This window comes from Mercenaria mercenaria, chromosome 5 (assembly GCF_021730395.1).
Source record: "Mercenaria mercenaria strain notata chromosome 5, MADL_Memer_1, whole genome shotgun sequence".
NCBI classification, from domain to species: Eukaryota; Metazoa; Mollusca; class Bivalvia; order Venerida; family Veneridae; genus Mercenaria; species Mercenaria mercenaria.
This window is the reverse complement of record NC_069365.1, coordinates 80,600,998-80,661,945: the sequence shown is the minus strand read 5'-3', so window position 1 is coordinate 80,661,945 and position 60,948 is coordinate 80,600,998. Positions and strand designations below refer to the sequence as shown.

Below are 60,948 nucleotides of genomic sequence, written 5' to 3'. Positions count from 1 at the left end.
AATGCCAGATGTTATGTCAAACGAATAATTCAGGTTATCATATATAATTACATGTGGACAAACTGTGCATTCGTGGAATCTACAAAAAGGGCACATACAAGTATAGAATCAATTAAGTTCACATGTAGCGATACCGCAACAACCGTCGAACAGATGTTGTTGAGTTACGACTTGCGTTGTGACGTATCTCTCGTCTCTCTATTTTTTGCCTCCGCGAATGTTTTTGTAATGAAAGGTAAGACACAGTATATTTTAAAACAGTGGAACACTATCTCATTTCATTCAATCCTCGATATACAAATACCCAATAGTTTATTGGCAAAGTTCCTAAGTTTGCGACTGCACAATATATTTTTAATGTCCACGTCATGTAATGTTTGCTTAACACGGATAGTTTCTAGATTTTGTTGGGCAAGGAACTGTTCAAGAAATTAATATCTCATAATAATTATACTGATATATTTCTAATGTGTTTTCTTGAGTAAAGAGCATTTCAAGGAACTAACTTAAACAAGATTTGTAAAAGGTAAGTACACAAATACCCAATAGTTTATTGGCAAAGTTCCTAAGTTTGCGACTGCACAATATATTTTTAATGTCCACGTCATGTAATGTTTGCTTAACACGGATAGTTTCTAGATTTTGTTGGACAAGGAACTGTTCAAGAAATTAATATCTCATAATAATTATACTGATATATTTCTAATGTGTTTTCTTGAGTAAAGAGCATTTCAAGGAACTAACTTAAACAAGATTTGTAAAAGGTAAGTACACATAGCTTACGTAGTTATTTTCATTACAATTGTATTATCATCATAAAATAGAGAAAAGTGAAAACTTCACAGGTCGCCCAACACGACAAAAATGAAAATGTTGCAGGCTCGGTTTGATTGAGCCTGTTCATGGACGGTAGTGGAAATGCATGCTACCGTCCACGCCCTCGAGCAGAACATTTACACATGCTAAAAGTACAAAAAAAAACAATTTAGAGACATCCGCAGATGTATTCAAAGCCACTGTTATAGCGATACTGAACCATCTTTAATGATTTGAAATGTGTACATATATACTTTAAAGTTATTAGATAATGTTTCCTACCAATATCAATGAATTAATTTAAATCTTTGGAAAAATCAAATGTCTGAAATATCCAGATTTTTAATCGTTTTCTTTCTGCAGTAAATAATGCATGATACAGTTTACTAACACATTTAAAATTATAATACACTAAGATCTGCATATAGTCGAAAGCATTTTCCGAAAATCAAAGTATTCGTTATATAGGTCAGTGTGTCAAGTTTGTGATTATACTCTAAAAAAATAACAACGCATTAGGTACGATATAAAAATCGACATCTTTTCCCAGATTTATACATTTGATTTCGTCCGTTCGTTTTGTTTTGCCAGAATACTGACTAGATATGATGTTTTAAAGCGCTAAGTCTGTTGCAACAAGATTAATATGACTCGCAAACAATCACCCGGGATGGGAAAGTCCAGCCGGAAAATCAAGTCTTATGCATTACACCTCTAAGCGGGTAATCAAGTACAACCAAGCACGCAAATCAGCTTATACAATTAGGCATGACTATTCATTAAGTTATACTTACACGATACTATACCCAACAATTTTTTACCTCCACATATTTTTAATCTCTGCTTGACTGGTTTTATCATGATTAAACATAACTGTTTTCACAATGATAACTTGGGCTATTTTGCGGATTAATACATCACGGCAGATGTCGCGCAAAATCTGCAGAACTCGTGCATATATCTCGATACCAATCTGACAATCTACTAAATTAAATGCACACTAAGTCTTGCAGAATAGTATCCGATGTCAGGATAAGAGCATATTATATCTCTTGAAGACAGTAAGGTTGGAGGAAAAATTGTTTAATCTCGAAAATGGCACCACTTACCGCATAGCGGCCAGCACGAAGTTGCACTTCCCTTTTGAGTTACCATGTATCAATAGCTGCATGAGTTTACACTTAACTGTTTTCAATGTTATGTTTTATATATTAATCTAACTGATCATCTAATAGTGTGTCTAATGTCATTGCTATTCGTCATAATTTTATGGAGGTATGGAGTTAGTATAGTTCTAGTGTCACCTGTTGAGTACAGTAAGGACAATAAAGTAATGTACGGCCGACGGAAAATTATGAAATTATTATAAATAAAAGCTAAATCATACATGCTGTAAGTCATATTCCTATGACTACCCAGAATATTATGCGCATACTCTAAGTCAATGGATTGAAAAAGAGTAGTTTTCTGGAATGTTTAGACAGTAGGCGGACTGTAGTTATTTTTAGACAGAACAGTCACTTGATATGTAAAGCAGACCCTGATTACTATTCACTGTAAACAATAATATAAATAGGGCTGGACACCAGCGGAGAACATTGTACTATTTATGCGTTTGTCAACACTATAATTTTAGAACACTGTTCTCAAAGGTCAAAAGAACGGTCCAGGTAATTAAAAATGTTAATGCTATGTTTCTATACACATTTGTACAGCTGGTCATACATGCGCATAGATTTAGTAGCGTTCAGTTGCCTCATTAGAGAGAAAAAGTCTATTTCATGAAGTGAGAGACGTTAAAGTAGTTCCAAGAGAAGAGGTAACTTTACAATTTAAGGCCCAAGGCACATTAATTAAAGGGCCATTATATTTGCACAGCTGTGGGTTCATATTTATTTTTTATTGTCAAATTATTTCATCTTTGAAAACAATCAAAGCTATTTAAGATATATTATCATATTTAACCGCTCGTCGCTGAACATGAACTTAAATTCACCAAAACGAACTGAAACAAATATGTAATTTGAAAGGAATTCGTATTTAATAACAAAATTGTATTGCTTTAAGGTTCATTATTGTCCTGAGTTGTAAGAGACGTTTGCTTTTCTATTGTAATGAAACGTCAAAGTGTTTAAACATTTCTCCGTCACTTACTGTTTGAATTTTATTTGCAATCATGGATTATTATATTTTTATACATTGTTCTTTCACCTATAGTATCCGTCTTAATTCACTTTCTGATACACCTTTTTCAATATATTAATACCGCACGATAACTCAAACGATAACATGTTTGATAGTTATGATTTTTTTCCATTAAAACGTATCAATACAGAAAATGTTTTTGTATAACATTACAGTATGCACTAACCATTGTAATTTACAACCTTTTTTGAGTTCAACGTTGCATAAGAACCATACCTATCAGACAATAATATAAACATGCTGTCGTTGAAATTATCGTGCGGGAGTAATGCTTGTGTCTTTTGTTAATGTTTTAGCGATTGTTCTACTTATTGTTTTTATCTTCATACTTGTGTCTATGCTCCAGCTTTTACTGTCTCATGTTTTATTCTTTCCAATTTCCTTTCTTATATATTTTCCTTTTCATCCATTTTCATGTCTCGTTCTAGCCTAATTTGTATTTGATTTATTTCATGTATCTAACCGTTAATGTATGTACGTATATGACCCATATCTACGGTTCCATTTCTTCAGCACGGCCATTTTGTCTTCTGTGTAATGTACTTCTGGCTGCAGGCTGTTCAATTTTCTATTAACCTATTTAATTTCATTTTAGCACTATTTTGTACTTTATCAATGTTATTTATTTTGTCTGTATTTAATAACAGTTCTACTACATTCTTTTCTTTGTATCAAATCATTCGTTTCTGAAACGTACGTTTCTTGGCCTCATATGACAAGTTCAAAATAATAAAAAAAATACTGTAATGTATTTTCACAAGGAAATGCTTGTTGACCGTATTCGGTTCCTAAGCCTCTAAACTATATTTCGCAATATTAAGTATGTTTTATGTAAGTTATTGAAATGGGAAAAGAAGAGACACTCACAATAAATGCCGATTAGTATGTTCTCTTACATTGTATGGAAGTATAATCAGTTGATCCTAACTATTTAACTACACTCGGTAAATTTATTGAAAACTCAGTTGATACATTTGTATAATTAGTTTATTATATTTCATGCAAGTGTTTTACTTTATTTCATTTTATTTCATACATGAACTGGGGTGTACAGTCTGTTAAGAATATTTCACTGATTTGATTTCCATTCGAAATGATGATTTTTATACTTTAATTTTGTTTTTACTTGTTCTATCATGTCTGTGAAATGAATATTGACATATCTGTATATCTTTTAAATATTTAACACTAACACTCTCAAATATTGTTTCATTTAATTTTGGACGTTTTGTGTCAGTTTATTAACTTTTTGTTTACATTATTCAAATTCCATTAATAAATATAAACATGTTAATTTGTTTTTTAATAATTCTATATCAAGTTTGAAAAAACTACCAAAATCTTCAAAACGTTTTTTTTTTAACTTCCAAATACAAAAAATGATGAAAACAGTACTCTTAACAAAAATGGTACCGAAATGAAATGCAAAGACACTACTTTCTTAAAAGATATATTATTAGCATTGGAATTCGTAAAAAATAAGAAAATGAAACAGACGTAAGTCATCTAATGGTATGGAAAAACTCGTTTATACATTTGTAAAAATTAAATCAAAAACATTTTTTTTCTACAAAGCGTGATATGAAAAGAGCGTAAGTATACACATTTCTTTGACTCTAGGACAAACAGTTTCTATTCCTTCCAAACATGTATGCATATTTACGATTTGAAAAATGTAGATTATCTAAGTATTAATTACAAATTAGAACAACATAAACTTAAATGTTCAGCTTTTGACAGTAATGGAGAAATAATGAGCTGTCTTAATTAAAACACCCCAGGCGGAGATAAAACATCCATATCTTTGTCATTCTTATTTTTCTCTCCTGTTTTTTGTTTATACTCTTCTTTTTCAATACAGGTATTTTCAATCATATGGCCATTTATAACAGATAATGAATATTGAAAAAAATGTCTGACAGAAGAAAGTCAAATAGTCGTGCATGTCATATGACAGTTCCTGCTATCTTTATTTCCAATTTAATTTCTTTTTTTTTCTTCTTCTTGTTTAATTGAACTTAAACATGAAACTTTTACAGGCATTCATAAGGAGTGTTAACAGTCAAAATACAAAATAATGAGTTTCTGGTATCTTATATTGAACTTTTATTATATCCTTTTAACTCGAGGTGGGTGGGATGTACTTGATTTGTCGTAACTTTTTAATATAATAATGGATAGTCACACAGCTTGCTTCATGCAATTTAGAAAATTTTAATATGAAGTAGAAACAGTTTGCACAATTGCTGAAATTTGAAGTCAGCTACTTTAATCTTATCCGTATTTCCTTGTATCCTAACACTGAAGTACTATCCATAGCCTCAGATTTGGTCAGTATTTTGTTTAAAGTTGTATACAAAATCGTCAAATTACTGCAAAGTGTTAACAGATTTAAATCAGTGGTGTTATCAATACGTTAATGCGTAGATTGTTTTTGACTTTATCTGCTTTGATCAGTTTAATCTAAATTTCCCGTTCGTATATAATTGTATCTTATCAATATTAATTGTTCAGAAATTTGTTATTGTATGTTTTATCATGATTAATTTCTATGTAATCAGACGTTACATGTATACGTAATATATCACTGAATATCATTCGCGATGAATATAAAATATCCTATTGTAGCACGAATAATTTGTAGTGTGATTAAATTTCCGAAATATTCCGATCTACCTTTTCTAGTATAATGAAGTTTAAAATCGAACACAGCATATATTTAGTTATAATTAGAACAAGGTTAGACGCGTTTTAAAAATTAATACCATGTTCAGACTACGTTTTTAATCCTATATTAACTTGGGTTTATTTTTTAAACTCGTTTGCATCCACACTATATGTGGTTTAAACCGTGAATTATGTAAAGGTCAAGTGGTTTCTGTAATGTAGCATTAAAACTACCTCGGGAGGTGGTTTTAATACCATACTAAAAAGTAATACTACATTATTTTACAAGTGTGAACGCACATGTGAGTTATAACTGGTTTTACAATACCAAATCCACAGATCTTACCTTTTGGTAGAAGAATACCATGTGTTTCTCTTTTGTACCAAAAAATTGATGCTATGACTGGCAAAAGTAATTGGAGTGTTGATGAAACACAAACATTGAATTGCGATATGGAGTCATGCTGATGCTCAAAATGGACTATAGATGGAATGAACAGAAATTCTTAGATGAACACAGAAGTTTAAACATTGATGACTCCTTCTTGTTTCTGTTAGCCTCCTTCTTAAAAAATGTTACCTTTTTTGCTTAATGCAAAATATTTGTTAACTTCCAACATTGCATGTATATATTTAAACCACATTTCTTTGCCTAGTGTGGATGCAAACTAGATTATATTTTGATGGGTTTTAAATGTCAAATACCAATTATTGCCAATTAGTGCCTGATAAAAATAAAACAGATCTGCTAGTGTGAACACGGTATAAGTCATATAACAAAAGTTGTTTTTTTTTGTTTGTTTTGGGTTTAACGCCGTTTTTAACAGTATTTCAGTCATGTAACGGCGGGCAGTTAACCTAACCAGTGTTCCTGGATTCTGTACTAGTACAAACCTGTTCTCCGCAAGTAACTGCCAACTTCCCCACATGAATCAGTGGTGGAGGACTAATGATTTCAGACACAATGTCGTTTATCAAATCGTCACGGAGAACTTACGCCCCGCCCGAGGATCGAACTCACGACCCCGTGATCCGTAGAACAACGCTCTACCTACTGAGCTAAGCGGGCGGGTATAACAAAAGTAACAACGCAGGTAAATGATATTGATATCAATATATCTTCATTTTAAAACATTTTCTATTTTGATATCTGGTTTTGTATTTTCAATCATTCTTGCCTAGAGATATACTGAAATTATCAGTATAACATATTGAAGAAAAAATACACTAGACAGCTTTAACACTTTAAAATCAATCTCCACTCTCCTTCGGCTGGGCGTTGATGGAAATACTGCTCCTCCTTAATTATGAAGAGAAAAAGTGTTATATTCATTGTTATGATATATATTCTAACCTTATCATGTAATTTATAAAATAATTCATCTAAAAGCAGCTTCAAAGTAAAGGATATGGCTTTTAGAGTAATAGAAATGATTTTTTTTTTAAATCTGTCTTGAAGCCAGGTTTTTCCAGCGATTTGGGAGTCAAAATTTGTTTTCAATATGTTGACCAGAATAATTTTTTCAAGCAAAACCCAAGTCAGGGTGTTTTTTTAAAGCCCCCATTCCCGACCCGCCCTCCCTCTCCCAAAAATAACAAATGGTCGGCCCCTTACAAACAATCATCCGGGCTAAGAATACCTAGTAGACGTGATGTTTTACCCTCAGATACGTAATAACTGATAAAAACTGATGAAATTCATCGTAATGATATCTATGCAACGATACATAGCCCGTTCAGTAACTTAGAATCACATGAGACTCCGGAGTGATGAATGTTCCAAACAATTAAAAAGCAATGCATTTAGAATGAAAACCGAATTCCCATTATTTTCATATCATACAAAATGTGAGTAATTTAACGTTTTGTAAATTCTATTACAGTTTAAAATTGCTTTCGGTTTTATCTCTTACTAATAAAATACTAAGTTACCGTTAAAATCTTATATCGTGTGTCCTTACTACTAATGAGCAACATCTTTACTCAGCTTGGACTTTCACGTTTTTCATGTTTGAAAATAATTTAATGATGTATCAAAGTTCAAGTCAGTGCTATATTTGTGACATAAAACGAATAAAACAGCTGAAGGATTCTGTCAAAAAATCAAAGTTGTTAATTGAAACATAAATCGTTATAATTTATCAGTTAAGCGTTTTGATAATTATTTGTTTTCCAGTATAATAATAGGAAGTAAACTTACGCACAATATTTCATTTGATCAAGTTATATTTCAGTCTTAACAAATATATGATTATTGCTGCCATTCAGTATTAATTTTATTTCTTTTACTTTTCTATATTGTCATGAATAGTTAAGAGATGTTACACTTCCTGTATAACTGCGTAGTCTTTAAATCTCTTAAGTAACTTTGACTTGACTTGAGTAATTGATTTTCCTCCTTAACAGACAAAGTGCATTTGGAGGAAACGATAATATTACAATAAAAAGCTTACAGCATTTGTAAAATGACGGCACCGGATGTGAACCAGGTTAGATTTTATCATTTCTTTTCTAGATTCTAATAGAACAGTTATAGTTGTTACAGTACAGGAACTGGTTTGTCTAAGAATATTTGTATAACCCCTCGGTTTTAATACTACTTTATTTGCATTAATTACAGTATCTATTAATGTTCAAAATCGATTGATCATTTATACCACATGTTTTACCAATTTCTGTTTCTGTAAACTATTTTCTTAAAAAAAAACAACACTTCAGAGTATGAAATTATAAAACCTAAAACATTATATTTTTTTTTGCATTTGGTCAAAAAAATATCATTGATCTTGTGAGTAACTGATTTTATACGTAAGATTACTGCTAAAGATTTAGTTTAATGATACTTTTTACTTCAGGATCTTCTAGATCTGTCTCCTTCTCACCCAATAGCAGAAGGGCAAGAACAGAAAGTAAGTTGTTCAATATCTCCCTTTATACATGTAGTAGACAAAATAGTAAATGCCATACCTGACATATCAGTTGTAATTTACTTGCTGAATTAATTGAAGTTTTGAAAGTTTGCAAGTAGCAAGGCACTATTTGTATGTTATATACTAGAAGAGATTTATATGTAGATTTTTAGGGGCTGAGAATGTGAGAGCGTGTAAATAATTTAAGCTGTATGTTGTGTTTAACTACTGTAAATATTAATGCACATGAATAGCTGATACCAAAGCTTCCTCAAAAGCATTTAAATTTAGTTTAATATGTCTGTTTTTATTTCTTAGGGTCTTCATCTGGAATTGCAGCAACCAAACGACCAAGTGGTCTCTTCCACCAGAACGTGGACGGACATAGCTTCAGTACGTGCAAATTTATGTAACAGGTGTCTGTAGACTTTGTTCTGAATCAGCTTTTCTTCACGTTCAATCGATTTTTTTCTTCAATGTAGAATTTTATTAAACCTTGATTTTTCAAAACTTCAGGATGTACTCAGAAAATTTAGCCAATGAAAAAGATAGGCTGATTTGATTTTATTTTGACCTCACACAAGTTTCCATAGGAAAAAGCAGTCTACTGGAAAATCACAGTTTTGATAACATTTTTGCGAATAGAACTTTTTCTAAAATGCAGATATTAATGAAACTTCCCACAGTCGTAAATGAACACATGACCTATAATATGTTGAAATAATATGTATAGGCCCGTATCCTTGATTTGAGATGTTTGTCCATGATTAAATAGATCCGCACATTTCAAGCTGACTCTAAGACATTTTTGTTTAGAATTATTGAACACATCAGACGTTTAATATCATATTATAACTTTAGAAATATAATATCGTTATCGTTGTAATACATTTACTCACCGGTTGCCATTTATTCATAAAAAGTTTTTCATTTCATTACGCCGAATCCAGGCTTTATCCTACGTTATCCGGATAAATGACGTTACGCCGTTTCTTCCAGTTTATCAAACGTGCAGAACTACCTTAAATAGATATCACAACGATATATGGTCTAACTGTTTAAAGCTCCATTATAATATATCCTGACAATATAGATACTTGACCTGAGATTAGTACAGTGTAATTCCTACCAAGTTTGATCAATTGTTGATTATAACTGTTGCCATGAAACGAAACGTATTACACGTAGTTAATAATAAGATTAATAAGCCAAACATAAGTCTATAATGAATTTAGACAGAATTATGACCACCTTTTAAACTCTTTCCTAGTACTAGTATATGACGTCAATTTCTGCAATTTATGTTAGCTTCCCATTTCCATTTCGGAAAGTTCTGAAATTCCAGAATTTGAATTGTGAATAAAAGAGATTTAAAAGATCTAATTGTTAAAAATCTAGTTTTACATGTCAGGATATGTGTTAATTATTTACTGACATGTTGTATATTCTAATGAATCCAGTCTTTCGAAGGAATCATGTCAAAGATGTTAAATTTACTTCATAAACAGCATTCGCTTTCGGAAAGTAGGCAAACAATTCATGGAAAGTTAGAATAATATGACTTGTGTAATAACAATAGATTTAATCCAATACGTTGTCTTTAGTATTATTATTTTCAATGTCATTATAATTATGTCGATTTGAAAATACTGCTTCACATGAAAGAACTGTATATTTCAACCCCCGTAATCACGTAAATAACTTGATTGAACATTATTGAACATTATGAAATGTAAAGTAAATCAAAACGCACATTTGTTAGCAAGCAAGAAGACAAATATCCTTGAATGTTATTGACTAGGATTTTCTACTTGCCTTGCAGCAACAAAACGACCCACTAGTTTCTTCCAACAGAGGTAACTCCTGGACAAGCATAGCTTCAGTACGTAGTTTTTGTATATCTGTTATAATGTTAATAGTTATTAAAGAAATCAATATTAACTTTAATAATAACTTGCACTGACACACTATCAGGCTTCATCTCACGGTCGAAAGATTTTAAATTTCAGTAATATAATATGATTGTTCACAGATCTAACGCATCATTAAAATCATGGTTTCTATTTGTTTCTGAATATGTCAAAATCTATATAGTTGTGCAACGATGTTGGCGGGGCAGAGACAACGTAGTAGAACAACAAAGTGAATTTTGTGTGAAACAGCCAATAAGAGAAAGAGATTAAAATGTCATTTTTCATGACCAAACTTTATAAATTTATACGAGTCATTCAAAACATTAGATATTTTTTCAGCTTATCTTGCAAGATTTTTATCAATCACCTGTCAATCACAACATATTTTTTATTTTTTTAATAACATTCTCAGAGAAATTATGTACAGCCTCCATTCACTCGATCTGACCACTTGACTCAGCCAGCATTTGGAAACGTGCAAACACTCAGCAATTTGAACGCTCCAAACCTTAATGGACGAAATCGAAGATGTGAATTGTATGATATTTCCAGCTACGAAGGAAGACTTGACACATTCTTCGACTGGAAAGTACCTTTCCTTGATAAAGAGGTCTTGGCTGAGGCTGGATTTTGGTATACTGGTAAGCTTTCATTGATAATTTAAGTAGGTATACTGGTTAAAGTTCAGTCTCATTGAGTTATTTTTACCTACTTGTAGCGAAATGGGATAGAACCATTAATAGTTTAAAAATTGGACACTGTTGGAGGATAGCATGGTATGGATAAATCGAGGCAAAATAAGGCTTTTTTGTTGAGTAAATGAAGCTTCGGTTATAAATTGTAAAAATAATACATTTCTATTGAAACATATACCTGACAGTGTCAGTTTTGAACAGTTCTATGATAAAATGTTTGGCTACTGAATTTATCAAGTGGAGAGTGTCTTAAATAATGAACCTCCACGTACAGGAAACTGAAGGAACACATTTAGAAAAAAACCTAGAAATTCAATACAAAAGTTGAATTTACTATTGAAAGTTATGTGAAATTTGCAATGCCTCCCTTTTATGGAAGTGTATATAGCCAAATAATGCTGTATTTGCCGTACTATGTTACGATATTTTAAATCAAACTAATGCGAAGCAAATATTGCTTTAATCAATCAAAACACCTCGCATTGGTTATACGCCGTGCGCGAACTACACCCTCATGAAATCATTCTGTTGGACTTATTACCATTTTATCGCGGTTATATCAATTATATCTCACTTTTACCATAGACTGCTTAAGATATAACACTCTTTGCAACCAAATTTGGATAAGATATCAACATATTGTAGTTTTCTAAAAAATCTTTTATGCAACTTACCAAACAGGAACGTACAATATTTTAACGGGAAACTCTTCACTTTTGTCAAGTGTGTCATGTCACTTACCTTGTATAAATTCCTGGGTTCAGTACCAGTAGTCACTTATTTAGAACAGTTAACCATTATCATGCTGGACAGGATTGATTCTGCCTTAAGTTTGTGGCCAGTGTAGATCATGATCAAGCCTGACCAAGATCTGCAATGTTCACTATTCAGTCAGTATCTTTTTGGTAAGCACCTCTTTTAACAGTTAATGGCATTGTCCAAATTGAAAGATGGACAAGTTCATTATAGAAATTTAGCAGGGTAAAGGTTAACTTGAATATATGTTTCAGAGACTTCAAATGTAATTCAAATCGTCGCCTCATGTCTCTTGGGGATCACACTTGAGATCATTAGACATGTGTACTCTCCCTGTGGTGCGTCTATCGGACGTTTAATCCAACGTTTTCAAAATTAAATTTAATTTGTTTAAGCATATACCTCATTAAGTGACTTCAAACATTTAAGCAAGTCTAACAGCCATCTTTTAATAGTAATACTTTTTTTCAGGAACAAATGACCGTGTCGTTTGTGCTGAATGCGAAGGAGAATTATACGAATGGCAGTTAGGGGACGATCCCAGACAACAACATCATCAGCTGTTTAAATTCATATGCTTTGAATGAAAAGAGCTTTAAAAGCAGAGAAAATTTTAAAGCGGTTTCTCGGAATAGAGAATCATTTCATTATTTATTATAAAAATTAAACCAAAATCTTAGTATTATTTAAGAAATGCATAAGTTTATTTAAAAATAAAACTGTAGCCATTAAACAAATAGTTTTTCCTCTTAACCTTTTATCGATGTGGCGTTAAGAAACTAATACCAGACCCCCAAACACGATTATCATCGCTCGCCTCTATATAATGTGGTGACTGTATAAAGGTGCCCATATAACCGTTTTCTCTGGGATCGTCAGATTTAATGACTCTTTAACGTAAAGAGTCACCCATAACTCGACTTCGTGTTGTTATTATATCTAGTCCTTTGGGATCATTGAATCAATTCAATGTTCATTTTTAATTACCCGAGAATCAAGAATATATTTCCAATGTGGTTGACGCATTACAAGTTGAAATATTAAAATATGTTTTACGTACCAGGTTGACATAATCTTAGATTCCACCAATACTTGACGGAGATTTACTTTGACGTCAGCACATTAGGAGAGATATGTACATAACTTCCGAGAACGAAGAGATAACCAATGATGAGGTTTGACCATGAACAGGCTCCACTTGACTTATGGAAATTCGATAGTTAATCCGGAATACTGTCCGCAAATGATTTTAGCAAAGTACCTTGCGTGTTCCGTAACCTTTAATGATGAAACAGCGTCAAAGTAATACGCGTAGCATGCTGGACTCATAAACACAGTCAATACATAATATCTCTAGATAAATAAAAGTAAAGAATACTTCATGCCCTATATTTTGAAGATATTAAGCTTTATTTTGTTTGGTTTAACGTCGCCCCAACACAATTTTAAGTCATAGTGCGACTTTCCAGCTTTGATGGTGGAGAAAGACCCCGGATGCCACTTCGGGCATTAATTCAGGCATTAATGGATGGCCTCCGCAGGTGAAAAAAATTCTAACCCAAAGCGAGGTATCGAACCCACAGCGGTGGGGTACAAGTGTGAGTTCCCGATATTTAGCTCTCTCTATATAAGATACTTTAATCCATATTCGGAAGATGTTAAAACAAACAAGCACACAATCGCAGTAATCTGCATGTGGACAACGCGAGAGGCAAATCACGTTCTCCTTCCCAATAAAGTTGAATGAGTCATTGCTTGCTGTGAATTTATTTGAATTAGTAATGTAAATTTTGTGAAACTTTACCTTGTGTTTTTAAATTTACTGCCGGTCTCATTCAAACTTACATACTGACCTTTGCTTTATTACACAAACACGTTTTCAGGTTAACAACGTTTATAACGTTGAGTAGTGCATGATTTTTGTAGTGCTATTTACCCGATTCATTATTACAGCATGATTATACTATCTATTCGGGCCCATGTAAAGTAGTGGTTATCTCCCATTCAGTGTATGTTAATGTGAATCTCAGTATATTCTATATAAATCTGCTTATAGATTATTTCAGTTGTTCCGAAACGGTTGTATAACATTCTATGGATGTTAATTAATGTGTTAAAAATAAATACTTCTACCGGCGGGAGTTATTAAACAAACATTGTAGAGAACAAATAGTATCAAATAACTGCAGGATTTCTAAATTTAAAGTGAAAGTAGAACTGTCAAAATTACAAAATTGTGCAGCTATCATGATTTAATCGATTACTGAAGGAGCAAACTGATCAGTCTTTAAATCTATTACTTTTACAAGCAAATGAACCCATGTTACTAGAGCATTAGAACGTTATAGAGTCCTGGTCTGGCTGCAAATGTTTCTCACCCTGTGGCAGAAAGAAAACTGGATGTTACCCTCTGTTTACGTTTTAAATATTTGCTGTCAGCTATGAGTGTATCGCGATATATAATTATTTTTTATAAATTCATATAAATTTAGGATAGTCATATCGTTATATATATCATGATTTATGAATAGAAAGATTGTTTTAATTTAAGTATTGCAAATTTCTCCTCACTGAGGAGGGGATGTACAAAGTGCAATAATTATTTCTCAATAATTAAGATTTACTAGAGCGTGTAGTGATGTTGCAAAATTCTAGAACGCAATCAGTATAACACCAACTACGCAACTATCATAAACTGCAAAATGATTTAATGAATTCTAATATCGTAACTAAGACTTACTTTTAACACATTTAAAGATACTCTCACAACAAGGTAAACAGTCTAGTCAGTATTCTTAAGTTTTCGTACGGCGGTCACAAAAATTATCGAGGTACTTAGACTCGATGGTGTATATGGTCTTGTCATTTGAGTTCATACTGTCTCTATTTTCAAAAATGTAGTTACTTAAGGTAGTGCTTATGCGCGTAAGGGGTTCCTTCTCGCATGAACAGACTCAAGCTAAAAGTATATGCATTATACACTATTACAACAGAAGTCTGTAAGTGTCGTATGGTGATCGTTAAAATTCTTCCTGTATAAGGACTTAGTGCAGTTAGGTTTTCTATATATATTTTCTGGTCCTTATAAATAAAACAATACTGGCAATGTTTCTAAATGTAGAGTTCGTTTAAGATGATGCAAGAGGGTGTAAAGATGTTTCTTATTGCACTGATTCAAGTAAACCGGGCCTGCGATCATTTACTTGCGAGAGCTCTTCCATGCTCCTGACAGATCTTCTTAGCCATGTTGCGGGTATGTTATATGAGAATTTTATATTATTCTTCGGCAAAGCAACTTTCTTATTGCCTTTCATTGCCTCTGACGAAGCCGGTGAAAGATTTCATGATATGTAATTCTTTATGCCCATAAGGTTCGCCGAACCCTTAATGGAGTTTCTCTTCTGCCTTCTGCAAATGCATAGAAAACATGCGTATATTATTTATTAGGTTTTTGTTTTTCATGTTGTTGTACACGAACATTTTTGTGGTTTACATATCGCACATGTTGGTATCACTACGTTTGTTATGAATTCACATGGTTACCCCAGTAGAAAATCTTTAAGCGTCAACGATTTGTTTTATTTAGCGAGCCTAAAAAAGGATTAAATTTATAACACTTCCGCTTTTAAACACAATGTCTTTAATCAATTCGTCGTGGAGAAGATAGTGCGGATGGCGCCTCGCCCGAGGACCGATTTCACGACCACGGGATCTGTAGATTTGCGCTGTCCCTTTCGAACTAAGCAGGCTGTCTACATTCTTTTGCATAACTCTTCCCTAGGGAAAAATTCATACAGAAAACATTTCCTATTGGAATGCATTCCCATGGGAAACGCTTCCCTTGGGAACAGTTTCCTATAGGAAAGTATTCCCATGGGAAACTTTTCCCAAGGGAACAATTTCCTATGGGATTCCCAGAGGAATTCTTTCCCATGGGAAAACTAAATTATCTTTTATTTAAACAAATAAACTAGCCAGTGCCATAAAAGTATTTTTATAAAACAGCTATGATGTTTTTCTAATAGTTTATATGAAAATAAAAAATAAGGTTTTCCCATGGGAAATTCCGATGGGAAAGATTTCCCAAATGTTTCCCATGGGAAAACACCGTCCCATGGGAAAGCAATTTTCCCATGGGAAATGACCGTTTCCCATAGGAAATCGGCCATTTCCCATGGGAAACAGAATATTATAATAGCAATATTTATTAAAATAATAAGATTAGAATGATGAAAGTTGTTGGCTGCTATATGGTAGATATGGGCTATCATTCAGTACGATTTTTAAGTCCAAATCCTTTGTAGAAGTACTTGACGTTTTTGCCAATTATTGTCCGTGGCAAATTAAAATTGGCGGCCATTCTAAAAGGATATCATTTATAAATTTACAACATGCTCAACTTAACACGTTTCAACAAGTATACAAATACAATAGTATAAACCTCATCAATACTGCAAGGGAAAGCCAGGGCATATAACAGGAAATGGAATTTTAAATTAAATTTAAAATCTAAATGGTCAAACCTCTATTAGAATTAAGCACACTAACGCATTGGACCTATACATTTTTGCAAACGAAATACTGTGTGTGCATAATTTTCAAAGAATAGCTTATATATAATTATTAATAGCATTACAAGTCTATACGCAATATTCAATCTTATAACTAGCACTTACATGATATACGGTCGTCACAAATCCCTCTCTGCTGAAATGGAGATTTTGGTCGGTCTGCGGCTGCAATCCTAATACGATATCCTAAGAAAGGAACACGAATGGTCACGCCAAGGGTTCGTATCTCTGACTAAAAATAGCTATAAGAATACCTCTAGAATATGCTCAACCTAATCAATATTGGGATGGAAATCCAGAGCGTATAAAAGGAAATTGAATATTAAAGTAAATCTAACACACAAAACAACCGCTTTTACTGAATATGGCTGAACGGTATTGCTTGAATACCTATCTGAAGGACAAAGAAAAGGCGGACGGACGTTTAAATCAAATGCTTGTCTATTTTCAGATGAAATAACAACATACATTTTGATGCTGGCAACCTCTTCTTGTTTAGAACAGGGAAGACCATAAAACAAAACACTATAGCACAAATCACAAATCAGGAATTGAAAGCGAAATAAGTCTATCTGCTTCTTTATTTTTTGTACATTTAGAATTATTCAACTCTCGCCCTACCACCCCCTTCCTCCTCCCCGACACACACACACTCTCGTCGAAATAAAAACGGGAGGACAAACAGTAATGAAGAAGTGAAGACACAGGCCATTCCACTAATTAACATACCCCACATATTTAAAAAGAAAAATAAGTAAGGCCATAAGCAATTTCCAGCACTTAGTGCTATAATAAATTGTTAAAATTTATTCAATAGAAGTATGATTTATAATTTTCATTTACTAAATATATATAACAAGTTTGGGGACCTTTATAAACGCACTCCCTCTCCCGCCACTTCCTCGAGGGCGTTAATAAGAGAATATTTGGTAATTATCAATCGACAGGCAGTTTATAAAATCATTAATAACATTAGGTACCATGCTAAACGGGATATATAATCTAAATATATATGCGCTTACACTAGCTGTGCGTGTCCTAGATTTTATATCTCTCCAGTTAAAAGTGACCGCTGGGGAGTTTAACTGCTGCATAGCCAATCTAGGATCCTAAAATGGAATAGAAATACATGCAATCACAATTTTCATAGAACTAAATTATACACTGGTATTTTAGGCATCTTTACATTTTACTTTTTTAACCCTTGTAAGTAACTGAAGTAGTACGTTTTGTATTTCTACACATTCCATTATTATTGTGTTTCCGCATCCATAGAAAATTATATAACAGTGCCAAATTGTTTAAAGTCTTATGTATTGAACGAAAATACACATGCATTGAAATATCAAAGAAATATAATTAACATGTCAACTCAATGAATATAACAACATACTTCTTGATTGTTCTGGCCTTCACTTGGCAGGGAAGGCTGACTTGGACCGTACAAATCCTTAAACAAAATATAGTAAAACGATTAACGAAGTATCAAAGCAACAACGTATAAAATCAATAAGAACATTTACTGAATGTAGGCTACGTGCAGTATATTAATTGTGGTATTATTCTCATAATGGTACATTTGTACAATTTAACTGTTACTGTCTAACGGTAATATTTTAGGAATATATGCTACAAATTTTATCAAATGCAGAGGCTGATTTTTACTAGATTATTGCCGGTGACCTGTTGTTTTCACTCCAACAATTTTTTGGATAATTTGATGCTGGTTTATGAAAGGTTGTTTGTTTTCCCAAGACAAAGTCATATCAGGAGGGTAACCTAGGGTCTCCTTCTACCATAAAATGTAGGAAAGTCACCATTTGACATAACGTATGTCAACAAAAAGAACAAACAAATAAAGAGAACAAAAAAAAATAAGAGCTAACCTGAGCATTTCCATTGGAGGCTTCCATATATTGAATCTTCACGGGAGACAAATGACTGAAGTAATATATTCTGCTGAAAATGATAAAGAAACAGATTTGACCGACGAATATCGAGGTACAGTTATTGTTCTACAAAATATTTATTAATGATGGATTTGGGCTATGGACAGGTGGCAATGAAAAGCTGAAGCAATTTAGTGAATTTGCAAATGAATTAACCAGAACAGAAAAGTTGAACTGAGATTGAGGTATCAGAAATTGGAATTTTTAGACATTCTGGTTAGTTTAGAGAAAGGTAACACTTTTTTACTGAACGGTACAAAAAGCATCAGAGAGCTCTAAAACTTCATGTCATCCGGCACATACGAAGAAGGCATTAGCATATGGTATAAGAATTAAAAGAACTTTTAGAAAAGAATTTGACCATATTAAACATAGAGGAGAACTGAAACAACACCTAAGAAAAAGAGGATACACTAGTAAAGACCTTGAACAACAGCTGCAACGGGTCGATAAATTAGATATGCAGGAATTATTACAAACAAAAAAGACTGAACCAGAAGAAAAGGGAGTCCTATAAGTGCTGACCTATTCTAGAATGTTACCATATATACGAAACATCCTGTGAAAACTTCAAAAAGTATTCTATAGTTCAGAACGTATGGGAACTGTCTTCCAGGAACCACCGTTGTTAGCCTTCAGAAGAGATAAAAAAAATGGTGATGTGTTGGTACATGGCAAAACTGACAGGGCTTTTAGATTTTCTCTTGATACATGTTCCTGCCATATTTGCCCACTGATGTTTAAAGAGGAGGTATCTGACACCACAGCCAGATACACATACAAGACAGTAAAACATACCAGTTGTAGTGATACCAATCTGGTGTATGGATTACTATGCAAACCATACAATAAAACAGTATACATGTATGTTGGGGAAACTGAGGGAATAAGTGAGCATTTACGTGACATCAGACAGCAGGTTGACAAGCCTATCAATCGCCATTTTGTAGCTCATACTGAAAGGGACTTGCAGGTGGAAGTACTGCAAAAGTTATACCATGAAGGCCGCCTTAACAGACAGATAGTAGAGGAGAAATGGATAAAAAACTTGGGACAAAATTTCCAAATGGCTGCAATATTAAATATAACATATAAATTGACTGACAAACGCATGTGAAATAATACGGGAAGTGACGTTACGTCGTTCGACGTCGTGTTTTCAGGAAATGACGTCACGTCATTAAGACAAAACAAGTATTATTAGTGGATGTTATATAGCTGTATCGATGACTTTTCATGTTTTGACGAAGACCAAGTGGTAAAGTAAAGACTGATGTTTAACAAGAATTATTATTCCCTATGGAAGATGTTTGAATGGATATAAATACTAACACTGGATATTTGTTTGTGTATAATTAAAGATACTCGCCCACAGTTTGTTTGAATTTTTTCAACATGTTCATTTCCACCTAGATTGGCATATAATGTATTATAATATATGACTTTTTTAAAATGATAAAGTGGGTGCAAATAGGTTAGATATTGGTAAAAATAAAATGAAAAAAAAATGTAATTTTTCTGTATTATTATCTTAAAGCTTTGCAATGGTGTACTACTTTCTGCACAATATTTTTGTTACCTATAAGAATATCTTGCAAAATTCTTATGACAATACATTTGTAACACTAGTCACTTTCAGAGTACAAACTTTTTATGCATATCTGAGAGAAATTATTTCTCCTTGAAACGAAAGTGGATTGATGTTATGATGAACATAGCGTTTGGAATTGTCAATAATATGGCATTCACATTAAATTATGTCTTCTGCATTTTTTATTATCACATGCATTTTACTTTACTGCCTTAGTACACTTCTTCATAATGTATGTATACCACTAGCCAAAGCTTTATGGAACTGTAAATAACGCTAAGCAATTTGTAAATATAATTTTTAATAAAAGAAGTTGAATTAAGTAATTTCATATATTTTGAGCAAGGATTATTCCGCTGTTTATTTGTTTGTGCCACTCAATTGACGCGTGCGGGAACGCTGAGAGAACAATACCAGATAGTTGATTTTATGTAACTAATCGTTATTATTTACTCCAGGGTATAATGTGTAAGAGTAGATTTCTACGTTAGAGTGTCCAAGTCTTGTCGTTGCTTTGAATATATTTTGATGTTTGTATATAACATATACACAAAGCGGATCGAATGAGGTAATATGTGTTTTTTTTTTCATTCTGAGGCATACATTTAGGCTACATAATAATTATTTGTTATTTTAGGAATGACAAACTGGCAAGTATACAAAATATTTCGATAGGCTTTTGGAAATTGCTCTTATATTTACATGTTTAAAGCTGCAAAGAATGACTCGTATATTACAGAAAGATTCTGACAATTTTAGATATATAATTATGATAAAACAAAATATACAATTAAACTTGTACTGAGTGATCACCTAAGGGCATGGCAAAAGGTGATCTGCTAACACAGCTAGTCTCATTATACAACAATTTGTTCTTTAGCAGCACAAAGGGAATTGAAAAAGAGGTAACTTAATGCAAATGGTCCGTCGACTATACTTCAATGATCCGTTTTTAAAAACGCAACACCTACAAAGGTTTATATAGTTCATATTTTAGCCATTCAATTTAAAATGTAAATAATACTTGACAAACATTTATTTATGAGCATTACAGTGTGCTTCACGAAATAACATAAAACTCTATAAATGACTACCGCCTGAAATACTGATCAAATCAGCGAATAATTATCATCAAAATGACTTTTAGTGTAATTTTCTTTGCCTGTTTTATTGTTTGGTTTAAACAATCTATAGAGTCTGACGTGCATTCAGCTATAAACCAATGAACTCCCTTTTAAACCTGTTTCGTTATCAGTTTTAAACATGAACTTAAAATTTCGAATACTTTGAATTTTTTACCAGAAAAATTTTGTTTCATATAAAATGTCTTAAGATGACTTTGTATTCAAATCAACACTTGGTACTTACAAACTGCAATTTATGTCGTAAAAGTGTCTTCTATTATTGACCTCAAATATTGAATCGTCAAGAAATCAAAACATTTCTTACTCCGTGTGCATGAACTGAAGATAATAAATTATACATATCAAGTTGTCAATTTCATAAAATATTAGTTATATATAACAACAAACTAAGTGACAGAAAATTACCCAAAAAAACCCAAAAGCATATTGATATTGTACCTGTCGCCGACGTTATATCAAAAGCTATATAAAGCGCAGTTTCACAGTAAGGTTAATTTGACAATAATGTTCATTGTATAAAGCCTTTTATACTTTGATATATTATAAGATAACAAAATATACTACCCGGTAATTGATATCGACTGCGTACCTGTTGACAATACATTGTTCTTCTATTCATGCAATCGAAAGAACATTATTCATAAAATATTTGTAACAGTATTAAAATTTAGACTTTGTACTTTTTGTTTTTGAATTTGTACTAAGCTTGGCTGTTTTGTTTCATGCAAAATTAATTTTGTAGCCAAATAACCTGGTCAACGCGTAATTATTGAAACTGCTCTAAGTTAATCTGCTGAGGTAATCATGTGAGGTCCAAAATGATAGGACAATATCTTTAAATGCATATAAATAACAGCATGTGACATGTATGCATAACATGACAGACAATGATATTTGACTTTCCTCTATGTGATCTTAAACTTAATGTTCTCTCGGAGAAAAATACTTCAGTGTTTCACTGAAACAAATATATACCCTCTAAAACTGGCCAATATAGATTGCAAAATTAAACGCAAAAGCGAAATCAAATATTCAGTTTTATTTTTCCGAAAATACATTATTTATTTTTATATCATACCACATGCATGTCTATTTTAGGCTTCAGTATTGGTATTTAAAAAGTACAATATCACTGACCTATATAATAACGATATCGGTAGATTTTTAGAAAATACATATAACTGTAAACCTTATTAACACCATACTCTGTGTGGAATTTTATGTGAATCATATACATTGCAGCTCAAAACACAAACAGATTCTTTACATATTTTCAAATACTTTTTGATACAGTTGTAGAATATATTTGATATTTTCAAAGTAAAACAAAATGTTTTTTTCAAAAGAAAGGAAGCATGCCTCTAGTTTGTGAAAAATATTTTAATTAAGAACCGAAACAAATAAATATCCTCTATATAATTTCAACATTAAATAATTTTATTGATAAAAGTATTTCAAAGTGAGGAATTTTGCCAAAAATGTATTAATTATTTATACATTACGTGACATGGATTGAACTCAATTACATGTGTATGCATATTTATTTGCTTTTTAGAAAACGCGTTGACTTACTATGCATAAAATGGTGTTTGGGGAGAAAAATATAGTTGCATAAAATTTCACATAGAAAGTAAATTGAAACAGAATTTAACAGAGGTAACTGTTTTGGAATTGTAAGAAGATTTATAAAATGCTTCTCAGAAAAAAATGATATGTGTGTTGAATGAGTAATTCTTCTTGCTTTGTATTAAAATTAGTTCAAACAAGCATTGTTGGTGTACAAAGTTAAAACTAAAGTCCTTTTCAAAACCGTGTGTCATTCTGTGTATGTCAACTTAAGACTATTAAATTGTTACATGGGGTTAGGTACCCCGTATTATGCGCTATATGTCATTATTTGTGGATATTATATTTCTGTCTACAATTTTATTTTCTGTTATGTTATGTTATAATTAGATAAACAATTTATTTATTTGGGTTTTACGGCGCACCAACACAGTATAGGTTATATGGCGCCAAACAGGACTACAAGTTTTGGTTTCACATCTCATTTACATCGAAATAAAAACATGAGGTATGGAATCACAGAGTTACAGCAAAACCAATGTCTATGCATTGCTCTAGTATCTTTTATGTTCTGTAATTAGATAGACAATATGTATGCATTGCTCTAGTATCTGTTATGTTCTGTAATTAGATACTAGACAATATGTATGCATTGCTCTAGTATCTGTTATGTTCTGTAATTAGATAGACAATATGTATGCATTACTCTAGTATCTGTTATGTTCTGTAATAAATAAACAATATCTATGCATTGCTTTAGTGTCTGTTATGTTCTGTAATAAGATATACACTATGTATTCATTGCTCTAGTATCTGTTATATTCTGTTATTAGATAGACAATATGTATTTGCATTGCTCTTGTATTTGCTATGTTCCGTTATTAGATAGATTAGGTATGTGCTATGCTCTAGTATCTGTTATATTCCGTTACACAATATGCATTGCTCTAGTATTAAGATTATTCAATTTCATTGTTTTGACCTAATTGCACATTACTCAGTGCATGCTTTTTATGCCTGCCATTACTATTAACTGGCTATGCTTATTGAATTGTTAAAACGAATTGTTCGTATCCGGTGACGTTTAGAAGGCTCTTATGGCGTGTGGTGTAACACATGACATTACCTCTTGTTAACCGAATCTGCTATTAGTCTTTGTGGTTGCGTGTTATCCTTTCAACAACTGATCGTCTTAGACTTTATGAAATGATACAACAATAGTGTTGTAATGAAAATTAAGGTAGGTTTATAGAGCTTGGTAACGTGCATAGCCTTACATACTAAGATGATAAAATGGCAATGCGTGCAGAAAACCTGGGTTACATATTTAACAGTTAGATACCATGAAACAAATATAGCTAACATTAGGGTATAACTACACAATATAGACGAATGAAAAGGCCAAACTGTAAGAAAATCAAATAAGAATTTTTTTGAAAAATGTATGTCAGTGTTAATTCGTTTGAATGGCTAGTTGCAATGTTGAGTGTTAATTCTGAATTTCGATGGTCTATGAAAGAACGTATAACTTTCTAGAAGACCGTTTGATTGTTTCCAAACATGAAATAATTTGACAAGCCAAGCGAGATTCGAACTATGCTATATAGTGAACATTTCATCAATTCGCCATGGACCTTAAACCTAGATATTTTCTTAAAACTGCTTCTACAGCTCTCAATTTTTAAATAGTTCTTCGATAACGTTCAATTATCGCACAAAAAGACGAAACTGACAGCACTATACGGCCACACTTAAAACAAGAACAAAAGTCTACATGAAAAGCAACATGCAAAGAACGCAGTCCACATGGAAATACCGAGTGTGTGAAACTGTTTACACGTACACGGAGGATTAATAGACATTTTAGATAGATGAAATGTTTTAATCTAAAAATAGATGTTATTCCGCGAAGAGATATCGAATTTTGTGTTGTAGTACATACGTTATATTATTTTAAAGGACAATAACAAACTTGACACACTGACCTATATAATAAATATTTTGATTTTCGGAAAAAGCTTCCTTTGAGGATCTAGTGTATTTGAACTTTACATTAATTGATATACTGAATCATACATTGTGTGCTACAAAAACAATCATATTTTAATACATCTGAATATTTCAGACATTTTTTCCCAAAAATTTAAATTAAGTCATGGTTATTGCTAGAAAAAAATATAATAAGTATAATTCATGTACAATTTTATATAATTATACATGATTCACTATCACCATTACAATGGTTCATGATAATACAAAAGAAACGAAAATAGCTATGTAACACCCCAGTTACACACAACCATCGGTGATTGATCGGGGTTTTTTTAGGAGTGAACCGATGACAGCGTATTTAACATCGATATCACCTATTGGTCACCTGTTTTCCACCTATCAACTGCTATTGGGAAAAGATAAGTTATATCGGTGAAAAAATACCGATTGGAATTTCTAAACATGTTTAAAATTCTCGATCGGTGAAATTATTTTACAAATTGCCGATTGACAACCAGTCTACAACCGATATCACCGATGAGCCACCGATAGGCAACCGATCAACAAATACTTACCACCGATAGAAGAAAGATGAAAATCAAAATGCGACATTTCGTCGGTTTTGATCGGTGGTTAATAGGGATTCAATCTGTGATCAATCGATTGCCGCCATCGTGTCATCGGTGGGTTTAATTTGTAAGTGGCCAGTCGGTATTCATACGTACTCATCGGCTGTTGATCGGTTGCCGGACGCTTTTGATCGGTGACCAGTCATATTTTGTGAGTGGTTAATCGGTGGCTAGTCGGAGACAGGGCGGCGTTCGATTGGTGATGTAGGGTGTTGCTCGGTATTATATAGGCCGTCGCCAGTAGTTTTGCTCCAGTTTCTGTAGTAGTTAAATCCGCGCCACATTGGACTGAAATTCTCTGACAATGCCTGTAAAAAAGAAATTTAAGAAATCCGACAAAGGCAAGACCCCCATGACTGCCTCTGATGAGGTCCCACAGATCACGAAAAGATCCATCGTCAGGGGAAGAGCTTGTTGCCACGGTACCAGTAGTACAGTCGGTGCTGAAGACGGAAGCGGTAGTGGCGGATCCAAGCAGCAGCATTCCCAGAGAACTGCTCAGTGGATGTCCTTGAACCTCGTAACGTCTCTCCTATGATGAGTGGGAATGATTCTACAGTAGTTGGCAAAGAATCCTGCGATTCTGTTCTTGACGATGCCTCTGATGTTCATGACAGTGCGGATGGTGGAGAGACACAGGAAGACGTCACTCAGAACACCAAACCCAAGTCAAAGACCAAGAAGCCCAGGAATCGCATAGTGTTAGAAGCATTTCATGCACTTCAGTAATATTTAATTGATTTAAAAAAATAAAACTGATTCATTGTAATTAATTTTAAATTAATTTTAAAAAAATATGTCAACTCCTACCATTTTTTCATTCATGTTAAGCTCGTGGATTGCTTAATCATTCAATTAAGAAATTATGTCGAGCCCGTGTTGAATAATGACGGAAAATGCATGTTTTCTCATCCTATGTAATTATTTTCAAATGCTTTGTTTGTAATGTACTTTCAGTATCATCTCCGAGGAAGATCAGGACAAGATTCGTGAGTTCTTGTTAGCCAATGACTTCCTGTACAACAAACAAAGAGACCAATGGAGGGATACACAATCCAGGGAGAGGAAATGGGAGGAGCTGAGTGAACTTATAGTCCGTGATGCCAAGGATATCAAACAGTGGTATCAGTCCACAAGGTCCAAGCTGAGTGAAATCAAGAACAAGAAGGTCACTCCATCTGGGAGTGGTTTTGAAGTAGAAGGAGTTACTGACAAGGCCAGGAGACTGTGGGAACGTTTCCAGTTTCTCCTTCCGCACATAGGTGCAGTGAAATCCCGAACTGTTTGCAGCGTAAGTGAAATAATTTATTTTCAGTACAAGTTATTAAATATAAAGCATAAACATTATTTTAACGTGTACCTTTTTTATTTCACATTTGTTTTCAGTTTCCAACATTGTTTTTAAACGTTTGCTTTTTTGTTTATGTTGGGTTTTACGTGACTTCGACAGTATTTCAGTCATTGCGCGACGCCCGGCTAATAACAAGACAGACAACTTGGTGGAACCACTGACCTACCGCAAGTCAGCCGGAAGGCTTTCTCACAAAACGATGTTCGATTGTCGGATCCCATACCACTGGGCGCCACACACGTCCCCTGTTTTTAAATGTACATACCACTAAAAAGTGCTGTCTTTAATATTTTACAGATAAAGCAGAAAAGAGCAGCCAGACTTCACGTCCAACTTCATGGCCTTGATGACGAGGGCCAGACTAACCGAGTTGTCTCCACACAAGAAGCCGAAGAGGACGTCTCTGCAGCGGATGCTTCGTTAGAGCGACCAAATAGTACTCCTCCTATCTCTGCGTCTTCAGACCCTGCCACATACACACGACCTCCACTTGTGCGTGACCCTAAGAAAGCCAAGGTAGTCGATACAGCGCCTGATGAGGGTATTCAGGCTCTTGTCCGTTGTAGTCAGCAGCTAATGGTGGTAGGAGACACTTTGGCCAAGTACCTCCGACCAGGGAGTACCGCCCAGGAGCGTCAGAGGCAACACTTTGCCGACATGAGTGCGAACATTCTTAGACAGCTGCCTGAGGACCTGTACATGGAGGCATCAAACCGCATTTGGACTAATCTGCAAGATGTCCAGCGAAAAGCCCATGCACGCAGTGACACACAATCTCCGCCCCAACCTCAAGCTCCAGTTACAGGCAGACCCATGTCATACCAGCAACCACAGTGGCAGCCTGATCCCTCACAGTGGACCAGCAACCCACCTCCAACCAGCGTGTGGGGTTCCATGGGGTGCGATTATATTCGCCAAACACACCCAGGTTACCTCCAGGGACAGTCACAGTCACAGGAACAGTCAGCTCCCCGACAAACCTTGCCTGAGGACATTTTCACAGCTAGCATGGTAACAGCTGGTATCCCTGTCTCCTCACAGCCTGAGGAGGGCTCGGAAGACATTTAAACAAATGACAACATGAGGACAGGAAGTCCAACAGAAGTGCGGTTTTGTTTGTTTGTAGTACTTTTTAATGTTTGAACGACTGTTTGTGTAATTGGTGGTGTAACTGCATTTATGGAAAACTGTTTAATTTGCTTTTCACTAACAATATATTTGTTTCAATTAAACTGAGGTACAGACAGTATAAATTTATCTGTTTATTTGGCCCCTGGTTTTTATAATAGTTCCCCAATTAATCACAAATCAATAACACAATTGTAAAATTTAGGTGTTTGTATTCACCACTATTGGTTGTCTGTGTTGATCTAGATTGTTTTTTCATAACCTCATAACAAAATTAATGCACGCTCGATGACGTCTCGTTGTTCTGCTGGAAAAACGTGACTTGAAAATAGCGTTGTAACATACCATATTGTTTTATTATTCACTATAATTACTGCTAAATTATAAGAAATGGAGAGATTTTTTTTTAGTTTCCATCGAGGTATGAAAAAACCCTAATCACATTTTCTAAGAAACCGCTTCGCGGTTTCATAGTATGTGACCAGTTTCTTTTTCATACCTCGATGAAAACATAAAGATGTTATCTTCATTCCTTAATTAAATAAGTGTAGCTCAGGTTAAATGATATTAAAAATCTATGAACAAAATAAATGGCAAATTGTGTTTTTATTATCAAAATCAAGTAGCACAAAACAGTTTCAGCTGTTAACTTACAAACAAAACAGTACAAAATTATAAAAGATCTCTACAATCAAATGTCATTTCAGGTATGAATATTGCTTTTGTCCTGTCATCTCACTATAAACTGTCTTGCGGCTAGTTTACCATTCTGTCTTGCCAAGACACAGACAAACAAAACAGTACAAAATTATAAAAGATCTCTACAATCAAATGTCATTTCAGGTATGAATATTGATTTTGTCCTGTAATCTCACTATAAACTGTCTTGCGGCTAGTTTACCATTCTGTCTTGCCAAGGCACAGACCCTGCTGCACTATTAAAGTACTTGGATAAGTATTCCCTCTGCTGTTTGGCGTCGGTTGCGTCACGATTATGGCCCCTTACTTGCTGGATTGCAGTCAGCATCTCATCCGTTCTCCAGGCTCCAGGAACAAGGTTATGCTTGTCATCCTCTTGGTCCAGTTGAGCTTGTTGTAGGCCGGGATACCTTATCCTCATTAGATTGTGCAAGCACACACACGATTCAACTATGGTTGCAACAATTTCCGGTGTTTGTTGCATGGTTGTGAGAAGCACTCTGAATCTGGCCGCCAGGATGCCAAATGCATTTTCGACCACTCTTCTTCCTCTAGATAGCCGGTAATTGGTTATGAGCTTCTCCCTTTCCAGGCCGCGTCTTCCAAAGGGCTTCATCAAATAGGTCCTTAACCCAAAAGCATCGTCGCCAAGAATGAAGTAAGGCATATCACGGTCATCGTTTGGAAGAGGTTCTGGAGGTGGTAAGCCAATGGTTCTATCTTCTAGCATCTCATTGAGCTCTGAATTGTTATATATCTGGGCATCTGACATGTGCCCATGACCTCCGACGTCTATCCACAGAAACCTGTAGTTGGCATCAACAAGAGCCATGAGCACAATTGAGAAAAATCCTTTATAGTTGTAATATTCAGAGCCGGATCTGCGGGGCTTCCTCAGAGCAATGTGTTTACCGTCAAGAGCTCCACATGCATGAGGAACATTCCACCTCCTTTCAAACTCTTCAGCTATGGGCCTCCATTCTTCAGGTGTATTGGGGACAGGGATGACCTCTTCGCAGTATGATTGTACTATAGCCTCGCAGACTTCTTGGATAAAGAGGGAAATTGTTGTCCTAGCCACCCTGAAACCATAAGAGAGGGAAGGGTATGAATCCCCTGCTGCTAGGTGCCGTAGTGTTACCGCCAGCTTCAATCCGGGATCTAGGGCTTTTCTCCAGTGGGTGTCCGACTTCTGAAGTCTGGGCGCGAGGCGTTGCAGAAGCTCGTCGAACATTTCCGGTGTCATCCTCATATAGTTCTTGAAGGAGCTGGTGTCCCCTTCCCGCAACTCTGCAAGAATGGTGCTATACTGTCCAAATTGAAGCCTTCTCTCCTGGGTTAACCAGGACCTGGTCCACTATCACCTTTGTCTCCTTCGGCGGCGTCTATGAACAGCTATGGGCTGCTGAACGAGTTGAATAGCATGTCTGACATTGAGAATTGCCTGCTGCTGCAACATGACACCAAATTGCTGGATGGCTCTGCCATTCTCCATGATGTTATTCGGTCAAGTACTCAACTGCAAATGATTCATCGGCTCTCATCACTTAAACTTGTTGTTTTAATAAAAGAACCGACAGCAACCTATATCAAGAGATTTGCAAGCTATTAATTACCGATATCGCCGATCGTACAAAAATAACCACATATGAATCACCGGCAATATCAGATGGAAAGTGTTTAACCACTGATGACTAGCTATCAAACACCGATTAATCAGCGGTACGCCCGATTTAGCTAGGATTAGCTCCGATTTACAAACGATAAAAACCGATAGTATTTTAGCATTTTTATCGATGAAAACATCCTTATCACCGATCCAACACCGTTTGAGTAACTTTCGGCCACCTACCAGCAACACATGAAACGTTTTTTAACAGATTGGACAGTTGTCCATCACCGATGGCCGATAACACAGAAAACCAGAACTAAACTCACGCATGACAACCGATCAAAACAGCGAGTAAAATGACCGATTGGGGACCGACCTTGTGTGTAACTGGGCCATAAGTTGTATGCACATAATCTTTACAAATCTTATTTTAACTAATTCCTTGAACCTTTAATTTACTACAGACAACTCAGTATCAAAATGATTATACTTACAGTATTAAATATATCTGTATATTTATGAGATATTAATGTTTTAAACAGTTCCTTGCTCAATAAAATCCAGTCGCTATCTATATTTAGCACTTGGATATTAATGATATATTGCGCAGTTGCATATTTGGGAATTTTGCCAATAAATTACCGGGTATTTGTACAGTGGCTGTTAAAATATATATATATCAGAGATGGAGCGAAATGTACGGTGTTCCGTTTGGACAATCGTGACATTTTATTTAATACTAAAGCGCGATGCACGATGGTACGATGACGAAAACGCGATGGCACGATGATGAAACAACGATGGTACGATGGTGAAAACGCGTTGGCACGATGATGAAATCGCGATGGTACGATGGTGAAATGTCGATGTACTATCGCGTTTTCATCATCGTACCATCGCGTTTTCACCATCGTGTCATCGTACCATCGCGATTTCGTCATTGTATCATCGCGTTTTCATCATCGTAATATCGCGTTATCACCATCGTACCATCGTACCATTGCGTTATCACCATCGTACCATCGCATTTTCACCATCGTACCATCGCCTTCCGGTGGTCATGCGCAGTGGTACAGTATATGTGTCAGTAAAATACTCATTTTCAAATTGCACTATGTACCTTCTACATCCTAACAAGAATAAGCTGAGTTTGAATAATACCATGTGACTATTACACCCAGCTTTTTATTTACTTTCGTGCATACATAAAATACAAAGGACGTGGCCTTGAAGATTTTACAGTTTTAATGAACTGAGCACTGAACATTTTGTAAAACATTTTGCAAAACAGCATAATCTAAATGGTAAATTTCTTCTCACAGTATACATTGAGATACATTCATCTATTGTTGACAAAAATACAAGTGTACGGGACTACGCATTTCTAACCGGAAGGCGATAGTACGATGGTGAAAACGCGATGGTACGATGGTGAAAACGCGATGGCACAATGGTGAAACCACGATGGTACGATGACGATAACGCGATGGCACGATGGTGTAACGCGATGGTACGATGGTGAAAACGCGATGGTACGATGGTGAAACCACGATGGTAAGATGATGATAACGCGATGGTACGATGGTGATAACGCGATGGTACGATGGTGAAAACGCGGTGGCACGATGGTACGATGATGAAAAAGCGATGGCACGATGGTGCGATGGTGAAAACGCGATGGTACAATGATGAAAACGCGATATTACATCGACATTTTACCATCGTACCATCGCACCATCGCAATTTCATCATCGTGCCATCGCGTTTTCACCATCGTACCATCGTTGTTTCATCATCGCGCCATCGCGTTTTCGTCATCGTATCATCGTGCATCGCGGTTTAGTATTAAATAAAAAGCCACGATTGTCCAAACGGAACACCGTAGAAATGAGATTGTGTTTCACTGTTTTAAAGGATTTTCCATTAAAACATGCGCGAATGAGAACAATAGAGGGCGATGACTGACAGAGATACGTTACAACACAATTCATGTCTCAATAACATCTCATCAACGGTTGTTGCGGGGCCGTTCCAAGGAATTAGCCAGTTGATTATATAAGTATGTGTAATTAGACATTGATTCAATTTTTGAGTACTGTGATTCTGAAATGAGGTCGCTATTGCTCTATCAATTTAAAAGTGAACAAAAGTCGTTTCAACCAATCAAGCCTGTGCACGGTTGAATATTATTTTGTACGTACAAAAATGGATCCGTAATATTTGAAATAAAGACAGAAAAAGTAACTATATATTTTGTCGTGTTAAGCGACCTTTTTTCTATTTTACGTTTCAGACTGTGTGACACGAGTTTTAAAAGGTTCCCATGTCAGATGTAATCGATTGCCATTTACCTTGTAAATGAACGCTGAGCTGTCTAAATCTGGCCCGAAGTAAATCGAAAGCAATTATTATTAATAGCTTGAAATATAAAACTGATATTAGATGCGGCAATGATAAAACTGAAACTGAATTACTTTTTTTCCATGTTCTTTAAAAGGAAAGAACTTTATATTTCTCCTTCGGAGATTCAGCTCACTGTCACACGTAATTGGTTAAACTGGCGTGCAATTGTGTTTTCCAAGTAGTCAGTTGAACATAGTCAACATCTAGTGTATTTGTACCTTAACCAACAGCTTATAGTGACCTAAAAGACGCCGGAGACATTACTTTGCAGTGCATGATCGTAAAGGACTAACATGGTTTCTTTCATCATTAAAACACACTCTATATTCAAATGAGCCGTGTCATGAGAAAACCAACATAGTGGGTTTGCGACCAGCATGGATCCAGACCAGCCTGCGCATCCGCGCACTCTGGTCAGGATCCATGCTGTTCGCTTTCAAAGCCTATTGCAATTAGAGAAACTGTTAGCGAACAGCATGGATTCTGACCAGACTGCGCGGATGCGCAGGCTGGTCTGGATCCATGCTGGTCGCAAACCCACTATGTTGGTTTTCTCATGGCACGGCTCAAATAACGGTTAAGCTTACTTTGAAGTCTACATACTTACAAATAGTGGTCGAAATTGCCGGAATATGAGCATATCCAGGATTTTAGTGGGCTGTATGTGTTCCTTCTGTAGAAGCCGCATATGCACAATTTGTCCACCTGTAAATAATATAATGTTATTAATCAAGCAATTTCATATTGGCCTTGTTATTTGTCCAAGGGTTGTCGTATTGGCCCGAGGCCGTAGGCCGAGGGCCAATACGACTGCCCGAGGACAAATAACTAGGCCAATATGAAATCGCTTGATTAATGATAATATTATTATTCAACTTTCGACTGTTGGCGGTAACAGTATAAGAACTCTGTGAGTTGCCTTATGGCAGCTATGCGCATTCAGGTGAAAAATCTTGACAAGTTGTTTAGACTTATTTTAGAAATCAGAATCATTTTAGCAGGTAAAACAGAATGAGTTGTATGTAGGTACTCGAGAACAATTTTGAGAGATATTGTTGATGTGACATAATCAAGAGTAACAACTTAACAAGAACTTACCTTACTTTTTGAATTCCTATAGCGAGTTATCTTATCATTTGAACTGTGATAAACCTGCTTTAAAAATTTCCTTTTATGCTGCAGACAACGAGACACAAAATTGTACATATATGTGTTGATCAAGATAATACCACCAACCAAGCACACATTATACACTCCCATGCCTCGTTTAATTCTTATCCGAAAGTGTTTGCAGTTCACAACTGACACTCTTGTTTGCCAATTTATTCATCCACTTTCCAGCATTTGAATCGCTATTTATCATTGCACATAGAGTCCACACTATCAAAATGTCTGTTAAAGATAAGTCTCATCCTTTCAATTAATCTGAGTTTCCGTGTTTTCTCATTATTTTCCTTGGTTTCGTCAACCAAGAATTTGACAACTGCCAGAATTTCTGACAGGAAACACTTGCATTTTACACAATACCGAATAAGCGAAAATATCGTTGTAATCTATGAAGATACATACCGCTCAGTCATACTTGGTTATTACATGAACATGTTAGATGATTTTTTTTTTCAAAATGTAAAAAAAAATGTAATCTATAACTCTGGTGTAAAACAAAATGGCGTCTTTTAAAAATCTGACGGAAGTGACTTCTCCGTATTGGCCCTCTCTTTTGAACCAATCAAAATGCTTGAATTCCGTATTGGCCCTGTTTTTCTCGTATTGGCCCTGTTTTTCTCATATTGGCTCAGTTATGTTTTGTATTAGCTCTGTCTGTTTCATATGATGTTTGCAATTGATCTAATACAGTGTGTAATATTGTAAAGTTGAATAATAATATACTATAGTGTTGACTATTTGTGCAATGATAAATAGCGATTCAAATGCTGGAAAGTGGATGAATAAATTGGCGAACAAGAGTGTCAGTTGTGAACTACAAACAAATTCGGACAAGAATTAAACGAGGCATGGGAGTGTATAATTTGTGCTTGGTTGGTTCTATTATCTTGATCAACACATATGTGTACAATTTTGTGTCTCGTTGCCTGCAGCCGAAAAGGAAATGACTTTTAAAGAAGTTTTTATCACAGTTCAAACAGGCTAGTAACATTGCCCGATCGGGCTTTCAACATAAAAACTATTATTTCTTGAAAAATAATAAAGATATTTCTTTCAAGGCAGTGGCTAGGATTACGATACCGTAATCCTAGCCTCCAAGTCTAGGATTACGGAAGTTCCGTATTTCTAGACAACCCTACGAGGATAGGCTAGGATTACGGAAGTATTTAAGAGGCATCAAATATATTTTAGGACATGTATAAATAATATTGTAAACATACTTTTTTCACTTAAAATAGCGATTTCCATGCCTATCATACTATTTTGTGTTATCGATTCGTTATTTTGGATTACGATATATCACAGGAGTCTGAAATTCTGTCAATAATACCATAGATGTCTATCTTTACAAAAAATACCCCCTATATATATAAAATAAACACCAGGAATGAAACGTCAAAAACCCAGGGTCCCCTGAAAATACGCACGGAACACAGGGTGATCGCAATTTAGCGAGCGTGGTGAAGAAATAATACTAAAATACACCTACCACACTCGACAGTATTCAAATCTGATACACTTTACGAGAGTAATCAAACATTTTCTGAGATTTTCAGCTGTCGCCGAAGCCATTCGCTGACGTCACAACAACAACAACAATTACAGCGCCGGGATAACGATAAAATACTTATTTTATCCTTTAAAATTTGTACATCGAGTAAATAAGTATTAGAATATTTATATGTTTACATCAGTCTATAATATCCTCTAGATTCCTTTTGCAATAAAAAGATAATTTACAAAATTTGACTGGGAAAACCCGTAAAGGGAGGTTACTCTTGGGATAATCGATTTTTCGATGCACCGGAATATCTAAATTTCAGTAGTAAAACTTATACTTGGTGTATAATGACTTTTTTATATGAATAGAGCAATATGAAAATGTCTGTTATGTAATTTGAAGGTAAGACAGTACGGGAATTGCTACTTTCTTATTTTCATCCCGGCGCTGTAATTGTTGTTATTGTTGTGACGTCAGCGAATGGCTTCGGCGACAGCTGAAAATCTCAGAAAACCTCAGAAAATGTCTGATTACTCTCGTAAAGTGTATCAGATTTGAATACAGTCGAGTGCGGTAGGTGTATTTTAGTGTTATTTCTTCACCACGCTCGCTAAATTGCGATCACCCTGTGTTCCGTTCGTATTTTCAGGAGACCCTGGGTTTTTGACGTTTCATTCCTGGTGTTTATTTTATATATATAGGGGGTATTTTTTTTGTAAAGATAGACATCTATGGTATTATTGATAGAATTTCAGACTCCTGTGGATATATTAATGGCGCTGACTACAGGCCCATTTTTTATTTTTTACAATATCCATAAAAAAGATATCGTTTTTTTTTGGGGGGGGTGGGGGGGTTGTTGTTTTTTTTTTAAAAAATGGTGTAATTTTGTTTTTTGTTAAGAGTATGTTATTATTTTATATTAATGATTTTGATTTTTTTTCTTTCATTTTCATTGTTTCTTTTCTATTTTTTCTTTTCTCTTTTATATTTATTTTTTCTTTCTTTTCTTCTTTTTATTGATTTTTTTCCTTCTTTTTTTTTGGGGGGGGGGGGGGGGGGGGGGGGGTCTGTCTTCTTTTTTAACATTTGACTACAGCTTTTAAACAGTTACTTTGTTTATACACCCGGTTTAGCGAGTGCTGCCATTAATATTACGTTAACCCTAAAATGGCGAATCATTAACAATGATACGACAGGCATGAAAAAATCGATATTTTAAGTGACAAAATTAAGTTTACAAACATATTAATGCATGTTCTAACATATAATTTGATGCCTCTTAAATACTTCGTAATCCTAGCTCTCTTTGTAGGGTTGTCTAGAAATACGAAACTTCCGTAATCCTAGACTCGGAGGCTAGGTTTACGGGTACCATAATACTAGCAACTGCCTTCTTTCAAACTTAGGGCCATTTTATATGCATTACATATGATACAAATTGAATAAACATAACTTGGTGACTTCAGTTTTTGCAGAATTATTTCCCTTTTCAGATTTTTATGACGCATTATTTTTGAGAGTCAAAAAAAAATATGTTCTGAGCTAAGTTTAAAAACAAAAAAGGGTTCGATGGCTTTCTAATGCTCTAAATTATTTGCGCTAGTACATGAATGGTTATACATTATACTGTGCTTTCACTTAACAACATTTTAGAAAATTGTTAGTTGTTAAAATAATGTTATAATCTGCATAGAACAAAGTATTAACCTAATTATAGAGAATAAAGGTATTGGCGCACAAGTTTGGAGCAATAGAACCGCCATGGAACCCTTTTTCTGTTTTAAACATTGCATTTAAAACTTTTGAAAAATCTGAAAAGGGAAAGTAATTCTAACAAAAAACTGAAGGCAACAAAGTTATTTCTGCCTTAATATGCATAAATATGTTATGATTGATAAACGGACCAAGTTTGATAGAAATATCTTCATTATTTTTTCAAGAATATTAGTTTTTATGCCGAAAGCCCGATCGGGGCAATGTTACCAGCTGTCTCAATGACTAAGATAACTCACTAAGAAAATAAATAGGAATTCACATATTAAGGTAAAATTCTGGTTATTTTGATTATGTCACATCAAAAATATCTCTCAAAAATTATTTCTCAAGTACCTACATACAAACTCATTCGTTTTTACGGCTAAATGATTATGATATCTAAAAATAAGTCTAAACAGCTTGTCGAGTTTTTCAACATTAACGCGCATAGCTGCAATAAAGGTAAACTCACAGAGTTCTTATACTGTTACGCCTACAGTAGAGAGTTGAATAATAATAATATTATCATTAATCAGAAATTTCATATTGGCTAGTTATTTGCCTGGGCGTCTATTGGCCCTCGGCCGCATAACATTATGTATAAAACCGAAATTTGTATTGACATATACGACTTGCTTATCCTTTCTCTTCATGCTCTTACCACATAGAAGAATTTGAAGCACTTCTATAAAGTAGGGATAGTACTCTTAAAATGCTTTAGACTGCATGCCGGTGTCCTAAAATGTTTATTATTCTAGACACACGTGCGTATGAGGATTTAATATTTTCTAAGAAAGTGTGATCCCAGGAAATGGTAACTCATTGTAGAAATACACAGCCAGAACCATCAAAGAGATAGTAATACATGGATATTTTATATTTCGGTGGGATTTCATGCTAAACTATTGTCCAATATTCTGTTTGATAAAAATGTTGAACAGAAGAATAGAATTGTACGGCTCCCATTCAAATGTGTTTTGTTACAGACTACAATTTAAATTCTGATCGTGTCTAGAGCAAGGCAGAACTCGACAATTGCTTTGGCATCAGATTTTACAGCTAGGTAGAGTAATCAACACTTTAACTCTATACCATACTAGATTACGTGACCCGGATCGAGGACTCTGTGATAGTATCATCTTTCGGGTATCTGGGATTACCGTCCGTTTTCACTTAGTTATCTAGCGACGTTTTTGTTTGTAACGAAATATAATCTAGATTTTATAACATTTTTTTAACGGTTAAAAATGATTTTAAATACCTCGACAAATGTTAAGAGTATGTACTTTCTAAATGGCCAGTACCAATTAAATCGAATTAATTATCATTAGATCTTTTATATTTTCCCTTTAAGCAGTGGGAACTGAAATGCAAAGAAGTCCTATTTCAAGATAATTACAAGTTGTAATAAGATTTCAATCTTTGCAATGCATCATATAAAATCATAAGCATTCACAGTCAATCAGTAGTATGACTACAAATCATTCCTAGATATACATCGGTCTATTTATTTGTTACCTGTGCTCGTATATACAACAGATTATTGTAAAAAATCAAGGCACAAGAAAAACACTAAAGTCTCTATTAAAAGACCATATTTTAGACCATTTCTAATTTTTATCTGAAACATGTCATCCATCAGGTTAGATGTAGGAAGAATTTGGACAGATCAAATCTTAATATCAAACCAAGAGACGTTGTATAAAGTATTTTGAAATATTAGAAAGATAGGGACATTTTTTTACATTTTCGGCAGTTCTGCTTTGGAATAAGCCATACTTTAAAGGAGACCCAGTGGCTTATATGTTTATTAGTTAGTTTGAAAGTTGGTTAAGAAAAAGTTTCAGGAACATTTATGAAAGAAATTCAAAGGAATGGAACTGTAGAAGTCGTCTTTGAATGAAAATTAAACTTTGCAGACAATCAGAACACACGCCGTTAATAATGTATAACGAATGGGTTTATACACTCCCCTTTATAAATAACCTCAGTTTGTTTGTTGATTCACAACATATTTTTATTAACCCACAGTGGGACGTATCGGTATCCTAAAAAACTGTTTAGACCAAGGTATGTACAGAAAATTTCCATTGTAGAAGTCTCCTCGAATCAGTACGATAGGCATAAAATCATTCAATTTACAAAACAATTATATCAGTCTCTAATTTTATTTGCAGGTTCAATTGTTTTATGTACACATTCAACTGTTGGGGCCTTCATGAAGAAGTGGTTAAGATCACTGTTAAGTTTTGGCCTGCGAGTAGTCCTATTGAACGGATATGTAATAGCTCGACGAGTTTGACAACCTCTTTGCTTATTAGTTCTTTTTCTTTCTGGATGTACATGAATTTTGTTACTTTTGGAGGTAATGTTTAATCCATGACCCACCAGTCGACACTTAATTCCGAAAAATTTGAATAGTCACACTTTTCTGAGAATATCTTATCAGTTTCATGCATCATTGTGTCTAAATATTGATCCGGCCAGGATCAAGCTTTCGAACATATGCCTTTCCATTTGAGCCGATAGAATGTAAGCTAAGAACATGTCATAAGTACAGTAATGCTACTCCTAGAACAAATCAATTAACAGTTAACAATGCACTATATTTTGTACCGCTGTTCGGTTGTCTTAACGAAATTAAGGAACATAATTAAGTGTTAAAGATATATCAAGGGGATGTTATCTTTAACATGATATTTTTTTTCAGAGACAATTCATCCTGCAGAACAAGACTAACAACTGAAACTGGAACTTAAACTGATTAATTTGTTTGAGCGCCTGTTTCTATACAATGACATATTCAATGCCGTTATATATTTAATCTAACAAGCCTTAAAAATATAAATGATGAAATGTGAAATCTCACAAAAGTCTAAAAACTAACACCTGCTGTTATCGCATCTAAAACAATTATCAAAAATTAAAAGGAAAACAATGCCATAAAGTTTCTAAAAATACAGTGTCATAAGATTTTATTTGAATGATATCGAAGTGCTTTTTACTTTTGTGTATGCTGACGCGTCATACCACCGTTGGACCATTAGTGCAGAAACTTCTATCATTCATCATACGGACCTACAAATAGATACACCATACAGTTATGACATTGCAGTAATCCAAGGTGAAATAATAGAGGAAAAAACTAAATCAGTGGCTGCTCTTGGTTAAATAATTTTCGGAAATGTTCTCAATTCATAGGTAATTCAACATGGCTGTACGATATTTGCTATTAATATAATCTTTGAAGTTCAAGGTTACATCAAGAAATGCACCAAGATACCTAATTGTGCTTTACACGTTTGATATCATTAGCAGCAATACTAATCAATCGAATTTGTAAAACATTTGTCCAATTGAGGTCTGCTACCAAACATAATCAGTTCAGTTTCTGGAATATTCATTTTCAGTTTGTTTCTATTTATCTAGTCATTGATTGTAACTCTGCACCGTTCAAGGTCCCCGCCCGCTTGTTATTCTACGGAAGCCGATGTGGGACAAAATCTTTTATTTGTTTTACATGTATTATCACCAGGAAATCCATAGGCTGATACAGATTTTGGGAATGACATCAAAAAGAGTTCCAGCATAGGTGAGATACAGCCACGGACCAAGACAGCTACCTTGGGACACACTGCATTCAAGCTTACGAGGCCATAAATAGGAGTCTACCCATTGAAGCTGTTTCACAGGCACCTTATTGTGCTTTTCGGACATCTAGCAGAATGTCGTGGTTGACAGTGCCAAAAGCCATACTTAAATCAATTGCAATAATGACTGTGACTTCCTGTTTTCTCCATAGAAGATCATTAACCAACCGAAGCAGCACAGATTAACAGGAGTGATATTTCCTATATTCAGACTGGTTCTTAGGCAAAAGACTGTTTTGATTTACATGTTTGTTTAATCTGTAAACAGCTGTTACTCGTCCCGCAACAGTTTACTAGTCATGTAATGTTTCAATGTCCAATAGTTTTTGCAGACCGCACTTAAGTAGAATATTGCCAATAAACATGATGAAATCGATGCAGTCTGTTTTAAAACATAGCAACATTTGGGCACCTGAAAGTACCGACTCCCTTCCTGCTTCATTTTTGATGCGTGATAAAGCAGAGTTGGTATTGAACGGCAAATAAACTATGACACTAAGGCAGAGTTGCCAGGGCCTCTTTCTAGTTTTTTTAGAAAGGCACCTAACTGGCCAAATTAGGACTAAAGGCACCTAACTGGCCAAATTAGGACTTTCTAACATTTAATTATGATAATTTTAAACATGTTTATGTGGACATCACTCAAAAGAATTACAAGAAATGTTTTGTTTCTTTCTATCTATATTTCAAGTTCCTGATTTTTAGCAGAGCTTGCAGAAGTAGTCCAACTTACTTGTCATGTGTAACATTTAGTTTACATGAAGTAAGTTTTTTTTCGGGACGTTTTCAACACAACTGCAACCGAATAGTCCAAAATCATAGATAATATCGGTTCGCGAAAAGACGTGACATTTGATTTTAATGGTGGAAAAACGAGTTGTCAACAATTTTAGGGCACTTTATTCAATAAATATTAATATGTCTATGTGTTTGAAATAAAAAAAATATACTGGCAGAATCGTCCATTTAATTTTTCCGGAGGTGCAGACGGTCATGTTACTAAAAATAGTAACAGGATTTCTTTTCCGAAAATTGGTTTAATTTCATAAGTCTTAGTCACACTACACCGTATAGCGTTAACGGACGTCCAACGTATTGCAAAATTTTCAATCCGTTCGTATCCCATCTCATGCGTTTGTTTTCCGTTTCTAATGCGGCGGCTACGCTTCATGTCCGGCGACGTTCGTTCCATCCAGCGGAAGGTTTTGAGCATGTTCATTAGAACGTACACCACCGGGCAAAGCTGTCCGTAAGATGTACGGTAACAATGCGCTGACATGCGTTTTGTTCGTTACTCGTGCGTTCTCTATGCGTTTTGTTCGTTACTAGTTCTTTCCCTTTTCTGTACTTGTCCGGTGAGCAAACGGGATTTCGTTCTTGTCGATGACCTGACTTCACTGCCGGATATACCGGGGATGCAACGGATGTAAACGTATGCTCAACGGACGATAACTGACTATAACGTGTTATCAGTTTCTCATGCGTTGTGCTTACGTTTACGCAGGTACAAATCGTTAGCTAGTACGGGATATACCGTTAATTGAAAGTTGTTTGGATATATAAGTGCGTTAATCTTGCTTTCATTTTGCGTTTAGCGCCCCATTGCACCTATCGCGAGAGCAACGAGCAGCCAGGCGGGAGATGCCTTTCATCACCGGGATAACTTTCTGTCGCAATATTTTCTATACGTTTGGCGTCCGTTAACGCTTTACGATGTAGTGTGACTGACACAATTAGAATGCATTAATGAAAAGTTTGTAGCTGATGCATTTAATTGCAGGGTTAATGCACGGTCCCCCATGTAACAAAATCTACTCAATCGTAAGATATTATGCAGATGTTACTATACGAAACGAAATTGTATTTATCGCTATTCTTGCATAAAACGCAACTAATCAAAAACTTAAATTGAAAAACGTCCGTTGTTATGGATATGTTTTATTAATGCATTTCTGAAGCTGTACAAATTGTCTAAATGATGAGTTCAAGTCCCAACACCATTTGGCGCGTAATGAAATTCAATACACACATTCTTAATATATTATTATGTCCAAATCTCTTTATATGAATTTGAACGATGCAATAACGCATGGGTCTTTTTCTTTTTCGAATTTGCATTAATTTTAGTATTCGCAGACCACAGGTCCCAAGTTCGAGCAGTCGACTATACCTGTCGAAGACCTAGCACAGCGGGTCGAACAGTCTCGCAAGAACCTAGTAGCCCTAATTATATCATAACATTGCTTCGCACTCCGCCCTAATATGTTTCATAATATCAACGTCAAAAGAAATGTTTGATAAAAGGGAAAGGACAATGTGATAGTGATTTAAAAAGTAATAACTGTTTTAACTGATAGTCTTATGTTAAGCTGTATATACGTGTAAAGTAGTATTAGAATTACCGCTTTTGGTCCGATTTTGACCCCCCTGACCCCTTGACCCTATTCTAAAAAATCCAATGCCGGAACATTTAAAAACCAAAAAAAATAAAAAACTTTTCATTAGTTACTTTATGAAAAACTATAGTAAAAATATGATTAAACACTTCCACCAAATATTTGCCCAAAATCTGCCAAGTGGCAGCATGTGGCAGTCGCTGCCAACTTGACAAACTTTTGGCAGAACGTTGGCAAACACAAATTCAAACCTACAAAAGTCGCTGCCATTTTTCTGCCATGTGGCTGAAATGTGAAATGTCTGCCAACTTGACAAAATTTTGGAAAAACTTTGGCAGATTATTTTTAATTGATAAATGTAAAGGCTATTTGATCTTATTTTCAATTAATAACTACATTATTAGTCTTTAAATAATTGTAAATACATTTGATATAGATTGAGTTTACAATCAATAAAATATATTGTTTGAAAAGAAAGAAGATTTTATGATAATATAAATCCTCATTATGTTAAACAAAAAACGGCGAGAAAAGAAAAAATGATAAGGGCTACTTGTTCATCTAGTGGAAAAATGAAATCAAAGTTTGTTAGAAAGTACAGGGGGTAATTTAGATATTCACAAAGCAATGTTACCTTTATTATAAGAAAGGTTTAAACACTTCCAGATATAATTATTGTGGCCAGAAATCCTAGATACTGGACCCCTGTCATTGAATGGATGCAGTATGTATTGACCTGATTTTTGCTATCGACAGTGATGTTAAAAAAGGGTACATAGTGATAAAACAAATGCTTTCCGATTTAAATAAAACTAAATCAAAAACATTTGGAGAAAGATTGCAAAACAATTTAGTTGTAAAACCTATAAGTAAAACATACAATACACACTTGGTCTTGGGACAAAAACAAAAATCAAAAAACGGGGGAAAAGGGGTAGAGTATACCACCGAAATAAATTGGAGCGATGTATTAGCAGAAGAATTACACAAAAACCAATTAAAGAAAATTTAGGAAACGAAGGAGTGATAGTTAATGATATTGATGATACTTGAGTCAGCTGATTTCGTTGACATGCAAGCTATTTCAAAATAAAATAATGGAGTAAAGTACTTGTTAAACCGTTATTGAAATTTTGAGTAAATTGCTTGGGTTATCCATTAAAGAATAAAACTGGAGAATCTGTTACTGAGCATTTGAAAAAAATAAATTTCTGAAAGATAGAATTTGGGACAAAGTTCCCCGAAGGACGGCAAGGATTCCACCAAAATTTATGGGTAGATGAGGAAAAGAATTTTATAATAAAAAGTTTGAATCATTTTGAATTAAAAATAAGATTAAATATGTATCATACATTTAATGAAGGAAAGGTTGTAGTAATAAGAAGATTTCAATAGAGTTTAAACAGAATAATGTGGAATATTTTACAGCAAATAATAACTTTACTTATTTAAATAATTTGCAGGAATTGGTTGATAAATATAACACAAACAAACATTCTAGTATAAAAAGGAACCACCGAAGCTAGTTAAAACTTAAATAAAAGGTACTGTTTTACTTTAATTTATATGGTGATTTAAAAGTTAACAAAGAGCAAAGCAAAATTTTAAAATGGTGATCGAGTTCGCTATAAGCAAACTCTAAAAAGACATTTGAAAACGGATTATACACCAAATGGACAGAGGAAATATTTATAATTTTTATAAAATTAATAATTCAAAATCCCAGAACATACACTATTAAAGATTTAAATGATGATATAATTCAAGGCTTCATTTTATGAACAAGAACTTTACCTACTACACAGAAGTTTTTAGAATAGAAATGGTTATTAGACGAGACTATAAGAAAAAACAAGCTTTAGTAAAATGGAAAGGTTACAATGAAAAAATTAATAGTTGGGTTACATTTAGGATTCTTGAAACAAATTTAATTTAGAAATAAAAAGTTTAATTATATAAATTGAGTAATAAAAAAATCTTATTTCTAATAATAATGGAATAGAAACAATAGATCAATTAATTATTCACTAACTAAATAGCTGCTGCTTACAGAAAAGTTATAAATTTTGTGGGGAGAGTAAATAATGGATTATGTTATTACAGAGGTATTTTTTTGGTTTGCTTGCTGCATTAGGTTCTTGTTCCAGCCTTTTTATTACTATATTTGTAGCAGTTTGCTGGCGATGTTCCATCAGTAATTTACCTTATTTACTAACAGACTAAAACTTGATGACAAGAAATTTATTTTAAAATACTTCATCATAAAATTAAAACATATTATTAACAAAAGCCTCGGATTGGAAAAAGTCAAAATTAAAGAAGATCCAAATAAAGTTATCAGGATATGTTTACAATACTATTAGAAATGCAGAAAGAAAAAAAATGTTCAACCCTCTTGAAATGACATGAAGGAATTTAAACTTAACGGATATAAACGTTAAAAAAGAAGAAGAGTTGATTACTTTAAAACTTTTATTAAAGATTTTTTCTTATAAATATTGTATATAAATGAGAAAAATTATATCAGTGAAGGTAATTATTGATCAGGAAAAAAGTACGTTTTTAGATATTATTAAAGAATACTAATCCTAATTTTTTAATATAATTCCAGAACCAATTCCACGAATGTGCAAAATGTTCTATGCGCTACACGTGCACCAGAAGGTTCAGCTTCGCAAGTTAGAATTCATATAACCTTTTTGAACCTTTGCTGCTCAAGAACCTTCCAAATATTTATTTCATTTTCAGCTAAAAACTTTAAACAGTCATATAAAAATGTTATCTTCTGCTAAACTGTTTGATGGTGTGTCTGTCCTGAACGTTGTATTTAACTAACAGTAACGTTTTACAAAACAACATCTCGACAATGGTGTTATAAATGACCCCGAGTGGGCAGTATAAATCTTTTCTTAATGATCATATTATAAACATATGGAAAAAAACCCAATTGAATGGATTTGTTTATGTTAAAAACCGACCCAGAAATTGTTTTAAAAAAGACTTCAAAAAAGAAACGGACCGGAAGGAAAACAAAGTTGGTTTAAGATTATTTAGAAAACTACACAAATTACACTGAAGAATGGTTAAACAGAATGTTTCAAGAAGGTATTAAAATTTTAACAGTGAAAACAATTTAGAAAAAAATGACTGTAAAAATCTTATTCAAAAGATATAGATAATATAAACAAATTTTCAAATCTATATAATTTCATTAGGTGCGTTTTTTAAAGATTTTTTTTCTATAAGTATATTATTATAGATGTTAATAGAAAGGTAGATAGATTGATTATGCCAAAAATTATCTAGCACTTTAGGAGAAATAATGAATCCGATGAAAATTCATATAAGAAAAGTTCTTTAAAAGAAGAAAAGTTTTAAATCAAAATTGATCAAATAGTTAGCGATGAAGATAAAAATCATGTCATTGATAAATTACAAATGTTATAGATCCTTATCTTCGTAAAAGAACTTTATTTGAATGGGACTGTGGTTGTCTATTTCTGAAGAAGAAAATGCTGAAAGATTATGTGATTGTCCCAGAACCAAATAATTTCGAAAACAATCTAAAAAAAGTTTATTGTAAACCGATTGTGATACGAATGAAGGAAAAAAAAAAAACATATAAAAGCCTTACAAAGCATCTTATTAATTTGGTATTAATGCTGGGTTAATAAAATGTGTTGTGATGGGACAAACCGAGTTAAAATGTGGGAATATCAAAAGTTAATGGAAAAAAGATATAAATTCTAAAATATTTTATTTCTTCTAAGATAATTTAAAAACTTTATTTTTGTTATTATTTTTTTAATTATGTTTTTTAATATTTTTTTAATCTTTTTTTGCTTGAGATTTTTTTCTAAATATAATATATTGATGGAAATCGAGAGTTCTTACAAACAATATTATAACAAATTTGAAATTAAAATTAACATATAGACAAGATCACTCCAAACATTCATTATATTTAAATATGAAACGACTCTTATGAAATACTTAAATATGAACTTATAACTTTAAAAGGTATAAAAATAAACGTTGTTTAAAAATAACTTTTGCAAAAAATGGATAAAACTGATACAATTATAAATCAGCTTATTTTCAATCAAAGGCTTAGAAATTGTTAACACAAATGAAATAAAAAAAACTTTACCTCAAGGCTTTTGATGAAAATTAATTAAATAGAATTGGTAATGGATTTCTGAAGGAAGTGGCTGGAGATAGAATCAGTTGATGCTTATTATATAAATAGATTAAGTATATTCCATTGGCTGCTTCAAGTTATTTAGCAGTACCAAACCATTACAACATCCAATGAAAGGATTAATTAATATAAAGAATGATGATAAACGATTGTTTTGATGGTGTCATTTAGCTTAACAATTTCCTGTTGAAAAAAAATCCTCAAACTATTTCAAAATATAAAAACATATAAAACGATCTTGATTATACTGGAATTAAATTTCCTGGTACATTAAATCAAACTACCTAAATAGAAGTTTTAAATGAAATATCATTTAAAATATTTGCGATATGAAGGAAAATAGTATTTATCAATTTACATATCAAAATATCAATACGAAAGAATACACTGTGACATGTTGTAATTACTAATGATTAAAATAAATGATTAAAATTAAATCAAAAAACTAACTGATGTTGACTGTAACCCTCAAGAATGTAATCCAACATTATGTTATGGATAAAAGGACTTTAATAGATTAATGTTTATAAAACCAAAGATTCAACATAAAATACATTTTTCGTTAAATCTTTGTTTACTGGAATTTTACTCAGAAAGAATATTAAATGAACACATTACCAAAATTGTTTAGTATAAATGGTATCCAAGGCGGTAAAAATGCCCCCCGAGGGAAGTAAATTACAATTTAAAATTATCATAAAAGGTTTAGCAGTCATTGTAATTTATGGCTGATTTTGAATCTATAAATAAAAAGTTTTAACTGCTTTACCATCAACTGAATCTTCATTTACTGAACCATATCAAAATCATATAGATTGTGGTTACGGCTATGAAAGTTGTTTGTTGTTATGACGATATATTATACTAAACCAACCCAGATTTTATAGAGGTTCCTTAATTGCAGTTTTTTAAGTTTATTGAAAAAAATGCTTGAGGAAGTGGATATTGTAAGAAATATTTAAAGAACATTTTAACTAAAGATTTGAAAATGCTCTAAAAAAGATGAAACAGTGAATTTAAAAACAAAAGTTTTGTCATATCTGTGAACAAGAAATATTAGAAGGTGAAGTGCCAGTACGTGCCATTGTCATATAACAGGAAAATTTAGTAGATGTGCTCACTCAGAATGTAATATTCATTTTAAAAACTAACCATAAAATTCCTGTTTATTTTTCATATTTAAGAGGTTATGACGGTGGTCATTTTATTATGCTACAAATTGGAAAATTTAAAAAGAAATTATGTTTATTCCTAACAATATGGAAAGATATTTGGCATTTATGATTTCTGACGTGGTCTTTAATGATTCATTCCAGTTTATGGTACTAAATCATGGATAACTTAGTAAAAAATATTCCAGTATTTAAATACTTATCTCAAGATTTGATTGTGTAAACATTGTAATTTATTAAAGACAAAAGGTGTTTATCCATATGATTACATGGCTTCATTTAAAAAATTAAAGAATACAAAATTACCTTCTAAAGAAGAGTTTTATTCATTTTAAATGAAAACTAATATTTTCTGACAACGAAATGAACATGCTAAAAATGTTTGAGAATAATTTAAAATTAAAAACAATGGAGGAGAATATCATGATCTAATATTTAAAAACTGATGTATGACTTTTTTAGCGGATGTATTTGAAAATTTTTAGAAAACTTATGGTTAGAGTACTACATATTAGATCCCTTGTCATGATTTTAGTAGTCCTGGGAGTTATCTTGGGATGCAATGTTAAAAATGACTGGAATTTAAGTTAGATCTTAATAAATGATATTGATAGTATTTTTTAATAAAAGGGACTGAGTGGAGGAATAAAGTTTATATTTCAAAACAGATACAGTAAGCAACAATTGAAATATATGAAGGAATTATAATTCAAAGTAGAAAGCCAAATACATTATGTACACTGGACGCCAAAATATCTTTACGGTTGGGCTATGTGTCAACCTTTGCCCTCTGAAACTTTAAATTCTATATATCCGAAAAAAACAATTTAAGAAATTAATTTGCAAAAGGTTGTTAAAACAAACTTTATGTGAATGTGATCTTGAATATCCAAAAGAATTACATTAAAACCCATAATGTTATCCTTTAGCTCTGAAAAAATTAAAATACCAGATCAAGGCTTTCTGATTATAGTATAAATATTAAAACAGGAATTTGAAATAGGAATAAGTAATGTAAAGAAGTTGGTTCAAACTTTAATGAAAAGACAAAATTATGTAGTTTCATTATATAAATCTTGAACTATATACACAATTAGGGGTTAAAAGTAACACAAAATACATAAAATATTAACTTTTGACGAAAAGTCCTTGGATAAAAAAGTATATTGTTTTTAATACTAAAAAAAGATCTAAAGCAAAAAATTCATTTAAAAAAGGGATTTTTTTAAGTTAAGAAAAAATTTTGGTTTTTGGGAAAGGGACGATGGAAAATTTACGAAAAGGGGGTTAATATTAAATTAACCCCTGATAAAAATTTTTTTAAATTAAAATACATACCAAAAACCCCTTCATTTGTTATTTCCCCCCCGTTTTTTAACTCTAACCTTTTTGGAAAATTCATAAAATAAAAAAAAGTTTTTTAAATTAAACAACCCTTGTTATGTTGGAATGTGCATTCTAGATTTACCCAAAAAAATTTAATGTATGTTTTCATTAAAATTTATTTTTAAGGGAAAATCCCAAGGGAAAATTGAAAATTTAATTGTTTACGGGCCAAACGGGATTCATTATTTTTATGAAAAAAAAAACCCAAAAGATGATATGCGGTTTTTATAACCCCCAAAGTTTTTTTGAAAATGGGGGAAAAAAGTATTTTTTTAAAAATTTTTAAAATTTTGAAAAAAATAAAAAAAAAAATTGGAACATTTAAAAAAGAAGCGCGGTTGTATTTAATTTTGAATTTGTCGGATTAAAAAAGTAAAAAATTCAAAAATTTATTAGAAAACGAAGTTAACAAAAAAAAAATTAAAGAATTAAAAAACTTTTTGTTAAGAAAAAAATTTGTTAAAAAAAATTAAAAAAGATTTTTTGTTTAAATTTCCCCCCCCCAAAGTAATACCCCCCTTTAAATTTTTTCGTTCTAAAAAAACCAATCTTTCCAGTTATGTTTAAATAAAAAAAAACTTTATCTTTTTATGACGAAAAAAAGAAAATTTTTGAAAAATGGTATTGATCCCAAAGCTTATTTCTTAAAAAATTAAATTTTTATTTTTAAAGTTTTTTTTAAAGTTTTTAAAAAAAATTAAAAGCCCCATAAATTTTAACTAAAATTTTTTTAAAAGTTTAAAAAAATTAAATAAAAAACCTAATTTATTTTAAATTTATTAGCATAATTTAATGAAATAGATTCATTTTTTTTGTTTTTTTTTCCTGAAACTTTGAAGAATTACTTTTTCTTTATTTTTTAATTGTAATTTTTTTTCCCTTCCTTTATCTTTTTTAAAATTGATCAAAAAGGAATAAAAAGTTTGAAATTTTAAAATTAATTGTTCCCCTTATTCCCTTTTTTGAACTAAAAGGACTAGCATTTACATTTTTCCTTTTTGAAAAAAATCCACCATCGGTATTTTGGGTAAATTTTGTTAAAAAAAATGGAGGTTTTCTTTTTTAAATTTCCCTTTCTATTTTATTTATTTTTTTTCTTTTATATTTTTGAATTTTCCCCCATTATTTTTTAATTATTCCATTTTTAAATTTCTTTTAAAATAAATGCCCTTTAAAGGGTTTAAATTTAAATTTTATAATAGTTTGTTCATTTACTTTTTGATTATGAATTTTTTGTTTTTTTAATACAAAAATCATACAACGGTATTTTTATTTTGGGAACCTTTTAAAATGAAAAATAAACAATAAATCCCCCAAAGCAAACTTGTTTTGTCTTGATTTTAAACCTTTGGGTTGATTTTCTTTGGGGATATACTTAATTACTTCGTTTGGGGGGGAATCCAAAGGGGTCGAAATCATGTTTTTTACAAACCCCCCCAAAGTGTTCCAGGACCAACGGGGCGCCCAAAATTTATTTTCCAAAATTAAATTTTTTTCTTTTTTTTTAAAAATTTGGTAGCCGGTGGCCCTTCCGAAATTTTCACTTTGGAAAATTTAAATTTTCTACAAAATACACCCCTAAAGTTTTTAAATTTTAAATTTTTTTTCCCATGTTCAATTTCAAATTTTTAGATTTTGGGTTTTGGGGTTTAAAAAATTTTTATTTTTTTTTATTTGGGGAATTGTCGAAAGGGGCCCTCCGTTGAATAAATTTGAAGCCCTTTTTCCACTCAAAAAAGATGTAATAAAGGTATTCCTAAAATAGCAGCCAACATACCAAAAAAAGCCACCGCCCCGGGTTTTTGGTTTTGGGGTGTTAATTTAATCACTCCAATCCTACAAATTTGGCTTTCTTTAAATTAGGTGTAAAAAATATGGTGAAACAAATTTTCCTTTCATTAGCTACTGAAATAAAAAAACCTTTTTCAAGTTTTTTAACTAACACCATTACGGGCCAGTCCAAAAAAGGCCCCCTTTCCCGGGGGGGGGCTAATTTTTTTGGAGCTTTTTTTGGGCTGCCTTTTTGGAAGGGAATTTTTTTTTCCTAACAAACCACCCAAAAGCCCCTTTAAAATCCACCTTTTTTGCCTTGACGGGACATTTGTTTTTTTTGGGAAAATTGAAATTTTTCTAATCCCTTTTATTTGCAACAGCTTTTTTAATTTGTTTAAATTTTTGGGTTTTTTGTTAAATTTTAAAGGGAATTTCCCTGAAATTTGGGTTCATTTTTTAATCTAAAAGAAATGGGGGAATTTTTTATTTTATAAGCTTGTGCTAAATTTTTTCTTTTGCCCAAAGGTTTTAAGGTTTTTTTTATATTCAAAAAATTTGATGACTTTAAAAATTTTATATTTTTTTTAATTTTTTAAATTTTTTATTTAAACAAAACAAGTTCTTTTTCCCAAAAAGAAATTTATTTCCCCGTTTTTTCATACAATTAAAATTTTCCCAAAAACCCCGAATATTAGCTGCGGGGGAATATTTAATTTAGCTTTAAAATTAATATGTTTAAGCTTTTGTAGTTATTCCCTTTTTTATATTCCAAGTTAAATGAAAAATTTCCAAAATTTCATAAAAATTTGTTCTTTTTAAAGAATTTCCCAGTATTTTTTGTTATTTTTTTTAAAAAAATTTAAATTTACACCCTCATTTTTTTGTTTTATTTGTGATTCGGTTTCGGGGATAAAAAACACCATTCCCAACTTAAGACGAAAGAGCTCAAAATTGCAATTTTCTTTTGCTGCTTTAAATTTTTTAAATGTTTTAAAAAATGTGGTTTATTATTTTAAAATTAAACTTTTACCCGGGCCCGTTTTTAAATAAAAAAATTTCATTTTGTGGTTTTATTACACCGGGCCGTTTTTCAAAAGGTTATTTATTTTTGTTGTGTTCAGTTGTTGTGTCACCTTTTTCCCTAAGGGTTTGGGCCATCTTGTTTTTTTTTAAATTTTCAGTGGGAAAATTTAATCAAACCCAAATTCATTGAAAATTAAAACGGGGAAAACCCATAAAATAAAATTTTTGGTTACAATTACCCTACCACCAATCAACGCATTAGCTCAAAAAAAATTTTCATCATATCGTCAGTTTGTAGGTTATTTGAATTTGACTTGGGGGGTAAAAATTATTTTTCAAAAACCCTGAAAAAAGGGGTTTTTAAATTATTTAAGGGAAAATTTTAGTGTTTACCTCTTTTTTAAATTTTTGGAAATTAACCCTTTTCCCTTAATAGCGAAACCATTTTTAAATCCAGTTTTGGTCATTCCAAATTTCAGCAACAGCAGAAAATCAAAATAAATAAACCATTTGTTCCATTTGGATTTTAAATAATCCTCCAGATAGTTAAAATAAAAACTCTTTACTTTTTATTACTTTGTATAAATTTTTACAATCATAAACTTTTTTTCCATTTGTTTAACCTAAAGATCAATTTTTTGAAGTGCATTTTTAAATTAAAGCAATTTGATTATCATCTCCCCCCGCACCAAAATTTATTACCATTACAAGTTTATTTACTTTAAAACTTACTTCAAAATTTTGCATTTTAAAACCCCCTTTAAAATAGGAAAATTCTATCTTAATTGTAAAGTGATATCCGTTTTTTTTTTTGTTTTAAAATTAATTTTCCCAGGGCAGTATTAAAAACTGTATCTAATTTTAATAGGGGTTAATTCATATCTTTCCCCCAATATTCTTTTTTTCCCAAAATGTATATATTATATATTATTTTATTTTTTATTAAAAATTTAAAAATTTATTTTTTTTTTAAATAAAACCCGTTTTTACGTTTTTGTTGAGCTGGGAAAATTCCACAAGACTAAAGTCCAGATCCGGGCAATATTTATTTATTCTCTTTTAAAATCCTCCTCAAAATTTTTTTTATTTTTATTCTTTTTTGTAATTCCCGGCAATTAAATTACCAACTGCCGGGGGCAGGTTTCTTTTTTTAAATTTTTTTAAAAAATTTTAGCTGCAGCTAAATTTCCCAAATTTTTTTTCCAATTTTTTGTTCCCCTTTCCAAATGCTGCTTTTCCGCTGTTTCCAAAAGCTTTTTTTTCCCGCCCCCCGTGTTTAAATTAAGATTTCAAATCCGCTTGAAAGCAATTTTTGTTAAAGGGTCAAAAAACCTTTCCGTGTAGGGTTTCTTTTCCTTGTGAGCCCTTTAACATAAATAAATATTTTCCCTTTTTTTTTGGGGCATAAACTTTTTTTTACATTATATAAAAAAAAATTTAATAAAAGGTTTTTTTAAAAAATTTAGTTTTAATTAATTTCTTTTTTTAAAAATTTGGTAAAACTTTTTTCAACCCATTTTTTAAAAAAAATTTTTTTCTACCAAACATCTGTAATTTATATTCTAATTGGAAAATTTTTAAAATTTTTTATTTTAATTTTTTGAATATCCAACCTTTGTGGTTTTTTTGTAAAGATAAGGTCTTTTTTAAAATTCTCAGTACTTAAAGCAAAAGATAATATCACTGAAATTACCATTTTAACAAGTGAATTTTCAATTTAAAAAACACAAATGTAAATTGGGGATCACAGAGGTTTAAATTATTTTGGGTTTGTATTCCCCCTTCAGTTTTGGGGCCCAATTTTTTTTTCTCAAATCCAAGCAATGTATGGGAAAAATTTTTTAATTTTCCCAAAACCAACTTAAAAATTTTCTGAAACGAAAAACCCCAAAATCTTAAAAAAAACTAAATCAAATTCCAAACTATTGGGCAATTTCGATGGATCAAAAATTTATAAACACCCCCCTTTTTTATTTTGTTTCCCATTATAATTATTAATAACTTTGTAAAAAGAAAAAAACCATTGTAAATTTAAAAAATTTTTCCAAACCTTACCTTATTATAACGAAATTCCCTTTTTTTTTTTATATTCATCACAATATTATGCCCAAGAATAGGTCAAGGTTAAAAAACTACCAAACCCAAAAACATAAGTTTTTTTTTTTTATCTAAAATTAAAGAACGCCCAAATTGAAAATTTTAAAAAACCCTCGGTTTTTTTTTAATTTTCTTTAACTGTTCCCGAACTTTAAAAATATTTTTTTTTTTTCCAATTTTTAAAAAAATTTAAAACCTTTTTAAATTTAAAATTTAAATTCAAGAAAAAAAAATTTTTATATAAAAATTTCAGTTGGGTTTTGGGGAAAAGAGAAATTTATTTTTAAAAGTTCAACAATTATTCTTAAAACCTTCATTTTTTAGTTCTTTTATTATTATTTTCCCGCTTTAAAATTTAAAATACAAATTAAAATCTAATCCCCTTAACCAATTCTTTTGGATTACATGGACAAACGTCAAACCTTGTCCCCCAATTACTTTTTTTAAAATTTTATAATCTTTTATTGAAGGTAATCCTGGGCTTTTCTGTTAATTCTTTTAAAAATTTTTTTTGAATGAATTAATGTTTTTTCTTAATTTTTAATCTTTTATTAATCCAAAAACAATTTAAAACATCAAACAAATTTAGTGTTAATGACTTCTTTTCCAGTTTTTCTTAAACCCTTTGCCATTAACCCCTTTTTTTGGGCCCTAAAGTTTAAATTTTAAATTAATAATTTTAAAAAACCATATTGTCCTTTTGGGGAAACCCTTTTTAAAAGGGGTTTTGATTTTTTATTCCCCCCAAAAACCTTTGAGTCTTTTTAAAAAATTTTTAATAACGTTCATTGTTCTTTTAAAAAAATTTTCTATTAATTTTAAAACCCGGGAAAAATTTCCACCTGCAGCCCTTTGGTTTTGCTTTGAAAAATTTAATTATTTCATCTGGTTTTTTTTTAAATAAATTTTTTTTAATATCCGAGTAAAGGCCCCTTTAAATTTTTCGGTAACCTCTTTTCTTGTTTTTTTCCAAAACAAACTTTTTTTTTTTTTTACTAAATATGTTAATGAAAGGGAATTTCCCAAAATTTGAATTATATCTTTTTTCGATATTTATATCTAAATTTTCTATTTAAAATTTTTTCGTTAATTCTTCGGGAGGTTTTTTTGGGGTTTTTCAAAACTCACCATTTCAACATCCCAAACCCCTACATCTTCCGGCGGTAAAATGTGTTGGTTCTCGGGAAAAGCTCTTTTCCCAAAACCCAAAAAATCTTCCGGCGGGAAAAAAACGTGTTGGTTTCCGGAATGGTTGTGGTAAGGTTGTAATGGTTTGGTTTTTTGGAATAGCTTTGGGGACATGGTAAAGTTTGTATGCTTTTATTTCACAAACCCAATAACGCTAATTTTTTGTTTTATTCAGGGAAAGCTTTTTTAAATGACTTGATAAAATTTTTCTTTTTTACTTTCATTTTTTCAGAATTGGGGTTTTTAAAAAATTTAGTGGGACATATCCCGGGTTTGTACTTTTCTTAATTTTTTTTTTTTTCCCCATTTTTCTTTTCCCAAAAATTTTTTCATCTTTTGCCCCAAATAAATTTTTTTTTTATTTTTATTTCATTTTAAATTTTTGATTGCATTTTATTTTAATTAAATGTAAAAAAAAATTTAAAAAAGGGAAAATAAAAGAAGTTAAAAAAAGATATTGTTTAAAAAAAAAGTAAATTAAATAAATGGAAAATTTCCCAAAAAATGATACAAAAAAAAGAAAATCCCAAAAACTTTTTAAAAAATTTTTTCCTTTATGCCCCGATTCCCTGTTTTAGAATTTTAAAAAGGGGGGTTTGGGCTGGGAAACTGGAAAAAAAAATACATTAATGCATATACTTCGAAAACCTCTTATATATTATGATAAAAAATACTTATATCTAAAAACCCAGAACAAAACTAAATATCAAGAAATTTTAAATTAAAAAACTTAAGTCAAATTGCCAAAAAAAATTTTAAAATAGATCCAAATGAAAAAAACTTGAATATTCAGGGTGATCCCAACCAAAATTTAACCTTGGGGAAAATCTTTTAATCAAAAACAAAAAAATAGTAAATTTTTTGGGAAAAGATTTTTTATGTGAAAAAAAAAAGTTTAAAATGAAAAAAACAAAATACTTTTTTCAAGGAGTCACAAAAAATGTTTTTTTAAAAAAATTTTAAATCAGTCTTTCTAAAAAACACCAAAAAATATTCGAAATTTAAATGTTTTACATTATATTTTTTTTAAATTAAACCAAAAATGGGGGAAAAAAAGGTTTTGGGAATGAAAAAAATAGAACGGATACTTTTCTAAAGTAACAAATTTTTAAAAAACAAAGATTTCTTATTTATTTACAAACCAAGGGGAAATTTTTTTTAAAAAAAAATTTACTGGTAATATATAATAATTTTAAAAAAAAAGGGGGGTTTTTTTTTTACGAAAAAATAAGTGAACCCGACAGTATAATAAGTTAAATTTGATATTGATTTAAGTGATTAGCTACTAAAAAAAAAATTCAAAAAAATTAAAAAGGAAAAAGGAATCGTATCTTCATAAAATAAGGAACTTTATAAAAAAAAGAATAGGCATTAGATTGGGAGGGGTTTTAAAAAAAAAAATCAACCTAGGAAATCCCGATAAACCCCCCCGGGTTGGGAGTTTCCCAAAACGATTTATGTTTAAAAAAGTTCAAAGGTAAAAGATGACTATAAAAATTGAAGACATCAAAAGTATAAAAAAAACACTAGAAGGGAATAAAAAAAAATTGAAGAATAAAAAAAGATTTTTTAAAAAAAATTCATTATTAATTTAAACAATTAAAAAGGTTTAAAAAAAAGAAGAAAAGAAAGCTATGATGATTCTATTAAAGAAAATTTTAAGAAAATCTGATTTGACCCGATTCAAAAATAAAAGAAGTATTTTTGGTTAATTTAAACATTTTAAAAAACCCCCAAGTTCAAGAAAAAAAGTAGTATGATTAAACATGAAGAAAAAAAAGACAAGAATTTTTGAACCCGAGAAAAAAGTTACAAAATATTATCAGTTTTTAAAAAAACGAACAGAAAAAAAATAAACTAAATACTGAAATGACAAAAGGGAATCCCAAAATTTACTCGAACATTTTCAAATAAATTTTTCAGAATATAAAAACTGAATTTTAAAAAAGGGAGCTTCACAAAGAGGTGTGATCATGATTCAACATTAGATAACCTTAAAAAAAAAAATTAATTCTAAAATAGATGACCTTTTTAAAAAAAAAAATTCGAAATTGGATTAGGGATTGTTTTAAAACCGTCACAATTTAAAATAAAGCCCGAATTAAAATTTAAAATTAAAAAAAAAATTACAAGAAAAAATATTAATGAATTTTAAAGATCAAATTTAAAAAAAAAACCCAAAAGATTTTTGGGCTCTGTTGTTGAAAATCAGGGTAAACAAGGGAAAAAGCAATTAAGACAATTAATGATCAAATTAAAAAAATAATAAATGATTTTGGATCTGTAGTTAAAATATCGATAAAAAGGAGAAAACAAACACTGCTAATACCCCAATAAATTCTGCCCAATACTAAAGCAATAACCCCAAAAAACGAAAAAATTCCCCTTTTTGGGGAAAAAAATTACAAAAATAAAAAATGTTTTCTTTAAAAAAAGAAACACCAAAATTTGCTATCAAAAGGCGTTGTTTTACAAAATTTAAAACTGCTTCGAAGTTGCAAAAACAAAACGAGTTGAAAAATTTTTTCTGAAATAATTTTTTAAAATAAAAAGAAAAAAAAGGGAAAATGAAGAAAAAACTAGAAAAAGTTTAAAAATGAAGTGTTTTTCTTTGAATACTATAATAAAAATTTTTATGATTATTAAAAATGAAAAGTAAAATTTTTTCCGGCTTTGGGGCCTGGATATATTCAACTATAAGATCGGGCGGTCTGGGCTATTTTAAAAATTTTTCAGTTAAGACCTGGAATTACGTAATTAAAAAGATTTTATAAACAAAAAACCCAAGGGAAAATAAAAAAAATGTACTAGAAGTGACTTTTAAGGGTTTTGGGTTTTAGTCGAAAAAAATGGAAATTTTTATAATTTTAAAATTTTAAAATTTTATTTTAACCCGGGGGGCCCGGCCCCCTAGGGGAACCCGTAAACCCCATTAAAAAAACCCAAATAAAAATTTTTTTTTAAAATTTTGGGGTGGAAAAGATAGGTTTTTGGATGGTATTTATGAAACCCATTTTTGGTAAATTAGCAGTAATATAATAATTTTAAAAAAACGAGGGGAGCTGAGGACTTTGGACCCCCTGATCAGTTAATAACTAAGTATAAGAAAAAATTAAATTTTATTTCCAAAAAGGGACAATGTTTTACATTCATCCTTAAAACATTCAAACCTCTACAGAAGTAAAAAATTTTTACTTAGAAGGGGGAATTTTCATAAAAATTTTACATATCGGTGATCTATACCGGTGGGTGCCAAAAAAGCAAAAATTTTGAATTAAAAAATTAATTAAAATTTTAATTACTATGGGTAACCCCGAAAATATACTTACTAATTCAAAATAAGATCCCCCCAAAAACTTTACATTTTTTAATAAAAATTTTTCTGCCCCAAAAATTTTCCAAAAATTTGTCAATTTGGGAGACAATTTCACCCTTTCTTTCCCCTTGGCAGGGAAAAAAGGCGGGTTTTGATTGGTTGAATTTGGGTTTGCCCCCAAAGTTCTGCCAAAGTTTGTCAAGTTGGCCGCGCTGCCACATTTCTTCCCCTTGGGGAGGGTTTTGGAAAATTTTTGGGGGAAAATGTTTAATCATATTTTTCTATGGTTTTCATAAAGTCTATGAAAAGTTGTTTTTTTTTTGGTTTTAAAAATTTTCCGGGATTGGTTTTTTAGAATGGGGGCAAAGGGGTTTAGGGGGGGCAAAATCGGGGCCCAAAAACGGTAATTCTAATACACGTGTAAAGTAGGCCCCCCCCCCAACTTGTATATAGATTTAAGGTGAGATTATATTTAGCTTATTTAAAATTTTTTTCCCCTTCAAGTTAATTTAAAATAATTAAACTGTTTTTTTTCAAAATTTCTGTTTCTTTTAAATTTTTTTTTGTTTGAAATATGGGCTCTGGAGGGTACTATTTTTCTACTCGAAAAATTTTTTTTTCCCTATGAGGGTATTTTCCCCTTTAAAAGTAAGAAGGCTTCCCTGTTATCTTTTCACCCAATCAGTACCCACCAAAAAGGTTTTCCCCCTGCAAGTAAAAAAAAAAAAATTTACCAAAAATCATTTCAGATTTTGATTTAATCTTTTCAAGTTTAAATTTTTTCATGTCCCCGACTTTCTTTCAAATTTTGGGGGCCCTTTATGAAAAGTGGTTTTAATTTTCCCCGTTAACTTTCATATTGGGCCTCAGGTTTGTTTAAAACTGAATTAAAAAAGCCCACCCCACCAAATTTGGGGCGGCCCCCTTTTCATTTTCTTTGTATAAATTTAAAATTTTTTTTACGTTTTTGGGTGCAAAATTTTTAATCCGGGGAAAGATAATTAAAAGTATTCCTATAAACGTAAGACTTTTACAAATTTTAAAAAGGGGCCTTTGGGAAAACAATTTAAAACCCAAAATGCTATACTAATGGTATGTTGTATCGGGTTCCCCCTATTTCTTTGTTAATTTTAAAAAAGTACGAGGGTCAATTTGAGGGTCACTTATGACCCGTTAACCCGTGAACTTAAAAAAATTTAAACCCAATGAGCCCCGGGTTTAGCTAAAGATTTTGTCCCCAGAAGTATAAATTTTGTTGATAAAATTTGAAAAAGTGATAAATGTCTTAATATTTTTCAAAAAAAGTAAAAGAAAGACCCTTCCCCCCAAGGGGCGGGTTTAAAATTTTATGTAAATTTTTTCAAAAATTTTCTTTTTTATCTTCCCAAAATTTAATCATATTTTTAAAAAAAGTCAATTGTTATGTGAATAATTCTGACGGGTCAACAAAGCGAGTTTAAACAACTTAAGAAAATGTGTAATACATTATAATATTAATCTAGTTTCTCCATGGTATATACATGTATATTTGAATTTTTACTATTTTTCAAATTGAATTTTATTACGAATTGGTGATTAGTCTTATTCTTCCTCGTTCAGGAAAACTGTTCAATGCTGCACACCATTTTAAAATGTAAAAGAAATGTTTAAATCTCATCAAAGTATTCAAATTGTTGAACGTGAAATAACTTTTAAGAATATCGTTTGGAAACAGAGTGCGAAA

At 32.2% G+C, this 60,948-nt stretch overlaps 3 protein-coding genes across 4 annotated transcripts; 2 read left to right on the top strand and 1 right to left on the bottom strand.

Moving 5' to 3' along the window:
* The first annotated feature begins 402 nt into the window (after positions 1-402).
* On the top strand, positions 403-12,712 carry LOC123557755 (E3 ubiquitin-protein ligase XIAP-like). 2 transcript variants are annotated; one of them, XM_045349422.2, is made up of 7 exons: positions 403-764; positions 8,095-8,177; positions 8,544-8,597; positions 8,916-8,990; positions 10,420-10,479; positions 10,923-11,151; positions 12,433-12,712. In XM_045349422.2, exons 2-7 carry the CDS (start codon positions 8,154-8,156, stop codon positions 12,546-12,548), a joined length of 558 nt encoding a protein of 185 aa, XP_045205357.1. In that variant the 5' UTR covers positions 403-764; positions 8,095-8,153; the 3' UTR covers positions 12,549-12,712. The 2 variants fall into 2 exon arrangements, with proteins under 2 accessions (XP_045205357.1, XP_045205358.1); XM_045349423.2 differs by lacking the exon at positions 403-764 and having other exon boundaries at positions 817-8,177.
* A 12,554-nt stretch (positions 12,713-25,266) lies between these two features.
* On the top strand, positions 25,267-28,634 carry LOC128557511 (uncharacterized). Its single transcript, XM_053544902.1, has 3 exons — positions 25,267-26,105; positions 26,362-26,695; positions 27,053-28,634. The coding sequence occupies exons 1-3, from the start codon at positions 25,939-25,941 to the stop codon at positions 27,821-27,823; spliced, it is 1,272 nt and encodes a 423-aa protein (XP_053400877.1). The 5' UTR covers positions 25,267-25,938; the 3' UTR covers positions 27,824-28,634.
* A 141-nt stretch (positions 28,635-28,775) lies between these two features.
* On the bottom strand, positions 28,776-29,828 carry LOC123558570 (putative nuclease HARBI1). Its single transcript, XM_045350442.2, has one exon. It carries the CDS (start codon positions 29,826-29,828, stop codon positions 28,776-28,778), a length of 1,053 nt encoding a protein of 350 aa, XP_045206377.2.
* Positions 29,829-60,948: the final 31,120 nt, after the last annotated feature.

What these genes read in the sequence shown, in the direction of transcription:
- LOC123557755 (XM_045349422.2), top strand. Translation starts at nt 8,154, where the DNA reads ATGACGGCACCGGATGTGAACCAG. An exon ending in CAGAAGGGCAAGAACAGAAA is followed by an intron (nt 8,598 to 8,915) that starts GTAAGTTGTTCA and finishes TTTATTTCTTAG; the next exon opens with GGTCTTCATCTGGAATTGCA. An exon ending in CGTGGACGGACATAGCTTCA is followed by an intron (nt 8,991 to 10,419) that starts GTACGTGCAAAT and finishes CTTGCCTTGCAG; the next exon opens with CAACAAAACGACCCACTAGT.
- LOC128557511 (XM_053544902.1), top strand. Translation starts at nt 25,939, where the DNA reads ATGATGAGTGGGAATGATTCTACAGTAGTTGGCAAAGAATCCTGCGAT. An exon ending in AAGCCCAGGAATCGCATAGT is followed by an intron (nt 26,106 to 26,361) that starts GTTAGAAGCATT and finishes ATGTACTTTCAG; the next exon opens with TATCATCTCCGAGGAAGATC. An exon ending in AATCCCGAACTGTTTGCAGC is followed by an intron (nt 26,696 to 27,052) that starts GTAAGTGAAATA and finishes AATATTTTACAG; the next exon opens with ATAAAGCAGAAAAGAGCAGC.
- LOC123558570 (XM_045350442.2), bottom strand. Translation starts at nt 29,828, where the DNA reads ATGACACCGGAAATGTTCGACGAGCTTCTGCAACGCCTCGCGCCCAGA.